Source organism: Netta rufina (assembly GCF_964035555.1).
Source record: "Netta rufina genome assembly, chromosome: 1".
Classification (NCBI taxonomy): Eukaryota; Metazoa; Chordata; class Aves; order Anseriformes; family Anatidae; genus Netta; species Netta rufina.
In genome coordinates, this window is record NC_140123.1 from 152,918,494 (window position 1) to 152,984,636 (window position 66,143).

The 66,143-nt window shown below is 52.9% G+C and overlaps 7 protein-coding genes across 12 annotated transcripts; 3 read left to right on the top strand and 4 right to left on the bottom strand.

The window, feature by feature from the left end:
- Window positions 1-16,380: 16,380 nt before the first annotated feature.
- Window positions 16,381-18,269, top strand: CBY1 (chibby 1, beta catenin antagonist; the record flags this gene model as incomplete). Its single annotated transcript, XM_084282021.1, has 4 exons — window positions 16,381-16,458; window positions 16,901-17,006; window positions 17,090-17,205; window positions 17,987-18,269. 4 exons carry the CDS (start codon window positions 16,381-16,383, stop codon window positions 18,065-18,067), a joined length of 381 nt encoding a protein of 126 aa, XP_084138147.1. The 3' UTR covers window positions 18,068-18,269.
- Window positions 18,270-18,510: 241 nt separating this feature from the next.
- Window positions 18,511-20,075, top strand: TOMM22 (translocase of outer mitochondrial membrane 22). The gene is made up of 4 exons (XM_084283230.1): window positions 18,511-18,658; window positions 18,749-18,867; window positions 18,962-19,079; window positions 19,317-20,075. Exons 1-4 carry the CDS (start codon window positions 18,551-18,553, stop codon window positions 19,389-19,391), a joined length of 420 nt encoding a protein of 139 aa, XP_084139356.1. The 5' UTR covers window positions 18,511-18,550; the 3' UTR covers window positions 19,392-20,075.
- Window positions 20,076-20,309: 234 nt separating this feature from the next.
- On the bottom strand, window positions 20,310-28,438 carry JOSD1 (Josephin domain containing 1). The gene is made up of 4 exons (XM_084291513.1): window positions 28,135-28,438; window positions 23,769-23,897; window positions 23,439-23,633; window positions 20,310-22,673 (listed from the first exon to the last, which is right to left on the bottom strand). Exons 1-4 carry the CDS (start codon window positions 28,320-28,322, stop codon window positions 22,574-22,576), a joined length of 612 nt encoding a protein of 203 aa, XP_084147639.1. The 5' UTR covers window positions 28,323-28,438; the 3' UTR covers window positions 20,310-22,573.
- Window positions 28,439-29,308: 870 nt separating this feature from the next.
- GTPBP1 (GTP binding protein 1) lies at window positions 29,309-44,128 on the top strand. Of its 3 annotated transcripts, XR_014618592.1 has the most exons (14): window positions 29,309-29,524; window positions 32,414-32,525; window positions 34,306-34,486; window positions 35,497-35,845; window positions 36,286-36,409; window positions 38,314-38,428; window positions 38,884-39,028; window positions 39,170-39,352; window positions 39,802-39,937; window positions 40,512-40,690; window positions 41,125-41,322; window positions 41,908-41,949; window positions 42,132-42,398; window positions 42,520-44,128. XR_014618592.1 is itself a non-coding variant. In XM_084289792.1 (13 exons), exons 1-13 carry the CDS (start codon window positions 29,324-29,326, stop codon window positions 42,225-42,227), a joined length of 2,061 nt encoding a protein of 686 aa, XP_084145918.1. In that variant the 5' UTR covers window positions 29,309-29,323; the 3' UTR covers window positions 42,228-44,128. The 3 variants fall into 3 exon arrangements, 2 of the variants coding, with proteins under 2 accessions (XP_084145918.1, XP_084145919.1); XM_084289792.1 differs by having other exon boundaries at window positions 42,132-44,128; XM_084289793.1 differs by lacking the exon at window positions 41,908-41,949 and having other exon boundaries at window positions 42,132-44,128.
- Window positions 44,129-44,702: 574 nt separating this feature from the next.
- On the bottom strand, window positions 44,703-52,051 carry SUN2 (Sad1 and UNC84 domain containing 2). 3 transcript variants are annotated; one of them, XM_084296396.1, is made up of 18 exons: window positions 51,974-52,051; window positions 51,478-51,619; window positions 50,998-51,170; window positions 50,750-50,884; window positions 50,516-50,611; window positions 50,198-50,291; window positions 50,010-50,080; window positions 49,667-49,788; window positions 49,302-49,526; window positions 49,140-49,217; window positions 49,010-49,053; window positions 48,686-48,851; window positions 48,376-48,603; window positions 47,740-47,824; window positions 47,538-47,653; window positions 47,224-47,391; window positions 46,989-47,081; window positions 44,703-46,694 (listed from the first exon to the last, which is right to left on the bottom strand). In XM_084296396.1, the coding sequence occupies exons 2-18, from the start codon at window positions 51,594-51,596 to the stop codon at window positions 46,581-46,583; spliced, it is 2,127 nt and encodes a 708-aa protein (XP_084152522.1). In that variant the 5' UTR covers window positions 51,597-51,619; window positions 51,974-52,051; the 3' UTR covers window positions 44,703-46,580. The 3 variants fall into 3 exon arrangements, with proteins under 3 accessions (XP_084152522.1, XP_084152523.1, XP_084152521.1); XM_084296397.1 differs by having other exon boundaries at window positions 49,302-49,508; window positions 50,998-51,173; XM_084296395.1 differs by having other exon boundaries at window positions 50,998-51,173.
- A 1,147-nt stretch (window positions 52,052-53,198) lies between these two features.
- LOC311209351 (extracellular serine/threonine protein kinase FAM20C-like) lies at window positions 53,199-57,365 on the bottom strand (the record flags this gene model as incomplete). Its single annotated transcript, XM_084286641.1, has 10 exons — window positions 53,199-53,433; window positions 53,508-53,567; window positions 53,772-53,853; window positions 54,402-54,511; window positions 54,625-54,805; window positions 54,901-55,016; window positions 55,290-55,382; window positions 55,706-55,784; window positions 55,864-56,039; window positions 56,893-57,365. 10 exons carry the CDS (start codon window positions 57,363-57,365, stop codon window positions 53,199-53,201), a joined length of 1,605 nt encoding a protein of 534 aa, XP_084142767.1.
- A 3,229-nt stretch (window positions 57,366-60,594) lies between these two features.
- Window positions 60,595-64,406, bottom strand: DNAL4 (dynein axonemal light chain 4). 2 transcript variants are annotated; one of them, XM_084291814.1, is made up of 4 exons: window positions 64,367-64,406; window positions 63,386-63,591; window positions 62,902-62,985; window positions 60,595-61,687 (listed from the first exon to the last, which is right to left on the bottom strand). In XM_084291814.1, the coding sequence occupies exons 2-4, from the start codon at window positions 63,455-63,457 to the stop codon at window positions 61,523-61,525; spliced, it is 321 nt and encodes a 106-aa protein (XP_084147940.1). In that variant the 5' UTR covers window positions 63,458-63,591; window positions 64,367-64,406; the 3' UTR covers window positions 60,595-61,522. The 2 variants fall into 2 exon arrangements, with proteins under 2 accessions (XP_084147940.1, XP_084147941.1); XM_084291815.1 differs by having other exon boundaries at window positions 63,386-63,588; window positions 64,367-64,397.
- Window positions 64,407-66,143: the final 1,737 nt, after the last annotated feature.

Below are 66,143 nucleotides of genomic sequence, written 5' to 3' on the forward strand. Positions count from 1 at the left end.
GACAAGCTCTTGGCCTGAGCACATAAAATTGGGTTTAATAAACGTGTTTTTTTGGACAGGAACATTGCAGCTGATCTGACAGGAGCTGAGTTCAGGCCTCCATGTTACAGGCAGCAGGATGACCTGTTCCCTCCTCCCCCTGACCTCCTGAGGAGCGCCGTGCCGCAATTCCATATTTACAAACAAACGATTAATCACATATCCACACACACATTTATTTGGCTTCTCCTCGACGTCTGCCCTTTTCGAGGGATGCAAATTCACCTTCCCAGAAAGGGGCGAGGCTCCACAGAAATCCGCTGGGAAAGCCGACCCCCCCCCCCCCCCCCCCCTCAAAATGATGACCACGGTCACTGAACCGCTGCTCAGAGCCGGGCAGCTCCCTGAGGGGCTGCGACACCCTTGGGTGCTGAGGGGACCCAGCCCCAGCCGCTGAGGGAGAGCCGCGGGCCCGCCGCTAATGGCGGGACCGCCCTGAGGGAGGCGCGCGGGCTCCTGACAGGAATGGGGCTGCTCCCCCCCTCCCCTCCCTAAAATACAGTTCATTTTTGGCCTCAAGCGTGTTATCTTCTAAAATTTACCGACTGTTGCGTTTGTCAACGAGGGGAAATGTTGTTTTACCCTTATTTTATGGCTGGCTTCGCGACACACAGCGGTGGTGGGTCTGAGGGCGGGCAGTCCGATGCAGCGCAGTGGGTGCCCTACACGTGTCCCACTACACCAGGCGCTTTTGGGGTGGGTGGCCAAAGCCCGTCAGAGGGCATCCACTTCTGAAAGCTGGAAGAGAAGTGACTTGCCTGAAGCCACAAGATAGGAAAACGAGATTGAGTCATGCACATGGCGATCTGTCATTTTAAAAGGATGGGAAAAGTGCATTTTAGGATATAAACACTTCCAGCAGCTTGCAGTCCCATCTCCTTGGAGATCCTTTTTGAAAAGCGAATGGCCTGTTTCAGTTCAGCTATGTGGAAATGAGCTGGCAGTGCAGCACCATGCTGAGGAGGAGCTGGTGGCATCCCAGGGTTGGTGCCCTTAGTTTTGGTGGACTTTCAAGTGTTATGAGGGGTGAGAACGCTGCCTCTTCACACGTGTTTCAAAGCACTTTGAAAATTTCCATGCCTTCTGTCTGTGAGAGGTGAGGAATACATCCAGTGTCTCCAGTATTAGCCAAAGCAGGACACTGACCAAGCAAACAAAAACATCACAACCCCTTATCAGCAGCACACTGCAGAAGTGCCTGCATGGCCAGCGCTTGAAAAATCAAGCTATTTATGTAAGTACTTAGATTCTAATTCTGAGTGCCTAAGGCTCTGTCTGTAGAGAGGAACTGGCTGGCACAGCTTTTGAAAACTGCATTATTCTGCAAGAGCTATTCCAGAAGAGCACTTAGGGAGGCAGTCCTTTGGCCTAAAGATGAATTCCTTCACAAAGTATGCTTTTACTCCAGGACAGAGTGCACACGCAGAGGGTAATCTTTCTGGCACTGCTGAACAGCTCTGCAACAGCTAATGCACAAGTAAACAACCTGCCCTCCATTATTCCTCTTCTTAGAAAAGCCGATGAATGCACAGAATGTGAAGATCATTTTCTATCCCAAAGTACAACTTTGGATAACCAGTTACACCCTACATCTTCAAAGCACTGTGTGATCACTAGCTGCTTGCTTGGCTCCCAGCAGATGCTGTGCAATGACTCTGCGCATTCCGTCACCTTACACAGCAGGCAAGTGACAAGGTGTCCTCGTCCCTACCCCTGCCTTCGCTGTGCAACTCCAGCTGCAGCTCGGGCTGTGGCGAGGAAACAAACCACTGCTGTCTGCATTTCCTCTCAAGTGAGATAGTCCCAGCTCAGACAAGGCATGACCCAAGTCAAACCACTGCCGCAAAATATGCAAAGTATTCAGCTGACTTCGCCATCCACACAAAACATTTTAATCCATGGTAACAGGAGGGAAATCATGTGGTCCTTCTGTTGTTTGCTTCTGGTTTTTATTTAGGTTTATATAGATCAAATGGACTAGAGTCAAATATATAAACTCACGCCTCCTCTGAACTTTCAAGCTGGCAGTATGCCTGTTTCTAATCAGGACAGAATTATCTGATATCTGGCCTTCCAGAATGTAACACATCAAGATTCAGCCTTCAAGAGCGCACATTTATGTCTGAATTGTTTTGGAAAAACTGTGCCTTGTGGTTTCCATAGGAATATGTTTCACATACAGTTTGTTTGAGATTAAAACATTCCTGTGGCACACCTGGAGCTTCAGAATGGCAGAATGCTCCTGGGCAAAGACACAGCAATTTCTTCATATTCTTCAGCTCTCCTATCTCTAGCAGCATTTGTGGTTTTCTGTTTGTTTGTTTTCTGTAAAGTTGAAAATAAATGGGAGATTTATGTACAGGAAACAATTCTGTCTATGTTTTCTTTCTCTGTGGTCAAGACCAAGAGGAACTGCTAAAGCTGGATGTACAACAGTTCTTGGGATAGGATTGGCAAGATATCAGATCAGCCAAGCTTCATAGACCAGACTGGAGATCCAAGACGGTTAAACTATTAAATGGAGACACCTGGAAGGAACAGGGTTGGTGTTGTGGAACTGGGTGATGTTTAAGTCTTTAGAAGTTTAGACAAGGCCTTGACAAAATACTGAATACCATGTTGTTGGGACTGATCTGGAATTAAAAAGTCATAAATTTTGCTATCATTAATTTACCTTGAGTTAATCATTAAGGATATGGTATAAAATTAAAGATCTCTTCTGCATATCGGGATGTCCAGACTTGGTTCAGCATCAAAGCTCTAGAGGAAATGATGAATTAGGTGGTTGTGTCCACTGATATTAAAGAGATGCCAGCTGAAGTCAAGACCACAACAGGCCGACTATGACTGGAAAAGAAAAGATGCCAAAGAGAACTTATTAATATCAAAAAAACAGATGAGATTATTCAAGCACAGTTATTTTTCTGAGTGAGAAAGAAATAATCCATAAGTACGTAAACTATACAAATACAGTAAGCGACAGCAGTCCAAGCACCATAAGCTTCATTTTCTTTGTGCTAATTTTAATAGATGATTGCGAAATAAGTATTTTTTTTAATGTATAATAAAGGATGTTATGAAAAGAATACAAAATGCAGACTGGAATAAACAAGGCCACTTCTAAGCTTTGCAAAATCTAAACCCAGTTAACAGCCTTTCTGGAGCCATGCATCAATATATCATTGGCAGAGTCCATCAAAAAGTCAAAGGATGTAAGAAAGCCTTTCATTTTTGAGAATGCACATTCTCAAGATTAAAAAAAGGAAATCAATAATAGACAACACCAGGGCTGAAAGGGACATCAGGAGATAATCTAGTTCAAAGCAGAATCAACTAAGTTTGGCAGATGTTTGCTTGCCTGGAGAGGCTGTGGATTTTCTTTGACCAGAGGTTTTTTGTTTTGTTTTGTTTTGTTTTTTGTTTGGTTTTGTGTTTTTTTGCTTGTTTATTTGATAAAGAACCAGACAATTTCAGTGCTTGACTATCCTTGCCATTACCCTTGAACTCCATTATTCACTTAATAATGCAATTTTGTTTGTAAAAACGTGCAATATTCTTTGAGCTACCTTCTAGTTTTAAAAGGTCAAATAACTGTGACTAACTCTTGCATTCTCGTGTCTTCTACCACAAAAGAGACCAAATCCCAGCACAGTCAATTCTAAAATAATTGCCCAAAGCTGATGCATCACCTGGGCTTGTTCGTACCTGCTCACCCCTTTTGGGGCTAGAGCATTGTAACCACATAGTTCTGTAATACAGTACTGCCATTCCCAGTTTTAGGGCGAATTTGCAAGGCCTCAGGAGTGAGGCTTGCAAGGCTTGCTTTCTGTGAACTTCTGCTGACCTTTTTCTAACTTTGTTTTACTTGGTTAGCTGGGACAGCAGTTTCCATAATTGACCAGGTGTCTGTGGCTAATTTGTTTTGCTTCTGCTTATCTGTGTTGTACAGCCATCAATTTATAAAAATAGCAGTAACAAGCAGTTATTATGTAGAATGAGAGATTTACAGCTAGCACAATGATGTAGCGTGGAGAAATACAGGCCTGATGTGATAGCAGAGGCCTTGAAAATTGCAGACAAGATGGGATGCAAAGGAGTACAGGCAAGTGATGATAAGAGGCAGGGCACAGGCTTGGCATTGGAGAATTGGTGGCTATAAACAGCTCACTGGTGATCAGTCAAAGAAATGCAGGCCTGGAGCTGGACAAAACTGGATTTGGTAGAAACAAAGAAATAGTATCTAACATACATAATATGCACTGTGCATAGCAAAATGAGATGTAATGTAAAACCACTGCCATGAACATCATATTTCTCCCAGCGAAGGACTCCGGGTGGGACAACTCTCTGCGACATTCCCCACACGCACCAGAATGTAGCCACCAACCTTGCAACCCACAGGAGCAGTGGAAGAGGGAGTGAAATACAAGGAAAAGGGATAGAAACCAAAAAGTGAGTTACGATTTTATAGAAGGACTGTAACTGCATTATTGCTCTTTCTGTAAGTTACAGCTGGATCAATAAACATTAGACTCTTAAGATTTCACTTACACCAACAATAAATTCTTGGCTTTGCATTATATGTACTTCCTCTTTGTCCATAAACAAGATTCTGAGCATAGCAGTGTGTGTCCCTAATTAGTGCCTGACATACCCACTGCTAAATTTCACTGGTGGCTGATAAACTAGAAGAAGCTCAAGGACTGCCTCAGCTAACAAGCAGACCAGTACCAAAACAGACATGGATTAAGCAGTCATCCTGGCTGTAGCTTAAAATTCAGTCTTTTAAAATCTATCACTCAACACGTATCTAATTATGCTAACATATTAAAAATAAATAAATAAATGAAATGAAATGAAATTGTAGCATTGAAAAAAAAAGCAGCCTTTTTCATTTTTAACAAAATAATTTGTCCTATGAGGAGGGCTGCTGCTGCTGCGACCTTCTGCAATTTATCAATTTCAGAGTGAAATTCTGCACAAAATCTTTGTTACAAGGAACAAAATGCAGTTGCGGAAATATGCTCCTCTGAATCATGAAATGACTACTTTGGGAGATACAGGCCTTTTTTTACATTGGGAGAGCTTTCTAAATAGCTTTTGCAAATTCCAAAATAACTGCTCTTGACTAACTCCACACATGGAGATTTTTGCTCTGGAGTAAGTGCACGTTGTTCTACTTTAGCTTAATCAACTTTATGATAAACAGGAAGAACAGGCTAATTATGGAATAAGACTGCCTACATATGTAGCTAAGTGGGAAGGGTAATTGCACGCACTTACATACATCTTTGGTCATTTGCGTTAACCTCTAAGGTCAGATGAATTTTACCACTGCTTTCTTCATCCTACTTTTATTTCCTATGAAATCGTTACCAGTCTTCAAAGTCACTGACAATGCTACTGACAAGCCTGCATTTGAATTACTGCTCACTCACAGAGCTGGTTCAAGTCTGTGGGTGAATCATCTTCATCTCACTCAAGTAAAATGGCAGAATTGACTCAATCTTCATCAAAAGTCACCTGAAAGAGTTACAACAGAAAAATTACTCACGGATGGGCCTACCATGCGGCAGGACACAGGACTGCATGTATATTCCTCGCACCAAAGAAATTCTGACTCCTAAGACAAACAAGCTGGAAGTACTGCAAATATTGTCTTAACTGTTATGGCCAAAAAAGTCGATGCTTATCCAACTTACTCACATATCAGCATTGAAAATTAATCTACATTAGACACGAAATAAAGCAGCTTAATCCACCAAACACAGAAGAGCGGAGTTTTTCAGTGCTACAGCTAAAAAAAGTATAATTTATGGAATGTTTTTTCCTTTAATATATCCCAGCTCGCAGCTCGCAGAAGCCGAGCGCTTCTGTTGTCAAGCAAGTTGAATAATGACTCTGAGTACACTGCTCTGTTTTGTACTGAGGGCAGCATTTTCATTGGCATGGTTCAGAAACAAGAATGTATTTAATGTACAGCTAATAATAATAATAATAATAAAAAAAGTTTGATTTCCAGGTTACACAAGAATTTACTGGTCACATCAAGAAATGACATTTTACAAGAAAGATATTTTTAAAATCACACTTGGAAGAGGTTCAGCACTGGTATTAGAGACATTTCTTCTTAAAAAAGAAATACAAAAACCAGAACACCCCACAAGCTTTGAGGAACTTCTACTTTTGAAAAACAAATGATTTTCGCAGTGTTTCTAGTGTTTCTTCATACTTGATGAGTCTGGAAAAGTTAAGGCTTTCAAGCTCAGCTTCTCAGCTGGCGGCAGCTTTTCTTCTAAACCAGCCATACTGCAGAACTAGATGTGCTCTTCTTTTGGCCAGTTTTCTACTCTTGGCTTTGCTGCTCCTTCTGCAAGTGAGTTTGTATGTAAACCACAGAAAAAAACAATCTTGCTCCATTTGTATTCCATATGTTTGCCAGGCTAGTGGCCAGAAGAGATCATGAGCAGTTTCTTTTCAAATCCTAAAACGTGGATAGGCATTGACTGCCTCATCACAGTTATTTTCAGCTTAGAATAACATTTAGAACTCTCAGAAGAATTGTAGCCGGCTTAACATACCGTGCTTCCTTGATTTTGCTATACATAAAGCCTTCATTTGCAGTGATGGCCCAGCTAATAATTATCTCCAGTCTTGCACCTTTAAACTTCAGTGATTGATTAACCTGATTATTCTTGTTTTATCCCTTGCTCGAGTTTTCTTGGATTATCATGGTTTCTTTACCAGCCTTAATGGAAGTGTGTCTGCTTCTTAAACATTTCCCCTGTCTATACCTCAAAGTAAGTTTTTATGCCCTCCTCCTCTGAATTTGATGGTTATAAGTGGCATGTAATAGTCTCTGAAACTCAGTACAGGTGCACAAGTCCCACTAAGTTCAACAGCAAACTGGCGATAAGAAGCTGATGAGAATAACAACCATCTTCTACCCCAGGCATTTGTGAGGACAATGACTGAGTGACCTTGAAGGAACTCTATCGAAAGTAAAAGCATCTGCAAATCGACTCAGGAGGCCGAACTACCCAGGCAGAGGACTTTTCTGGGTGTTCCTTCAGGAGGAAGTTATGTATATTTGATAGAAAAAAAGAACAGGGAAGGAAATTCCAGACACTGTTGGAATAAATACGCAGCATATCGTTCATCACCAAACACAGTATTAAAATTCCTAAAGAGCAAATGCTGGAGGAAGCCTATTGAGAAGGACAAAAATGCTACAGAATCCAGAATCCTGAACTATCATAACTGCAAGACTAAAAACACAAAACATTGTTTAAAATCTCTTAGAGGACCTGCTTCCAGACAAAGGAAGGAAGTCCCCTCACCCATTCTTAGGATAATGGACAGTTCTAACAGGGAACAGGGAAAGGACCTTACTGGCTTAGGGACAGAATCTGTGGAGATAAACTGACAAAAAAGCAACACTAAAAATTGCAAAGCAATCCCACTTCCATACTCCCTGTATGCGAGCAACTGCCCTTGAGGATCTTTCTGTATTTGCACGGCATATGTGGATGCCAACAAAGAAGACGAGCTATGGCAGCAGGAGAAAGAAAAAATTCACTCAACCAACCACAACATCTTCCATCCTTCTCCAAACACTTTATCACCTCTCTAGGATGACGTGCTATTTTTAGTCTTCTAGTTTTCAGCATATGTTGAGACTGCTTCCAAACGCTTTCTTTCTGATCCTTTTCCAGCTCTGCGTCTTGGGTCTGGAGGTCTGAAATAAATACCGAGTCTGGATTGCCCTCATTTAGCATGTGCCAGTGGACCCAGTACCCAAGGAAGTATTTGCACTAATTAGACACACACACAAGAGGATATCCATGCAAGCAGCTCCGATGGGTTCCAGCTATCTAGGACTGACAAACACATACATATGTATATGTACACGCACCCTCCTGCTCCTCATATGGGGAGGACACGTTACAGCAGAGCAAAGACATTCAGAGCAGCAAGCCTGCAAAGTCTTAGTGAAATAAGATATGTTTTAGCTTTTCATCCCAGTTCTATGCCTGGAAAAGTCACTGTTTAATACTTTCCTTGTTTGGACTTAGACGACTTTGCTTCCAAGGCATGGTGAGGTTGGTATTTGCTAGAAGCTTGTCCACGTCATAGTTCCTTCAAGAAAAAAAAAAAAAAAAAGAAAGGCAGAAGAAAAGTTTGAGTCATTTACCACATTGGTGGGAATAATCCCTTAATTTTCATGTATTCTCTTTAAAGAGCCTAGCTCATCCACAAGTGAGACATAACTGTTTCTAGGGTAAAATACAGCATCCACTAGTGCTGGCAACACCACGCTGCAGTCATGTGAAGAGGAATCAAAACATCCTCTCCTGCTGAAGCTGCTGGAGAAATTTCAGGGTGGTAGAAGGCAATTACAGGCTTGGAAAATAGCTGTGACACCAGGATAATGCCTCCATCTCGTAAAAAATAACTGATTAAATTATACCATAAATGCCTAACATTGCTGAAGTCAGCTGTCTCCAACAGAAGCAAATTTGGAGATAGCCTCCCTCGAGATTTATTGAGTCCATAAATTCCTTTAACAAAATTAATAAAGCACAACACGCTCATCTTCTCAGTTTCAATTTGCAGGTCTCAGAAGAAAAGTGGCACTAGCATCACATCGTTACTGTATTTCTTTGAGTCAGTTTAATAAGCAAATTAATCCACTCCAAATACCCATTCCCTGCGCAGTTACTCAGTGAAATCTGTTTCCCCCTTGCTGCTCCACGATGACAAAGCGGTGTGGGTGAGAAGTCTTCTCCTAACACTCTGTAATGGCAGGACCCTGGCTGTGGCGAGACAAATTGACACGTTGGCAGCGTGCAGTTCACTTGGATGATTTTTAAACATACACAAAGGGTTTCCAAAGGATAAAAGTGACCTAGAGCCTGGCATAATTGCTGTAAAAGTGCATGTTACAAGAACAGAAAAAAACACACTAAACTATGTGCTTGGTCAAGAGAAACAGAAGTTGTTGCTTCCACTTGCTGGCAGGCAGGACAACACAAACATTCATTACAAAAATATGCAGAAATCAGCAAGATGCAAGCTGATCTTGAGCACAGCACAGCTCTGTGTGCTGTGCTCAGAGTAAGCGTCCTCTGCAATAGCACTGAATATAAGAGAAAATGCCTGGCATACTTTATTTTGGACTTTAAGGAGAATGATTTGATCCCTTGCCGGCTTTTTTTCTAGGGGGTTGGATTTAACAGAATGAGCAGACCTTAAGACTGATCACCCATTTCTTTTCCACTTTTTCAGCGTACAATACAAGAAAAATATACACATTATTAAATGCAATTTAAGAACAATTTGGTTCAACGTATTTCCAAAGCATCTCTAGAGAAATAAATGGCTGTCAGCACCGACTTCGAATGCTCTCACTGGCTTCTGTATCAGGTTCAGCATTCCTAGCCTCCTATTCAATGCAGCCTCTGTCTACATTTACCACTGCCATTCCTTCCACTGCTCACACTTTTTTCCATCCTACTTTGCCCAAATAGCCTTCTCTCACTTTTCTCCTTCTGCCTTACTTTATTTGCTCTCTATGCTGAGAACTTTTCCCTTCCTTATGCGACAAATAGCCATCTTTCATTTCTTCTAAAACACTAACAAAACCATGACTCATAATAACAGTGAATTTCTGTTAGACATTTTAAAGAAATTTGTGTCCAAGCACAGTGGAAATGTCCTTACATTATTCCATCATACAAGTAATTCAGGTCCCAAGATTTCAAAACAACTAAATCAGAAGCTCCTAATTAAACAGCCAAAACTTAATTGCCAGGCACCTGCATTAGCTGCAAAATAAATGGTTATTATGGAGTATTTTTGAAAACATAACTACCTCTATAGGTGACTAAATACCGAACTAGGATATTTGTTTCAGAAACCACAATCTTTTTGTTGTTGTTGTTGTTTTTTACTGACTTGTTCATCCTTATTTGCAACCTGTTGAACGCTGGCTCACCTGTCTCAACTTCAATTACAAGCTTTCCCATGTCCTGCACAAGGCTTGGCATACTGACATGACTCCCAACAACAAGTTATCGCCACCAGTTGTTTGATCTTGGAACCGAAGTAGCACATTACTTCACCAGTGGATGAATGACTGTATTGTGGAAACAGCCTGCCTGCTCACCTGTGACAATTTCGCTTTCTCTTGGACTGACAAGATCTAAACCTTCAGGGACTCATTTTCACCTGCTTTTATTTCCAAAATGAATCAAATTACATAGACACGTGAGCTAGGAACAAGTACCTAAGTACAACACCTCCTCCCTCACAATATTGAATATGAGATTCTTCAAAATATTGAAGCACTTGGAGCATAAGTCAAAACTGAGAATTGTTTTTCCCATGTCACATTCTTCATTTACTTCTTTTCAGAAGGAAATATCTACTGTAATTTGGCTGCAGACCACAACAGAGACAATGAGCACTGCCTGTGGAAGGCTGACCTATGATGAGAATCCCTAGATAACCAGCGAAGAAAAGCTGCTGTAGGACATGTGATGGAATTTAGTAAGACCAAACTTAGAAAAGAAGAAAACTCCTGAGGACTTTAGGGGATACTTTCTTAGTGGTTAAGAAAAAATTCATTTTTTACATCATCTGACAGACAAACTGATCAAAACCAAAAAGAAACAAACCTGTCAGTAATAGGAACAAGACGAAGAAGTCAGCAATGGATTCTTCCAAAGAAAGCCTTAGTTTCTGTGACACATCCACTTGGTGGCTGCACATCTTTGCAAGCATTACATTACATTCTTGCAGGGAGTGCTTATTAGTCTTCTTTGGACTGCTCGTCATCTTGAAGGAATGTGGGGAAAGGAAGGAGAATGAAAAACAGTTCATCAGTTTTGAATCCAAGACTCAGAAACAAGTTTATGCAGAGAGCACCCTCCACAATGTCTATTTTTCTTGGACATGCAACACAACCGTCATTTTCATTTTGGATGCTACATTCACAGTTTGTATTTTCAGGGTTCTTCCCCCTGTGAATCAACAAAGATCCTGCTTTACCACTAGAAAACACAGCAGCACCATCCAGCTATTTATGACAGCTGTTGAGCTGTCAGGAATACCTCATGTGGCCCTAGTAGGTCTCACATTTGCATCCCTTGCTACCCCAGAGAATGATGCAAAAATAATAATAATAATAAATTAGTGCTGAACGTACTGTAGTACCTGGCCTTCACAGGTCTCTTAGACATGGATTCTAAATCTTGGATGTTTCTAAATAGTTTTACTCCAGGCTACTTCAGGTTTTCTGTGAGCAGTCATATGCATTCCCCTAAAACCTGAAAAGCTCCTTCAACTACATACAACCTTACAGCAGACACCAGGTATGGAAAGGACTTTTGGGGCCACACAGTCCATTCCCATGGTACTGTAGACACCAGATAATGTAAACCCTTCGTTATTTCTAAGTTTGCTTTAGATAAAAGCCAGTCCACAGACATGCCTTTTTAACAAAAAGAACTGGAGTAAGACCTGTAGGCCAAGGGATCCTGGGGAGAAAAATGACCACCTCGTTTGAACATTAAACTCGTAGAGAGACTAGGGAGAGCTGGTTACCTCAGTGTTCTTACTACTTACTACTTTACTCTCTTTGGTGATAGCAGGTTGTTTGTCTTGATTTTCCCTGTTTCCAAATGGGAGCAGTCCCAGTCAGTGTAGCTCTTGGCATTGCCAGTGTGCCAAAGTGGAGAGAAAGAAGGAATAGTGAATGACCAGATACTTGGTACTTTTCTATAAAGTGTGCTAAACATACTAAGCTTCCCATTATCCCATGATGCAGTAGCACTTAGACAAAGCCCAGCTGATGTCCATCTAAGACATGAGATAAAAATAAGCTTAGAAGGGGATTTAGAATGCAGGCCATGCTCGCTCTCCTTTGTAAATAAGAGTAGATCAACCCAAAGGCCTAACATCTTGTCTCTGGCCACTGCCACTTGTGGAGGGTTACCACAGAGCATAAAAACCAGACCAAATCCTTTCCTGGTATGGCTGCTTCCCTGAATCCAGTATCAGGATGCCATAGACTGGAGGCTTAATGTCTCGTGATTTCCTGGAGAGGAAATCTAAAGAGATTCACAGAAACGGATGACTGTGAAAGCAAGAGACAATGAGAATGAGACGAAAGACAGGGAAGCAAGCAAGGAGTAGCCAGGTAGAACAGTTTGGTTGAGCAATCACTTGAAAGCCTCTTCAGAGGCCTGGGAAATTTCTGTACAACATCATGACCTTATATCCACTTTTCGTGTTTCTAGAGCCGAGGATACATGTTGTACACGTTAGTACATATAAGAAAGGCCTACATAAATAAATATGAAGGTATATGTGCAAATTCAAGGAAGGAGGGAAAAGATGGAGACTGAAAGACAAGGGATAACTCAATTTCCAGCTCACAGCTTGCTTAAGCTGCCTTTCCTGACAGGAACAAAGCCACTCTCATCTATCATCCATTCTGAAATTACACTGAAAAGCTGTGTCTTGAATTCATCAATACTGAAACATGATCTTGGGAAACCAGAACTGAAGTAGATGTACAAGGCTCAACTCAGCAATGAAGGGAAAACCTAGGGTTTAAGGAAAGAAAGATGACAAATCCATGTAGTTTTTATTTAAAAGATCACTGTCAGACTGTTCTTTTGGATGACAAACTCCATATTTCTGCCAGAGGCATAACTGAAGCCTTGAATAGCCAGCTCAAGTATCGATACTCTGTTATCAGTTCACTAGTTCAGACAAACCTCCGATTGTACTATCTGCCTGACCTGAAAGCATACACACTCTTTATTTTGGATTAAGTAACAACCAAAGTTTCAATTGATTCAGAGCCTATAATTAAATAGAACTGTCATATTTAGCAAAAGAAGAATTAAAACATTTCTCCCTCTCCTTTTTTTTATTTTAAGGAAGATGATGTCAGCAAGAGAGAACAATCAGACAGTTTGCTAATATAGCTATTTAGAACCTTCAGGAGACAGTAAAAGCCCTCTGTGAGAAGAAGAAAATGAAGAACCCAAGAATAAGTAATAAGCTCAGAGCGAAGGCATATGTGTTAGGTGAAGGTATATTATTTCAGTAAGACATAGAGGGCAAAAATGAGTGACTAGAAATTAGAACAGTGCTTTTCCCTCATTTGAATATTTTCTTTATAAAATTTTATTATCCAGAAGACAAAGGCATGAACTTTCCTGGTTATCACTTGGTGATTTAATTTAAGGGTAACACCCATTACACCTCCGTGTCTTCAAAAGTCACAGTACAACGGATGATTGCGTATTAGGATCCCTGTAAGAGTCAATTAATAGATGCCTACACATCACTGTGAAAGTCTCTATAGGATAAGTATTAGTTCCAGACTGCTCCTGTGATGATGGATTTCTGCATCTTATTTGACTGACTGTTTCCTCTGCCTAGCTATACACATTTTAGTGAGGGCCTCCTGGTGGTGAAAACTGTGACAGTCAAAGAGGAGGAGAGAAGTTTGCAGTGAGGTGAGACAGCTGGCCTCTTATTTCTTGAGCTGACTATAATGAAAAGAGAAACAGAAAAAGAGTTATCTGCTTCATAAATAAAATATAGGTGAGATACATATTCTGGTATCTATAATGCTAGAAGAAAGGGCTTAATTAACTGCAGAACACTGAGGTAACAAATTACCTCACTGCTGAAGAAATTAATTGGGCATGAAATTAATTTAATTATATATATTAAAAAAAAGTATATGTTTTACACTCAGTCAACTCAGTCTTATTTAGCCCACCAGTGAACACAGCATGCTTCAAGCAGCAATAATTAAAATGAATGTTCTCTTTGACATCAGAATAAGCCTGGATTGTCTAAGTTCACTAGTCGGTGGAGTTTCTCTCTAATTGTTGATATAACAGAACAATATTACCTCAGTGTATATGAAAAAAGGCAAGAGAAACACTGTGGAGTTAAAAGAGTCTCTCAGATCATCTAAGCTGTATTGATTGCATCAATTCTGTATTGATTGCAACCTGAAAAACCTGAAGATGCTCCAAATTAGGCCACCAAGAATAGCTTGAACCTATTCCACAACTTCTACACTGTCATGTGCTCCACCTTTCATCCTGTCACTCTCTCAGCCTTCCACCAGATTTCCCAACAACATCTTCATAAAAAGATACGCGGTTTCCTTACATGATGACTGCAGCATGCAGGTTCCTCAGTGTTCAATAAGCTTTTGCAAATCCTAAGCGATCTCCATACTCATTGTGCTGGGAGGTAAGACTGCACTAGGTGTTCCCTTCCCCACAAAGTGACAGGCACAGAACACGGCGCTGCACCATAATGCTTTTAACACGTCTAAAGTCACATGTCCAGCTATCCCTTGGCAGGAGAACAATACAATATATTGAGAGGCAACGCTATAAATAGCAACGGTCAGTTCATCCCAATAACTACCTGATACAAGTGGAGATAAAAACACCAAAAGCTGTTGCCAGGATAGCCTGAGAGGTTGGTGCAGCGAGGAAATTCCACGGCATTTTTCGAGGAAATTAAGTCTGGCAAGAAATGAAATTTAGTAAAAACAGGCAAAGGAAGAAAGATTCCTGAAGTAAATCATTCTGAAAGTCAGACACTGAACCTCTTTCTCTTGCTCTCAAACTTCTGGAGCTTTCTAAACTCTCATTCACGAGCCCTACGGACTGTAAAAGGCTCGCCGTACAAACTAGCATCTGTGTGCACGGCCGTGAGGTGTACAGAAATACGCATTCATGTCACACGCCAAGGTGGTGGGGACAGGCTGCCTGCCTTTCTCTGAGCCTGCCTTTGTCAGAGGATCTCTGCGAGGCCCTGGATAAATGAGACTGCTTGATTTTGTACTAGTCATGATGCGTTACTACAACGCTCATCCTGCCCAGTGCAAGAACTCACACGCACAACTGTATAATACAGTTTTTGTTATTATACAGAATATATTTATTTACGATTATAATACAATTATAACTTATTATACAGAATACGGCATTCCTCTAGGAAGGGGAACGCGACTACCCCTATGGAGCTGGCAGGGCACGTTTAAAGCCTGCTCGCCCCTTCCAGTAACAAACTCCTTGAGCGTTTATAATGGAAATATTGGTGCCTTTGTCTCTGAGCCTCTCGTGGCATTTCTTCTCCCCTCTGGAGCTCTTCTGAGCATTTATTTGGAAATTCAACATTTTCAATGCCTTTAAGAACAGTTGGGGGGGGTAAGAAAGCAAAGGTTAGGAACCGAGTTCTTCATTCCTGCGCGGTCTCTGACCCACAAGCACACATTTAGGGGCAGGTTTCCCGTCCCATAACTAACTTTATGTCCTCCCCATTTTTATTCCCAATTTCTCGCCTCACTTCCCACCCTCCTCACAGACACGTATGGCTGTTAAGCGCTGAGCGGCCCCGCAACCCCACAAAATCCCCACCTAGCCTCCACAAACCCCTCTAACCGCCTGCCTACGTTCTCGTTTTCTCCTTTTTTTACTGCTTTCCCGTTCCTCCCGCTCCCATTTGCCCTTATAAGGAGGGCTCCCCCCCCCCCCCTCAGGCCCCAGGGCCGTCGCCATGGCGACGCGCCGGCCGCAAACCGCTGCCGGGCCACGCGGCGGAGCAGCCCACTGCGCGGAGCGGCCGGGGGTCGCTGCCCCACTGAGGTGATTTTCCCCCCCCCCCCCTTATCCCCATGGAACAGCCCGCTCCTGCCGCCCCCGCACGGCGGGGCAGACCCAACCACCGCGAGGGCGGGGGGGTAGGGGGGAGGAGGGTAGAGGGGGTGGTGTTTCGCTGAGCCCGCTTGTTGCGCTGCTAAGGTGCCGGGAGGGGAAAGCGGAGCCAGAAGGGAGTTGGCTTTAAGGGGTTTTCTGCCCCGCCGGCTTCTCCTCAGCGCGGACCGGGCGGGTGGCTCCCCCCGTCCCTTCGAGTGGTACGGCCCGCGCCCCCCCAGCTCCCGGCCGTATTGGGGGGGGGGGAGGTGGCGAGTGCGCATGTGCCGGCCGCTGTGGGGCAGGGGGCGAGGGCGGGAAGGGCCTGGCGGCGGTTCGCAGCCGTTGGGGGGCTGACGTCACGGGCGGGCGCGCGCCGCTCCCCCCCAGCCAACCGCCGCGCTCGGCTCGGTCACGTGGCCGCGGAGGCGCGAAGGCGGCCGCGTGCTGAGGGGGGTGCGGGTGGGGTGGGGGAGGGGCGCGGTCCCGTCACGGAGCCGCCTCAGGCGGGGGGCGGCCATCGGCGGGACCCGGCCCCTCAGCCCTCACCCATCTTATTATTATTCTCCTTCTTCTTCTCCGGGGAGGGCAGAGCGCCATGCCTCTCTTCGGGAACACCTTCAGCCCCAAGAAGACGCCGCCCCGCAAAGCCGCCTCGCTCTCCAATTTGCACCTGGTAAGCCGCCGGTTGGGGTCACGGGGTGCCAGGGTACGAGTGGGGTGGCTCGGGTCTGCATCGCCACAGACACCACCCCGAACAGCTTCCCCTCATGGTTTAAACCCCAGGGAGATGAGCGTGGTCGCTGCCAACGCCACTCTGAATGCAACAGACCGTAAAGAGCAAACACATCTCCCTCTTAATCCTCAGATGGTGTCTTCATTCTGGGGATAAAGTTTGTTTGCTCAACCTGGATTATATGTTTGGGTGGGAGGAAGTTCAGGCATGGTAATGAGAGGACACGGTCCTCTGCTGCGGCAGCGCGTGAGGATGAGTAGGATTCCTGGCTCCAGGGCCAGCCTGACAACTCAGATTGGGACCCTGGTCACTAAGAAATGGGAGAACGTGGTGGTGGTGGCGTTGTGTTCCTGTAAAACTCAGCGTGCTCTTCTCCCTGCAGATGGATAGATCCACCCGTGAGATCGAGCTGGGCCTGGAGTATGGCAGCCCCGCCATGAACCTTGCTGGCCAGAGCCTGAAGTTTGAAAACGGCCAGTGGGTGGCAGGTAGAGCGCAGCTCGGTGTGTGCGGGTCTGCGATGGTCACGGGTGGCTGACGGTCCTTATCGCGGTCTCTTTGTTTCCTCCAGAGTCAGGGAGCTTCACGGGAGATCGCAGGGAAATGCAGCGCTTGCGCAAACGGAACCAGCAGCTGGAGGAGGAGAACAACCTGCTCCGCTTGAAAGTGGATATTCTGCTGGACATGGTGAGTCCTTACTGAACCTCCGCCTGTCTGCAGCCATGGAAGTGCCCACGTGAAGGGTTCTGGGAGCACCGAAGGAAGCGGCTCCTACTGCAGTGGGTATGCCCTTACCTGCTCATCCTGCAAGAGGAGAGGTTCCTCTAGCAGCAGGGCTTGGCTTTAGCGTGACTGGGTTGGTCAGGAGCCCCTGCAAGTGCCGTGTTTCCTCTTAGCAGGGAGTACGACATCACTTTTGCCACTCCAGGCTCTGCCCTAAATGTGAAGTCACGTTACAGTCACACTTTCTGGTCACAGATTAAAGCTCCAGGATCTTCCCTGTGGTCTCCCATCTCCTCCGTATGCAGGCCTCTGGGTGAAGGAATTCCCAAGCCGTAAATTCACTGAAACTCAGCCTTACACAACACTCACAGCTTTCACACTCAAAATCTGGAGACCTTTTTCTTGCAATGGGTTTGTGTATACATTCTCAGCACATTAAATGACTTCGCCTCTATGTCAGTCTGAAAAAAATGCGTTCCTTCATCATTTCCTTTCCGTATGCTCTTCCCATGTTCTAAAACTGGAAAGCTGCTTCTGCGGCTGGAGCCCTGCGCTCAGCAGCAACTTGAGCTGTTTGCCCCTTGTGCTGGGCTGTCTGAGCGGGGCGTCTCCGCTCCCCTCTCGCTGAAGTGGGAACACACACACACACACACACACACACTCTCTCACACGGGTGCTGGCTCGCGGCTGTAAATTTTTGTGATGTTTTCGGAAAGCGCCTCATTGTTCGCCGTTTGCCTCGCAGCTCTCCGAGACCACCGCCGAGTCCCACCTGATGGAGAAGGAGCTGGAGGAACTGAAGAGCCACAGCCGGAGGAGGAAGTGAAGAAGAAGAAGAAGAGGAGCTGGCTGGAGGAGGAGGGAGCCAGGAGGCTGGCTTACAAGTCCTCCTTGCCCCTGCAGGCAGCATGCCTGGGACTTGTGTCGGTACTAACACAGGGACTCTGTTCCACGCACAAGATGCCTGTGGTGCTGTGGGTCCTATAAGAGATGCTGCAGCGCCTGATCAGGCGCAGCACAGCGCTGTTAATCACCACTTGTCTTTTTTTATCGGAGCACTTTACAGCCTCCCTTCGCGGCCGTGTAACTGCAGGTACCTAACGCCCTGAGACAGCGCAGCCTCGCCCCTTTTTCCCATTAAACGTTGCCTGGATCCCAAACCCCCGACTGTCCGCCGCCTGTTTGCCACCTCCGCGCTGCCGGGTGGCGCTGTCCCCGCGCCGTGCCCCGCTCCTCCTCCGGCGCCGCCGCGGCCGCGGTTCCGCTTCCTGCGCCTCGCTGCCCCGCTCCGTCCCCGGCGCTGCTGGCCATGGCCGCCCCCGCGCCCCTGCCCGCCGAGGAGCTGCTGCCTAAGGGCGGCGCGGGCAAGGCGGAGGAGCTGGAGGACGAGCTGGAGGAGGACGACGACGACGAGGAGGTAGCGGGGAGCGCAGGGGGGGGAAAAACCACCCGAGCGGGGTGACCCTGGCGGCCGGCAGGGCCCTGACCCCGCGTTTGTCTCCCGCAGCTGGACGAGACCCTGGCGGAGCGGCTGTGGGGGCTGACCGAGATGTTCCCCGAGAGCGTCCGCTCGGCGGCCGGCGCCACCTTCGAGCTGTCGCTGACGGTGGCGCAGAAGGTGTACAGGTGAGGGCAGCCGCCGGGGGCGGGCTTTGGGGACGCCGAGCGGCTGCAAGCGGCCGAGAGGAACCTTCCCGACGGCGCCTTCCCCTCCTTATAGGTTCTCCAGGGCGGCTCTGTGGATCGGGACCACCTCCTTCATGATCCTCGTGCTTCCTGTCGTCTTCGAAACCGAAAAGCTGCAGATGGAGCAGCAGCAGCAGCTGCAGCAGCGACAGGTGAGGCTGAAACGCCGCAGCCCTCTCCTTGCCGTTGGGTCCGGCTCCCGCACGGCCTCGCAGCCATCAGGTGTTGGCAGAGCTCTGGAAATCGGAGCGTGATTTGTGCCGTGCTGTGGTTTCGGCTCCCGCCTGGCCCCAGGGGTGTTCACTGGCCCCGCTGCAGCTGGGGGAGGGCAGCGAGGTGCAGCCCCTTTACGGATTCTCTTTGTTTTTTTAATCGATTCTTTCTTACAGATCCTCCTCGGACCCAACACGGGGCTGTCTGGGGGCATGCCAGGGGCCCTCCCTCCACTGTCTGGAAAAATCTAACTCGTAGGAGCTGCGTTGGATTCGTATCATGTGGGAAGACCTTGAGATTATGCTGTATTGAACTGTTGATTTGTTGGGTCAGGGCATTTTTTTTTGTTTGTTTGTTTTTATTTTTGGTTATAACTTTGGGACATTGACCTGTTCATAACGTGTGTGTGGGGGGGAATTCCCCCCGTCTGGACCTGATGATGGCTCCTGCCTGCATTTTTCCCCCCTGTACAAGTCGTGAGTCTTTTCTTTCAGTCAGTCATCGCGCCGCTACCAGGTACAAAGAGCTGAAAGCGGGGAGCTCCTAAACCATCCCGGGGCTCGAGTCGGGCTTCAGCTGGCAGCGGCCAAACCCTCACCTTTCGGGGCTACCTGGAAGCCTCAGGACACCGGCGATAGAACAAGCAGCGACTGTCCCAGCAGGTGAAGCGAAGGAGGAGGAAGAGGAGGTGCAGGTAGCTGTACCCCTGGAGAAAAAAAGAAAAATAATCCTCTGGGCAGCCACGTGTGCGAATATTTTCACTGCGACTTCGTGTGTGTGCGTGTGGAGTACCGAGGGAGCAGCCGCCCAGGTTAACAAAGATCACGTCCGTGCTGATCCTCCGCGTCGTAGAGTAGGCCTTCAGATATCAGCTGCATATTTTTTTGTATCGAATATTAAATAAATCCAACCTGAGCAGTGTGGTTTTAATAGACGGCCCTGCGAGAGCCTCAGTTCTTTCCTCGAGGGGAGAGGGGCTGTGCAGGGAGGGACCCTTCTTGTTCAGGCCCGGTGTTGCTGAGGGGGAGGGGGGCTGGGAAAATTTGGGGTAATTTGAGGGAGTTTTTAGGGAGATTTTACAAACCTAGAATTCTGATTCTAGAGGCTTTGCCTCAGCACCACCAACCAAGTCCCGGGGTTCTTAACTCTCCCCAAGGCCTCCATTTTATAACCAAAGAAAAAAAATTTATTTTTCCTTTACATAATTTGTTACAGAACAACTCAGTTGAACATACAGAAGTGATAGGACATTTATATGGAAATTGTTTTTTTTTTTTCCCCATTTTTTTTTTTCATATTTGGTTAAACAAAATACATCTCTGTAAACAAACCCAAGACAAGGCTCTAACAAAACCAAACAAGCAAGAAAACAAACACGGGCTCCCCCTCCTCCCTGCGGGACGGGGCCGGTGTGCCCACCCCGTCGCAGCAGCCTCGCTGCCCCCAGGGCCGTGACCGGTCAGTTCCCGTTACCTGAGCAGCTGGATCACGCTATTTTGCCCCACGGGAGAGCTGCTGACAGGCGAGGAGAGGCAAAGCAGCCCCAAAGTCCTTTAAAACATCTTTGCATATTGTGCACTGATCCGTTGGCTTGCAGTTTCCATGCAAACAGGGTTTCTCCAAAGTGCGATTTTCAATCAGCATAGAAAACGTTGCTGTTGAGATTTATTTATTTTTTTTCCCCCTCTTCCTCTCTTGAAGAAATGGCTTCAAGTCAGGAGCAGAATGGCTGCAGGCTTCGCATTCTGCTTGTGAAGTGTTTAAAAACTCTGCCGGCTGGTATCGGTCACTGGAATGTGTTACGAAACGGGACTTTTTATAGAAACCTTGGGTTCTTAGAACACAGGAGCTGGCTGTGCTCAGCACGCTGCAGGACAGCGAACGCCACCGGGGTCCTGTCACGTCGCACAGCCTCTGCCCTTGGGGATGGCGAGGCGCGGTGCAGCGCTCCCGTCCGGCTCCAAACAGCTGCTCGCGCTTCGCAGAGCTCTCAGGGACAAAGAACTGAGAGGGGGTGAAAAGCCCGCAGCCCTCCGAGGCTTCGCTACCCCCCGAGCAGAGCCGCTGGAGCCCCTTCCCTTCCCTTCGGTTACTGTTTAACCCCCAGCTCAGGTGGAAAGGAGGGAAGCAAACAGCAGCCCGGCCAGGAGCTGCTAAACGCAGCGAGCTCTGCTCCGAATTCAGCCCCGTGGAAGGAACGACAGCGTGCCCAGCGGACAAACCAACCCACCCAGACCCCTCCCGGAGGCTCCGTGGCCGGTCACGTTTTCCCCCGCGGAAGGGAGGGGAGGAAGAAGCCGCCTGCCCTTAGTGGAATGTTTGGCAGCCAGCGCTCAAAGAGAAGTTGGTTCAACCACCAGGCCCCGGGCTGAAGGTTCTGGTGGAGCCTCTGCACCTCCCACATCAGCTGCAAGCGACTACAGAAAGGCAAAACCTAACTATTACCAAACCTTCCCTCCCTAGGATGATTTTTTGCCTTCATAACTTTAAACTCCCTGGTAGAAAAGCTCCTTCTGGGACATCCTGCGTGACATTTGTGACCGCGGGCTAGACTTGTGGAAAGAGGGAAGTAAAGAGGGGATGAATTCCTCTAAAAACCCCCTCAGGGTTATTCCCCTCACCGAGCAGCCCCTAAACCACCGGGTGACCACGCAGAAAACCAAAGCAGCCTCAGATGTTGAAGAAAACAAACCCCAGGACAGTACCAAAGCCCATGCAGACTGCCGCCTCCACCACGTTCAGAAACCTGACACTCCTCCACGAGCCTGCGCTTGCTGTTGCCACATCGCCAAACGACCGCTCAGGCACAGACAGAAATCCTCGGAGATCCTGGCGAGGAACCCTCTAGCTACCCAAAGAAATTCTTGGAAGATGACACTTCGTTTTTTTTCCCTCTCTAATTCTTGGCACAAGCCACCCCTACAAAGCGCAGGGTCGTGCTGAGCCCCGTACCAGTCCTAGTGTTCTTTGGAATTGCAGACGCCTTCACGACTACTTGTTTTGGAGACGTGCAGAGGAGCGGCAGCGTGCTCGGCCCCTGCTCCTCCCCAGTAAGCTCTGCGGGGAGTTACTGACCACGCGCAGCCTTGGATGATTTGGGGAAAGGGAGGCCAGAGGCTTCCATGCACCCTGGTCCCAAAGCCCAGTTTTTAAAGAGCGCGACGCCTTCTGGTCAGCTGAAGGGCACACAGCTCGCTCACCTTTGTAATTAAAGTGATTAGCTTCCAGTTTCCTCCACTCTGCCCTCGATTCTTCCCCACCCACCGCCCCCAGTGTCCTAAGCCACTGCCCTATTGCACCAAGGAAGAAAGGAAAGAGCCTAGGAAAGGAAGGTCCAGAAGAGAAGAGTCGGGGCACCCATTATCCAGGTTTCAGGACGTCAGGAGTTCCGAAAAGGGGCAGAGCTGTAGTGGAAGGACAGAGTGGGTCCGGGTCACACGTCAGCTCGCCAGCTCTGATGTGCTTCCACCTCCTCTGGCACCACCAGCAGGAGTTCACAGTTCTTTCCTCTCAGCTGGTGTTTCAAAAATTTCCTGCAGCAAGGTAAAACAGAAACCTGGAATATTTGTGGTGATGTTTTTCTCCCCAACACCACCTTTCGGATGTCTTCACCCCAGCTCACAGCAGCAGAGCGCCACCCAGCCGCTCGACGTGGTTCTGCAGCCCCTTCCTGCCCATGAGCTTTTTGCTAACAACAAACCTGGATTAATCGCAGTAACTGTGAAAGTCAAATCAATGTTTTCTCTGCTATCTTCCAGCCCACGTTTCCAAAATTCACTCCGTAGCAAGCCCAGATTTATTGAAGAAGAGCACACACACACACACCATTAAATCTACCAGAAGCCCTGCGCGGCAGATTTGCATCGCTTTAAGCTGGAAAGATCTTTGTGGGGAAATGCAGAGATTGGTATCTGATCACACTGGAGCCCCCGTGGAGAGGAGGCTGCGGCCCATGGAGAGCCCCCACAGGAGCAGGGCCCGGGCCAGAGTTGCAGCCTGTGGAGAGGAGCCCACGCAGGAGCAGGGGTCTGGGGGGAGCTGCCACCCACCCGTGGGAGACCTGTGCTGGAGCAGTTTGCTCCTGGGGGATGGATGGACCCTGTGGTGTGGAGCCGTGTGGGAGCAGTGCTTGAAGAGCTGCTGCCTGTGGGCAGCCCCCACAGGCTCAGTTCGGGGCATCCCATGGAATTAAAAACTTGGGGTGGAAACATTTGTGGTTTAAGGACAAATTCCCAGCAGGGAAGGGAGAACAGGAGAGAAACCCACAAATACACACGAAAACAACTGAACAAACTCACCTGAGCTCGCTTTCACCTCCAATCCACTCCGGCACCTTGAGTTTGGAGTCGAGGTTGTAGTAGGTGCCTCCCACCTCCCGGACACAGATCCAGTGCTGTCGCTTGAGGGGGAGCTTCAAGGGACCCCAGCAAAGGCTGGAGGGCAGGTTCATGATGAAGCCCATCACGTTGGACAGGGCAATGACATTAACATCCCTAGGAGAGTGCAGAGAACAAACGGCAAGAAGATTACGTTCTGGTACTCTAACATCACCTGTTTTGTGGGTTTTTTTTGTGTGTTTTTTCGTTACAGACAGCAGCCATCTCTGGAATCACACAATTTCTCAATACCTGCGCTTGTCCCACCAAACTGCCTCATAGCCTTTGGTCTGAAGCGCTGCCATGATTACGTTCACATCATAGTTCCCATTCCCCAGCATGCTCTTCTTGTGGGGCGTCACCATGGTGTTGGGAGACAGCCTGCAAACAGAACAAGAGGCTGCTCTAGCAGGTGCTTGTCGAACCCGTATTCCAAAATTGCCATAAATCTCTACGGCTGTTTTTACGGGGTTTGTTTGTTGTTTAACCATGAACTAGTCCATTTTCCCCTCATCCCTCAAGCCAAGGGACCGAGGGGGCTAAATAACACATTAGCAACAACTTTGTTACACAAAACCACCAAGGATCCTAGCTTTGACATGACAGACTGCAAAGTGTGAAGCTTTTTCCTCTCCTTGAGCTCATTGATACTTCTGAACAGTGCTTTAATTATCATTCCCTCAGCTGAGGGCTGGAACAAACACCAGTTTGCCGTTTAGAACAACGGTTATCACGACTTCAAGAGTTCAACAGTCACCATCAGTCTTGATGACTGGATGAGATGGCAAGAGCTAGGGTAGGCTGGCTGCAGGAAAAGTCGTTCTCCTGTCCCCTGCTGGTGAATGAAGGGTATTTGCACACAAAGGCATGAAGACGTTTGGGTTTGGGGGGTTTCTGAAGCACTGCCTCTGCTAAAAAATTACAATACACATCTATCTGTTGCTGTAGGGAACTGAACAGCTCATTTTGCTGCTAACAAATCTTTTAAGCTTTAATAAGCTTGCCAAGACACCACTTGTATTAGTGCAATATGTAAAGATCCGGAATCACAGTCCATCATGTTATTATGGAAAAAAACAGGAATATTTGCTGTCTACAAACACAGATGATGGATGCAAGTCATAAAAGATGGAGACTCGTACCAATAATAATAATAAAATGCCACAGTCACTTTCACAGTTTTATAAGTATTTTTTTCCCCCAAGAGACATTGTAAGGAGGGAAAAGGATGAGGCAGTGAGTTACTATGAGGACAAATGGGTTTCAGCTGCTGGAGGAACAAGCACGGTGGGGAAACTGGGAGCCCCTCAGGGCAAGGTCATGCAATGCCAAAGAAGAAAGTGAAGCCTGAGCCCAGTTCCGTTGTGATGGGCTGCTCTTTTGAGTGCTGAGAACAAGGCTCAGATGTTTCACATCACCCAGCTACCTACGTTTCCCCTGCTTCTCCTTCACGTTGGCTCCATCCCCCCGTGCTCCTGATGCTCCTGCACACCCTTTGCTCGGCCTTCAGCACGGTGCAAGTCCTGCAGGCACCGCTCCTCCCACAAGAACACCTCAGCACCTCTGCGTTCAGCTACAGGGCAGGGCGTTTCAGACCAGCCAAGGCTAGGAAAGGCACGGACAGATAATTTTCTGTATCAGCTGTCTTCTTGTGGCGCAGCCAACTACTGAAGAACAACCTGGGAAGGCTGCTGTGTTACCTACAGCAGGGAGAAGAGCCTGGAACAACGTGGGAACCCCAAAATCTCTCAGTACCTGCCGCTGGGCATTTCTGAGCAAGGCTGTGGCATTTGCAGAAAGTCAGAGTTCCCAGCCTCCAACTCTCTGCTGTTCTTTATAATCTTATAATCGCAGAGATGCTGCTGCAGCTCGTCACAGCCCCGCCAGCATGGCCATAAAGCAAGATCACTCAGCTACAACTAATTCCTCAGGAACACTGCTTCAACCTATTAGCTCTCATGAGCGCTGGCAAGCCAGGAAAGCCTCCCAATGAACAGGGCTTGGCTCGCACAAGCACCCCCTTGTGGCGCAGTTTTCCAGAGACAAGCACACTCGAGGGCTGAAAGTATCTTTGTCCTTTCCTGCAACTTTCAGAGCTCCAGAAGTGAGATGGAAAAAAAAAAAAAAAAAAAACAATAAGAGGCAACACACTAAGAAGTGTTACCCACGAACAAACTTTCATCAAGAATTACCCCAACACACTCCTACTCACATGCACCTAAATGATGTCCGGTCATCAGCTGAAGGATTCTGATTAGACAAGGAACAAAATTGCCTTCCCCCGCTTTAATAATAATAAAAGTATTTATCTAGAGACTGAAGACCGACAAAGTTGGACAGAATCCCTGGTAGTAACCCTTCCAAGCTTCCTAAGTCACAAACCTTCGTCACCATGTTGTCCTAACGGAACGGGCTCAAACTCCAACACAAAGTTGTCTTTCCTAACCAGATCTCAACAAACAGGCTCAAGGGAAGCGAAGCAATTTTGTTTGCATCTCCATGCAACATTTGGAACGAACAATCTCCCTTCCTGGAACAAAAGCCAGAGAAACACCAAAAAGACAGTTCTTGGACTAGGGAAGAGAAGAGAGGGAGGGCTACAGAACCAGAGGGGAGCTCGTAGCAAGCTCTGACATACACTTGAGATAATGATAATAATCAGAGGACACTGGCCTCCAGCAGTGAAGTGCAACAAAAGGGAAATTAATGATTAAGCAACGCAGTTCAATTATTCTTCAAGGGATGTGGTCAGCGCTACAGAAAGCTTAAGCTTATTTGCGATTTCACTACCTTGTCAACACCAGGCTTAAAAAAGAAAATAAGAATTGTACCCAGCACCATTCCTGCAGCGTATTAAATACACTCATTGGTCCTTTGTCACATTCATTAACGCACAGACTATGACGAGACACAGGAAAGAGAAATGGAGAAGCACTGTATAAAGGCAGCTAAGACCATGCTACTGAAAGGCAAGTCGAAGAGCCAGACAAGTAAGAACCCAACGCAGATGCAAGGGTGGTGGCGATTCTTGTGCCTATTTTATAGCTCATCTGTTTCTGACAGATTTCCACGGCTATTCCATACTTCTGTGGGGTTGAATCAACTGCGTATCTTGACCTGAATGCTAAAATGGATCAAAACCAGGCTGGAAGGAGAGAGAAATTCTTCCTTCTAGGGCAAGCAGTCTCACCAGAGGAGCAGCACCTCCATCTGAGAAGTTCCAGGCAATGCACTAATTCTCTCTCACCAAGCCCAATGAAAACCAACTAATTAGATCACCGCACTACCTCTATCACATGGACTGCCTTGGTGTGCTTCACGCCAACAGGAATCCATCTGCGATTGAGATTCTGACAATCGCTGCTCTGGAACAAAACCACAGAGTCCTTCCGCTGGACAAAGAGCGCCTTCACACCGCTGCGGATCAGCTCCTCTTGGTGAATAGGAATATTATCTACAACACCGTCATAAACAGCATGGCCATCTGATAGCTGCGGCTACCCATCACCACGATTCTTTCACCAAAGAAAGGCAGGCGTGTACTCGATGAGTCAAGCCCCTGTTCCACAAATGCGCTCGTTTTTGGGACGGCAGCACCAGGCGAGCAGCTCCCTGAGACCGCTTTGTCCACCAGGACCCGCACAACTGCTGCCACGGCGCGTGATTTGCTCCATGGAGCTAGCGCAACGTGCTGTTGGTTGCTGGTAACGGGTATCCAAGCATAACCTACGTTGTTCTAACAATTCCAAGAGCTGCAGATTGAGCATCAGGGGGAGACTCCATTTCCTCTTTGATTCCTTAGTTTTTCAGCAGTGAAAAGCCATCAGGGTTTTCAAAGGCATGCTCAGGACAATTTCCATAAACAACATAAATAAAACAGTGAGTAAAACATGTGCTGTTGTACAGGGCACGTTCATCATTTACAGTTATTCCAGTAAAACTCAAAAATGCTTTTATTAGTTATCTGAAACTGCCAGGAAATGCTTAACAATGCTGCAGAAAACATGGATCTAGCTTCTGAAGTCAAATCCGGTTTGACAGAGTACCCAGGATCTCACAGCACGGAAAAAAGCCGACAGCACCTGAAGAACTTCACGTAACTGCTTGAGTAAGTCCCTCAATGGGCAAAGCTTCTGATTTCTAACAGCTCAGAAGTTTTGCAGTATGAAATGGGGAAGTTTTGGGGGTGACCCCTTTGTCATTCCTGCTGCTTTCGCTCTCTCAAGTCCATCCCCACCTCCGTTACTAATGCAAAGGCAACACACTGACACCAGGCAGGGACAAGAGTATGGAAGGTGGGTAGAAGATGCATTAGGGTGGGTGTGGGGGAAGAGACGGTGCAGTAAAGCACATGACAGCACCTGCAACAAAGCTTTCGGACCCAAATCCGGCAGCCAGAGTCGTTTGAGAAACAAGGAAAAAAAAAGGGGGGGTTTCTAGATGGAGAGGAGGGAGGAAAGAGGCAGGAGAGGTGTTTAAAAAGAAGCTATTATTCAGTTCAAAGCAGTGGCATACTCTGAACACCTCTGTTCTGTTTCTCACCCAAAATAAGACCTGAGGACCCCTCCAAGCAACTGAGGAGAAGGGGAAGCCAACGCCAGCGCAGGGAGCGTCCTACCTCTGAAAAATCTCCTGCAGGGTTTCCCTAGTGAAGGCGTTGCTGTCCTGGAAGACATTGTTGAGGGCATGGAGGGCACACAGCTCCCTGCGCTGCTTCTCGTGGTAAATATGCGGCGGTGGCGGCGGCTGGGGCGGCTCCGCTGATTCCGACTTGGCCTTGTCACCTTTCCATGGCACGCAACTCATCTTCTCGCGGGGCGGGCGGCGAGCAACGAAGGCGCCTCGAGTCTCTCCACCAAGAGCGAGGCCAGCAGCCCGCTGCCCCTTTACCCCCGCGGCCGGCCCCTTCAGCTCCGCGTTACCCCGCCTTCACACCCCACAGCACCCCCCCACCCACCTCCCATACCCCGCTGAGACCCGGCGCGTCCCCTCCCGCCCCCCCCCGAGGCCCAGCAGCGCCGTTCGCGTGCGACCCTTCACGGGCGGAGCCCTCAGCCCCGGGCGGGCGGCAGCTGGGTGCTCCGCTCCTTCTCTTCCATCGCCCGCCGCGCCCGCAGCAGGCCCCGGGGGGGGAGCACGGCGGCAGGGCGGGCCGAGGCTCCTCAGGGCGACGAGAGGGGACCAGGGGGGCGGCGGGGGTCGCCAGGGAAGGCTCAGCCGCCGCCCTGCATCGCCCCTCAGGGAGGAGCCGTTAGGGCCGTTAAAGACCGTTAGGGCCGGCAGCGGGACGGGGGGGACGAAGCCGCCGCTCGGCCCCGACCTCCCCTCCCCACTGGGCATGCGCGCCGCGCCTCAGGAGCTTGTACAGCCCCCACAGACCCCCGGCGCGCGCCTTCGCTATGCCATTGGTCGGTGTGTCTGCCTGTTAAAGAGCTCCTCTTTCTTATTGGTTCCTCCGAGAGAGTGCCCGCCCACCAAGGTGGGCGCTGCCCATCTGTGGTAGTGGCTTAGCCCCGCCCCTCCACCCGAGCCTTACCCCTGCGATTGGCTCCGCGCGCTGCTCGTCAGCACGCCCGGCCCTCCCATTGGGCGCACAGCCCCCGACACGTCGCGCGCGCCGCGCCGCCGGGGCCACCCCCCCCAGCCACCCACCCGAACCTACACCGCCTCTCCCATTGGGCCCCTCCGCCCCGCCCTCACAGCCCCGCCCCCGTTGCCATGGCAACGCGCTAATCGCGACCTCCCATTGGCTGCCTCCCTCCGGGGTGGGCGGAGCCAGCGGCGGGCGGAGGGCCGGGGCAGGCAAGATGGCGGCGGCGGAGCGGAGCCGCTCCCCGCTGGGGGGCTCCCCGGTGCCGGCCTGCATCTTCGCCCCGGAGCCCGGCTCCCCGGCAGGGGGGCCCCGGCTGTCGGCCGCCGCCGCCGCTCTGCCCCTCCGCGCCTCCTCCTTCGACGCTGAGGACGGCGAGGGGCTCAACGGCGAGCCCGACGTCGACCTGACCAGTAAGGTAGGCCCCGGCGGGGGGCGGCCGCCTCGCCTCAGCGCCCCTCAGGGCCGGGCTGAGGGGGGAGGAGGGGGAGGAGGGCTCGGCTCGGCCCCCCGGGGGTCCCAGTGGCTTCTCCCGCTCTGTCGGTCCCCCCCGTGCTTCCACCACCCAAATCCAGCCGCAGCTCGCTTGTGTTATCCCCCCATCCCTCCTCTGTCCGCTTCCATTCCAAAGCTTTGTGTTTCCTCACCCTCAGAACCGAATAAATCGTGGTGTGTGAGGCTTTGTACCTTTCTCTCCAAGGGCATGACCCAGCGCGGTGCCGTGTTGTCTTACTTTTGCGCTTTACTTCCTCGTCACAACCTGTTGGGCCGCCTGCTCGTGTCTTAATGAGCTGGACGAGGTTTTGATGCAGGACGCCGGTACCCACCTGTGCTTTGTCTTCGGTGCGGGTGATGCAGAAGAGGGCACAGAAGGACGCTGAGGGCTGTCACTGAGCCTGGACAGGCAGGAACCCGAGCACAGCTCTGACAAAGAGAGAAGAAAGCCTGTCTCCCCCTGCCTCCATTTGTATTGACAGCCAGTCTTCCGTTCCTAAAAATCTGCAGGCATCGTGGAAGCAATAGGTAAGTATATAAATATTTATTTATTTATTTATTTATTTTGCCTTTATTACCATTTATTTTTCTGTACAGCAGTGTATATGCGCTGTCTTTTCCCTAAAACTTTGATTCATCCCCATCTTGGATGAGCGCTAAGACCAAGCTCTGCCCCATCTCCCCAGATGAGCCCCCTGCTGTGTGCTCAAAACAGCAGCCCCACGGGCAGCAGCTAACTTGGTCTCTCCCCTTCCACCCCCCCATTTTCTCCGTCTTCCCAGTTAATTGCTGCTTGCCACTTCCTGCTTAAAACAGTGACTCTCCCTGCCATCAGTTCATATGCTAGCTTTCCGTCCAGGTCTGAGCCACCTTGCCACTGTGTTGCAGGCTTTTCCCCCAGTCCTCCCGCTGAGCCCAACGCGCTCATTATAAGGCGTGCTCTTAGAGGAGAACATTTGGGGTTCTGTTGCCAAACACCTAACACCTTGTCGGTTGATCAAGCGAGCAGTTCCATTCGTCAGCACAAAAACATACTCTCAAACTAGAAAAAAGTTTTTTTATTTTTCTGTTGTTGCGAAAATAAAACAATAACCGGTTGGTCCTTTTTTTGCCCTATAGGAATTCTGAAGTCCTGGACCCGCAGGACTCCTACCGTTAACTGCTCGATGCCTGGCAAAGTTGAAAGAAGGGAAGTGAAAAATTTTGACGCGGTGAAAACCTCTGAAAAATGAGAATACGTAGTCCAAGGAAAAGAAAAAAGCGCAGAAGCCAAGATGGAGGGCTTCTCTCTCACAAGGAGTTTGCAAAGAACAGGCTCCAGCTATCCGGGAAGCTAGCTAAAGAGATCTTCAACACAGCAAATAAAGTCTTGCAGTGACCGTGGAGAAAGGCTGCAGTGAACCGATCGACTGAAACGTCCCCTGATGCTTGGGTCAACGCGTGGCTGAAGCATCCGAAATAGCTGAAAAATGAAGCTAGTGCTGAAATTTGAAGAAACGGAAGCTAGTGGCCTCTCCGCTGATGGCCCCTCTGTTATTTTATTGATTCTTATTAATGTAACAGCCTGATTGATAGATGTTCCTGGGACCCCGACCGCTGAGCAGTGAGCCTGCCTGCTGTGCTTCCAGGAGTTCCTGAAAGAGCTCATGAGGCAAAACGAGCCCTGCGTGTAAACGCACAGCCCTCCGTTCTGCCCTGATCCAGCCTCTGATTCTCCTCTCAGTACACGTGCATCCCGTGGTCTCCTCTAAGAGAAGAAAAAAACAAGCAAACACCAGAACAAACGACTGATAAAAGCAAAACTCAATTCATCGCCGCACAAAAGAGGAGGACTACGTGGATTTGCAGATCAGAGCGCTTTGCAAACCGTGCCAGGTAGTTCAAAGCCGTAGGTAGGGCATGCACCCGAGCAGGCACAGGAGGGCGGTTGCCTCTCAGCTCCCTGCCCCTCGCAGACACATTCTGAGTGACCATTAATGTTTCAGGGACGCGTTGCTTTGGCTGCCTTAAGCCATCTGATCAGCACTTGCTATCCGTGCTCCGTTTTCCCAGGTGCATGCACTGCTACGGTTTTGAAAGCTGCTTTGGTTAGGGGATTTGGGGTTCTCCTACACTCTAACTAATAAAAAAACCCTTCAGCACCTACGTAGCAGTAGGTGGCAGAGGTAGTTCCTGCGTGAGTGCACGTTTAGGTTGAGCACAGGTGGGTTTAGGAGAGAATGTTGGACAGGCTTCACATGGAACCATCGTGAACTGCCATAAGCCACGTGCTTTGGGAACATTTAGCACCGATTTCAGACTGGCCTGGAGGGAAATGCGTCTTCCTGGGGTGATTTTGGAACGTGTCTGCCACCCCACCGATGTGGCCGCTCCGTGGAGGCCTCCACACGAGTTCTTCTTTGCCAGAAGCGGTGCTACGCGCAAAGATGTTCTGGGAAAAACCCTTCCCAAAGCACTTCCTTATCTTCATTTTCCTTTCTTTCAGTCCGCTTTTTCCTTCTCTTTGTGCGCGGTAGGGAAGGGTGAAGGAAGTTGTGGCTGTTGCAGTAACTGCAGTCAAAGCTTGTTGGGAACGCAGCTGCTGGCTTGCAAAACATAAATTTTCCAGTGTAAACGAAGTCCGAGCTTGGACAAATAACCTTGTGCAGCGTCACGAGGAAATAGTTGTCGGTGAAGCTGGTCTTGAAAAACGCAATACCAGAAAGGGGTCCTTGGGAAAGACCCCTCCTCTTTCAGCAAAGCACGCCGGTTGGTTGGCCCTACAACTGGAGCTGGCTTTGACATCACGTTGGGTGTTTCATCTCTTTTCCAGCTGGTGATGGTGAGCCCGACTTCAGAGCAGTACGACAGTTTGCTCCGGCAGATGTCAGAGAGGATCGACGAGGGCTGCGGGGAGACCATCTATGTCATTGGGCAGGGATCAGGTGAGTGCAGCCAACTCAGGAAAACAACAAAAAAAAAAAAAACAGGAAAATTATATAAGGACAGCCTGGTTCATCTAATGATTACTGCTGAAAGTAGTGCTGACTTCTCCAGAATAACTTGGAAACCTCTGTAAAGAACATGTGGGACTTTTTTTCATTTTTAACCCCACCAGCAACTGTCTTAGGAACGTTTTGTATAAAATCATCCCGGTCTTTTTTTTTGGAAACGAGGCATAAATCATCTGGGAACAACAGCAGAAGATGAAGGGTATAAATAACGTAATGCCAATTTTAAGAATGACTTCCTCGATGTCTGATGAAGGCCGTGTTGTGTCTCGTTCTGGTCACTTCTCCATTGTAAATAATATTTTCACCCCACGGGGCTATGTTGGGGATGCTTCAGATGGCCAAAATACGTGCTGCTGACTTGCCTTGTAAGCACGTGCCGCGGAGAGGAAGGTTTTCCTTCTCTCAGCGTGAAGCTTTTTGATGTCACCTTTACCAGGGTGTGACCGCAGTCGTTTATTTGCCTTTGCAGATTTTAGCAGTTTAGCACAGCTTGCCTTTTTGCTCCTGTTCACAAGTGGCATATTTGCATCCCGTGCTGATAACAGGCCACTGAGCACGGCCCGGCTTTGAAATTGAGATTTCCTCTCCGACTTCTCGTTTCATTTCAGGCCACCATATAGTTGAGGGAGGTGGGGATCTTTGCTGGGGATTGAGGCTATTGGAAACAGCATCTAATAGAAAAAAAATATATATATATATATCTTCCACTTTCTCATTCATTTTGAATGTTTATGATTCTGATCATAGTTAAAATGCTGATCAGTTCGTGCAGGCTGCAGTCACTGCTCACCGACTGGTGAGTCAGCTGTGAATATAAATGATTACACAGCAGTGGTGTTGGTCATCCAGGTGCTACGTGTCTCTCCACCTCTCTGTCTTTGTTTGGTTTTGGTTTTTCTCTCTTTTTATCCACAGAGGAGACTCGGGCCTGAGATCTCTGCACCTTCTGAGCACCTGGCGCGCAGGGAAACAGCCACGAGCTCTGGTGGCCTTTCACGTGGCTAGGAAAAAAAAAAAAAAAAAAAAGCCCCCTGGCTTTCACTGGCTCTCCCCTCTTTGCTTGGGTGGGCTGCTCAGAGGCAAGAGTGCCTCCTTGTTTTTCCTGGCCTCGTGCTCGTGTCAGCATTTCTTTGGAGTGCCAGGCTGCAGGCAGCGAGGCAGGCCAAGGCCATTGTTTTAACTGGAGCGTGTGGGGGCTAAAGGAATTGCTGCACGGGCCAGATTTGCAGAAAAAGTGGACTTGGGATGTGGCTTTCATGAAGTAAGCCGATAGTTTAAATTGCTTCCACATTTTGCTGGTTAACCGTGGGGATATTTCAGTCGCAGCTTTCCTTTTGTTTATGGTTTTTCCTCTATTGTAACGTGAGAAGAGATTTTCTGTCAGGCTGAGGGAAATGCACGCAAATTACCTTCAGCTCGTGAAGTGAGGGAATTAGAAATACATTTTTCTGGCCAATCTCTTCAGTTTTTGTTTATAATGAGAGTAAATAAGGTGAAAGAGGGTGTTTTTGTAACATTTTTTAAGGCTTAACGTGAAGACCATCCCTTTTTCTCCCCGACAAAGGACGTTTGTTCTGTTTACGTGGCTGATGTCTCCGGTCCGCATGTGGATCCTGATGGGTGTGAAAGTCCTGGGCGGAATGGAATTGCTGCTGCCTCTTGCGGGGCGGTTCTCACTGACTGTCCTTTGTCTCCTCAACCCCACAACTAGATGGGACCGAGTACGGCCTGAGCGAGGCAGACATGGAAGCGTCCTACGCCACGTTGAAGAGCATGGCGGAGCAGATCGAGGCGGACGTCATCCTCCTGCGGGAGCACCAGGAGGCGGGGGGCAAGGTGCGGGACTACCTCGTTCGGAAACGCGTTGGTGACAACGACTTCCTGGAGGTCAGGTGAGGAGCCGGGCGGGTACAGGGTTAGGCAGCAGCCCAGCCACATTTTTACCCCGTGAGCAGGCTGCGGTGCTGAGCCAGCAACGCTGACTCCAGCCTGGGCGTTGCAGCTGCCCAACAAAGGGAGCTGAGCTTGACCCCTCCTTGCTAACGAAATCTTTTTGGTGCTGTTGCTCTCTGTTTTGTGCACGAGCTATGAAGGTTCGCCTCTGGTTAGCTGAGGGCTGTTGTTTGGGTGACAGCTCCGTGGTTTAGGGGTCTTTTGTGTGCTTGAATCCCAGCAGGGAGCCACGTGTGCACGTGTCTGCGTGTGTGCGTATGCGCGCGCTGCTAGAATACAGAACTTTTGATTAATGTTTCCATTCTGCTCCAAGACTGTGATGATTCAAGTCACCTTCTAATGGACATCTAATAGCTTGTGTAATTTGGCTCGAGAGCCTGCCCAGACTTGGATGGGGACGGATTTCCAACATCTGCCAACAGCCATGCTTGTCACCTTTATCAGAGGCAGGAGATTGTTGTTCCCAGAAACGGCGAAGCTCAAACAACACAAACCTTTTAGGGGAAAACCCTTTCCTACAGCAATCTCAATTTCCGTGCTCTCCCTGGCACCTGGTGCAGCGTGAAAAGTACAAAAAAGGCAGAGGGATTCTAGCCCAAACCGGGATTTAGACTTTTCTTTTTGAATTGGGCCAGCGTGCCTATTTGATTGCAGAGAATGGGAGTTGGAAGAGAGGCTCTGTCTAGCACCAAGCAAATCTGGATTCAGCTCTCTGTGTTGCGAGCACCAGTAACATTTCTCTGCAGTCTTCCACATCCCGGTTATCCCATTAACTAACTAATCTCCGCTCTGTTTGTGAGGCTCTCACATTTTCAAATTTCTATTTGCAGCTTAGGGAGAAAAATCTAATTATTTACAGCAGCAGTGGCGTTTGTTTTTTTTTTGTTTCTCTGTCTCTTTTTCTTCAGCTCTCAGGTTTTACCAGGCTCCTTTTTCCTCTCCCTTCCAGGGTAGCAGTGGTTGGCAACGTGGATGCGGGGAAGAGCACGTTGCTGGGTGTCCTGACCCACGGTGAACTCGACAATGGCCGAGGCTTCGCTCGGCAAAAGCTCTTCCGCCACAAGCACGAGATCGAGTCGGGCCGCACCAGCAGCGTGGGCAACGACATCCTGGGCTTCGACAGCGAGGGCAACGTGGTGAACAAGCCCGACAGCCACGGCGGCAGCTTGGAGTGGACAAAAATCTGCGAGAAATCCACCAAGGTCATTACTTTCATTGACCTGGCTGGCCATGAAAAGTACCTGAAGACCACCGTCTTCGGCATGACCGGACATTTACCCGACTTCTGCATGCTGATGGTAGGTAGCAAGAAAAATACACGGTAGCAGCACGAAGGGCGCTGTTCACAGCTGTGCAGCCTCAACTTTTTTCCTACTGCGAGGCCCTTGTGGGTTGTGGAGGGAGGCGGCGTCTGCCAGGGGTGGAGAGCAGCAGCCAGTGGGGGTTTTAGCCAGGATTCTGAGGCAAAGTGACCCAGGACAGGCAGTCACAGAGGTCCAAGATGCACAATTCTTGAAAATTGAAAGGTTTTGAGACTCCAGAACACCTGGTTAGAACTGGAGGAATGAGTTCTCAGTGTCTGTGAGCATTTGAAGTGAGCTGGGGCTGCTCGTACAGTCCCAGTGACACATCGGCAACCTAATCACAGCCTGCTGCCTGTCTGATGCAAGACCTTCTCTGTAGCCCAGCTCCCTGCAGGAGGAACGCTGACATCAGGGTGTTTGTCTCCCCGCTGTAGGTTGGCAGCAATGCTGGCATTGTAGGGATGACCAAGGAGCACTTGGGCCTGGCCCTTGCACTCAACGTTCCCGTCTTTGTTGTGGTGACCAAGATCGACATGTGCCCTGCCAACATCCTACAAGGTGAATCTTCCCAGCTCTCTCCAGGCGTGTTCCCTACCTCTGTGTGTGCTCTTGTCCTCCGTTTGGGTTGAGGAGTCGTTGCTGGAGGAAAGCTGCCTTGTCTGGGTTTGACTGCATCTTAAACACCTTCCAGAAATCTATCCCTACTTCCCCTGGCCTGTTCTGCAAGGCAGGTCGCTTGTAGTCAGCATTTCAAAGTTACCCAGGCTGGGGGGGCTCACCTGGGCAACAACAACAAAAAAAAGTATTTGCTGTATGATTTTCTTTAACCCTAGGGGGAGAAGTGGTTTTGCTTTCTCTGTAGGAATTTAAACCTGGAGGGAAAGGCTGGGAATCTGCCTTCCTTCCGGCCCGCAGTTTGATCGTGATCTCTAGCTGCGGTCAGACTCATTCTCTGGCAGCAGCTAGTCGAAAGGGCAGCTCCCGGGTACATCCTGCTCACCTGAGCACTCCTCTGCTCTGCTGCCATAACTGCAGCAGCTCCTTCCTGTGTCCTCACAACCAACCAGCACGTAACCAGATCATGGTTCAAAGCAGCTGCATGAGTTGTGGTAGCAGGACTGGAGCAGACACAGGGGAGGGATGGCAATGAGCAGCAGAGGCTAGCAACTTCCATGCTCAGCAGCTGTTAAAACAGCACGTCTGACCCCAGCAATGGCCCTTTAACCTGTGCTTCACGTTTTTTCAGGTTGTGACCAGCTCTCACCTTTAACATTCTCTCCATGTGTTTCTCACGCCTTCGGGAACATGCTGTGGTTAATTGGAGTGATGCTTTTTTTTGATAAGCAGTCTTGAGGATTGGGAAATTGGGTGTTCCCAGTACCGTCCGTAGTTAGTTCATTTCTGTAAAAATGCTGAATGTTTTACAGGTAAACAGAAGCATGCGATCAAAAGGTAACCCGAATATCTCTGTAACAGAGATTCGGCAAATAAACGAAAGGCCTGACCATAACACAGTAACTGGGGAGGAAGGAGAATGCTTGGCTCGGTGAGAAGAGCTTCTCTTGGGAGAAGCCGCTCCTGTGTCATGTTCTGTTTAAATTAAATAGTCACAAGATTTGGCTCCGACGTATCTGTGAAGAGCAGATGGCATGATTAAGTGTTTGTGTTTGTACCCAAAACATTACTCTCCCATAGGCAATCATTTGTGCACAAAACCCATCTAATTGGATGACAATTGCAGAATGCAAATGATTTGCTCTTTTAAACCATTGTTAGCTTTTTTTTTTCTTCACCTCGTGTTGTAAGGCGCTTTGCAAAAGACTGATGCTGGTGCACCCCTGCTGGGTGTCAGATACGAGGCTTAAAAAAATAAATTAAAAACAGGCAGGAGATCAAAGTTGGGAGCCGGGAGATTTATCCCAAAACAGTTACTTCTGGATCTGGTCCCCCTGCACCCCCCTAGCCTATGATGATGATCTTTACCCTCCTCATTCTTCTCTAACCTACAGCAGGTTGATTGCCAGCCAAAGTGTTTTGAGGTTTGTTGGGTCAAAATTGATTTCTAATCCACGTATTCTCAAATATTCCAGTTCCCGAGTGCTGACGACTTTCATTGATTGAATTCAATGTGAGGAATCCTTTGTAGGAAGGGGAAATATTTTGTAACTCCTTAAAGCTATTTAACAGGCAGCTGTAAAACTTCATAGCATCGCACTTGTCGCTGCAAACGTGTGTGTCTGTTCCTGTACTGTGTCGCTTGGCAGCCGGCATGAAATGGAAGCTGGAATGGCTCCTAAGTCCCACCTTGGCTGCAGCAAACTCGTAGTGGCACTCACACACCTTCAGCCATCTCCTCCTGTCTGTTTGTGGCAAGAGTACCAGTCTCCCTTCGGGAAACCGAACAAAAGCGATTTGTAAAGGCGGGAGCTGCTGCCCTAACAATATTCGTTTCACCCTTTAAGAAACCCTGAAGCTGTTACAGCGACTGCTGAAGTCCCCAGGGTGCAGGAAGATCCCCGTGCTGGTTCAGAGCAAGGATGATGTCATTGTAACAGCCTCCAACTTCAGCTCAGAGAGGTAACGGGAGCAGAGGAGAGCCGTTTCTCTTTCGGTCCTATTTGGAGACTGGGTGAGAAGATTCAGAGAGAGAGCCCCATTGTCTAGCTGTGTTCAGGTTGTATTTGCCATGTGGTGTGTCGATTCCCCGAGAGTGTGTTCTGAGCTGGACCTGCTTGTGTTCCCCTCTGAGGCAGAAAGGAGAGGCTGCTGCTGGGCAGCCTGCAGAAGATGGCAGGGCATGCTCAGTTTCCTTCAGTCCCGGAACCTTACACCTTTTCCCGACTGTCATTAGAAGACAGAGACAATGCTGCAGGGTTTCAGACGTGGGGTGTTGTGCATCCGACTGCTTGCCAGGCTCTCCCTTCCTAGCACTGTCCATTGAATGCAGCCCAAGATTTTTGGATGTCTTCCTACACGTGGAATCCCAGGCAGGGAAGCGAACTGACTCCGTTTTCATCCATTTTCCTTTACAGGATGTGCCCGATTTTCCAGATTTCAAACGTCACTGGGGAGAACCTAGATTTGCTGAAGATGTTTCTCAATCTCTTGTCTCCACGGACCAGTTACAGGGAAGAAGAACCAGCAGAATTCCAGATAGACGATACTTACTCTGTCCCGGTAAGGGCCCTGGCATTTTAGGAATTTTCCCCTGTGTTTTAGGTTGAAGAGGGCATCTTCCTTAGAGAGGGGGATGTTCCAGAGCTCACCTGCTAGTGTAGTTGAGTAAACCTGCCTGCTGTTTCTTCCTTTTGGGTACAGGGTGTAGGAACGGTTGTGTCTGGGACGACCCTGAGAGGCCTAATCAAGCTGAATGACACCCTGCTGCTGGGGCCCGATCCTCTTGGCAACTTCCTCCCTATCGCTGTCAAGTCCATCCACCGCAAGAGAATGCCGGTCAAAGAAGTGCGGGGAGGCCAGACTGCCTCCTTCGCCTTGAAAAAGGTGAGAAGAGCTGCCCTGCACCCCCAGAGCAGGAGCTGCCCTTCTGCTGCTATCGGTCTGCTTCTGCAAACCTCAGCTACCTCATTTCACAGCACGGTAAAATCCCATAGAACCCCTGTGGGTCCCGTGTCCTGGTTGTTCCGCCGAACAGGTGCCAGGTAAGAGCAGCGAGACCCAGGCTAAGGAGGAATAGCACTGGAGATGTGTAACAAAGCCAGGAAAGTCTGTGCTGCAGCAGCAGGAGTGTCCAAATTCCAGCTGAACTAGATTTTTGCAGCCTTTGCGTATCGTTGTTGCTTCCTGCTAAACAGCTATGGCTTTGCCTTTTGGTGGCCATGAGTTAGGATCTGCGAAATCCCTCAGGATCCTGCTGGATGCAGTCAGCCAGAGAAGCAGATTTTCTTCCCTGGAGGATCACGCTAAAGCTTTTCTGTGTCACTGCTTTTCAGATCAAGCGTTCTTCCATCCGGAAAGGGATGGTAATGGTGTCACCCCGCCTGAATCCACAAGCGTCCTGGGAGTTTGAAGCAGAGATTCTGGTGCTCCATCACCCCACCACCATCAGCCCGCGGTACCAGGCCATGGGTATGTGTCACGGCGGTGTCTCCTCTTTGTTTCCCAGCAGTAATACTTTACGTCCGCTCTAGGCAAAGGTCTTTTCGCTCCCGATGGCTCTGTCAAGCTGAATGTAAGCCATGGTGCTTGTTTTAATGGTCCCAGCAGTCCGTGAGAGAGAGGGGAGGAATTCTACAGAGAAAAGGAGTGAGGAGAAATAGGTAAAAAGGAGATTTGGGGCTCTGAGTGTACTTATAGCCCGCCCGAGCCACATTTCCACAGTGGAAAGATTCTTAAGCTTCCAGTGCAGAGAGACTCGTTTCGGGTCCTGCCGTCTAGCTCAGCCTCTTGGTGTGTAGGATTCTGGTAAGGGGGCTCCAGAAAAGTCTCCGTTTGCAGGTAACTGTTGTAGCTTGTGTGTATTTCCTTTTGGAGGACCGAACAAAGCCTGACCCGTGTAGTCTGTGGTTCAGGCAGTCGATTTTTACACTTCAAACACTGCACCGTTAGCTGTAAAGTCGCAAGAGCCGCCTTAGATGTCTGCCTGAAGCTCATTCCGCTAACGGCACCGGCTGCTGACAGCCTTTGTGCATTCCACCCGCAGTGCATTGCGGCAGCATCCGTCAGACGGCCACGATCCTCAGCATGGACAAGGACTGCCTGCGGACGGGGGACAAAGCCACGGTGCACTTTCGCTTCATCAAAACCCCGGAGTACTTGCATATAGACCAGCGGCTGGTCTTCCGGGAAGGCCGCACCAAAGCTGTGGGTACCATCACTAAGGTAAAGGCTGAAGAGTCCAGCTTTTTTTTTTTTTTTTTAATTTTTGCCCATTAGCTGCTTTTAGCACTGAGAAGCCAGCGGGAGAATGGAGGGAGCAGCCCGTCCTTCAGCCCTGCCACGGGTTGCAGCTGACCGGCGTGCTTTGCTCTCTGGTGGGTCTTGGCTGGTGCAAATGAGGGAAGGAGAAGGTAGGGGGTGACCCAGATGCCTCTGACTTTTAAGACCTGGTCTTTGATAGCTCAGAGCCACTTTAAATCCCGTAGGGGTTCTTGAGGGCAACTCAGGGTTGCTTTGAACAGCTGCTGCCTGCGTTCTTCTGCCGATGGACGTCGGTGTCGGCTGTCCAGAGGCTGTTAAAAAGCACCACCGAGCCCTGCCAGGTGGGCCTGGCTGTTTTACCGTTGCTTTTGCCCTCTCCCTTTGTAACCGCGCAGTTACTCCAGACCACCAATAACTCGCCGATGAACTCCAAGCCCCAGCAGATCAAGATGCAGTCGACAAAGAAGGGAGCTGTGACGAAACGAGAGGAGGGTGTTCCCCCGCTTGGGATGGCAGCTGGGGGCCCACCGGCAGGGGACGAAGCCCCCTCGACAGCCGCGGCACCGCCGACACCCACTGCCCTGCAGCCATCGGTGAGTGAGGGAAAGAGCATCTCTGGTAGCTGTCTGCAGTTCAGGTTGGACCTCAGGAGAAGGAAAGTTGGCCAAGGAGAAGGAAAGGCCTTTCATTTCTAGACAGATGAGGCCAAGTTTTGTCGGTTAAGACTTCCCATCTCAGCTTGTCTGAGGACACCCCCCTGTTCTCGTGTGAAAGGAACGGAAATTCCATTAACTGCGAGCTTTGGGCAGCTATTTATCAGCTTCATCGCGTGGATTTCCTTTTACTGTACTTATCTAGAAAACAAAAGCTCCCGAAACTGAAAGTGTCAAGACAGTGGGTCAGCATTCTTCCTTTTAACTGTTGTAGTTGCCATTGGTCAGGTCTCAGCCTCTTGAGCCGTGCTGGCTGCTGAAAGAGGGCTGCTGGCAGAGGTTCTTCCCTGCACAGACACTTGTTGTTCCTTCCTGAGCCCTCATCTCCTCCTTGTCTTTGCCGTGGAGTCATCGTGGTTATAAGAAAGGCTCCTCCTAGCTTCATTTTTGTCCCTTCCCCTGAGAGTCCGCGTTGCTTTTGCTCTTGCTTATCTTTCTCTCTCTCTCCTTGCTGCTTCCCCTCAGCCTGCTCTGGATGAAGAGCCCCACGTCCGTGAGGGCAATAAGGTATCTGGCTGCTTGAAAAGAGAACCCTGGGTTTGCCGGCTGGATTTGGGGTCACGGTAGCAAGAGAAGGCTGGGAGGGGGGTTCAGATCAGTCACAGCTTCCACCCCAGGGTCTGGCTGTGTGTTGAACTCTGGCTGTGCTGATATTTCTGCACACTGAGGCGCCTCTTCTTGTTTTGCAGTCCAAAGCTGGAGGAGGAGGAGGACGGCGCCGTGGAGGTCAGCGCCATAAAGTGAAGTCTCAGGGAGCCTGCGTGACTCCTGCCAGTGGCTGCTGAATTTCCTGCTCCTCCTGCTGCTGAGGAATTCCTCCCCTTCCCTTCAGTTCTTATCCAAAAGATCCAGAGCAGCTTCAACCAAAATCCATCCCAGCTGATCGGCTGCAGAAGAATCTTCCCTCCTCCCCAGAGGAAAGGACGGCGAGGAGCATAACTTATAAGCTAATGAAGGTGATGAGACACAGAACTGAGTAACTGACACCTTCCTCCTCCCCCCTGTCGACACATTTTTGTACATCATGGGCTTAGTTTTTATTCTTATTAGTTTTTATTATATTTTGTGTGCATGAAGATGAGAGGAGACTCTGGATAGAAGCAAGAAGAGCCAGTTAGCTGCCTCCCTCCTCCCTCACCCCCTTCTGTCTCCAGGACCTGCTGCTCTCTCCCACACGCTGTCTCAGGCCCAGGGGCTGTCAAACACCTGAAATTTCGGACTTGCAGAGGTTAAAACAACATTGTTTAGGGTGGCTCCCTATGGTGTTGGTTCCTCCCCGCTGCGGCCACGTGCCAGATAGGTTTCTGGGTTCTCCCCCCTCTAAAGCTATTTGTCAGCGGGTTTAATTTCACGTTGTAGTGACTTTTTGAAGGAGATGAGGGTAAGAAAATGCGTTAGTTGGAGGTCTAAGGGGGGAGCAATTTGAAAATCAGTTCTTGATCTTAGGTTGAGGAATCCCATACAAAAAAATCTCCTCCTCAAATACGTTAGTAGCAGTGAAGATTTTAATTAGGGCCAGAATTAAACGGGCGGTGTGGTTTGCCCGTCCTGTTCCCCTTCCCATCTGCTCGGTGCGTTTTGGAGCACTTCTCAACTTGCCTCTCCAGGCTGTGGCAGCTCAGTCAGCAGTATTAAGAACATCGTGCAGGAACGCTCGGTCCGTCCCCTGAGCCAGAGAAAGAACCTTCTCACCTCGACGGGCAGAGAGCACGGGTGGGAACGTACCTCGGGAACAGAGACACCAGGCAAACCTCACCTCCCCTTGATTTTCTTTACTCCGGGATTTCCCAAACGTTTTTTTTTTTTTAGAAGTCACTGGCCCAAAACTTTGCCACAACGGAGGTGATTGGGATTGTCTTCTGCCCTCTTTGGCCGAGAGGGCCGCGATGAATTCGCAGCAAACGTACAGAAGTGCTTTCAGGTTCGGAAGCACGTGGTAATTTTTCTGACTTTCTTTTTGACGTGGTGAATCCTGGCTTCAGGAAGGCCCTGGGAGGACGCAATGAATTAGCAGCATCATGATTTTTAACCCCGGGCTGTGTGATTTGAACGACTCCCCGTTTGTTCCGATTTCTTTTCCTCCGACCCTGCCTCTCCGCTCGGCTCCCCGGAGGACAGGAGTTACGCGGTGGGAGCGCGTGAGCTTCTCCAGGGCGGATTTGGTCTTACCAGCGCTCCAAAAGCCTCGGAGGTGAGGGATTGGGAGCGGAGCCGAGCGTACTTTGCCTTAGAGACTGGCAGCCTGAGCAGGGGTGGCAGCGGGGAGGTCAGACAGACAGTCCCTTCCAAGCTACGTGCCTAAACACCAGCGCTCTCCCGGAGAGGGGGGAACCATAGGCGGCTACGACACCAATAGCACCCGCATTGTGAGGGGGTGTGAAGTGTGGCTAAGCAAGGGCACGCGAGGGCCCCTTGCCTTTCTGTCCCGGCCCTGTGGCGGCATCAAACTGCATCTGATTTCACCGCCCTCCGCTCCCCAGGGGAGCTGGGGGGGGGGTTCCCCGGCGGTTTTCTCTTCCTCCATTCCTTGTGCTCCACACGAAGGAGACTGCCGAGACTGGAAGAGGGTTGGCTTCAGTTCAGGCGAAGGAGGCGGTGCGATCTCTCTTTTTTTTGTGACCAGCATTCAAAGATCACTCGGGCTGGCGTGATCTATAAAATAAATTTTAAAGAAGGTTTGTTCCGAGTTCGTTTCGGTCTTGTCGCTTTTTGTCCCTCCGGAAAAGAGCCGCTCGCGGAGCCACGCTCCCTGTGGCTCTGTGCTGTAGGACCCGCCAGGGCTTGGTGTTGGCCTTTTCCTGCTTTCTTTGCTTGATCTCAGGTTCACCAAGGCTTCTGCTCTACACGGCCCTTTTGGCACACAGGTGAGTGTGGCTTGGAGACAGCCCTGGCTCCTGGAGGTGCTGCTGGAGCTGTGCTCTGCCCTCTGCCTGTCTTCATCCCCAGCCCTTCAACCCCGTCCCGTTCCCCATTTATCCCCCGGGGCAGTTTGAGGCCCTGAGGTGGCCTTGGTGTGCGCCTGCCTCTGCTCCCTGCTGCTCGGGCAGCTGCAGGGAAGCACAACAAGCGCCCAGCTCAGCAATTCCAGCTGGGCAGACTCTGCCCTCGTGCCAAAGCCTCCCCTCACCCCAGCTCAGCTCTGCTTCGTGGCACGGAGAGCCAAGGCAGGCACGGTGCCAGCTGTGGCACAGCCCGGGTCTGCGAAATAACCCAACAACTCTCGGTAGTTTTGATATAATTTATTTGTCTTGGTCTTTTTTTCTTCTTCTTTCTTTGCATAGGCATAAATTACAATCTCGATTAAAAAAGAACATGGACAAAAACAGTGCAGCATTTGCAGCAGGCTACAGCATCAAGTACAGATTCGTCAGCATCTGCCTGCACCCAGCCGGCTACGCAGGGCTGATTCGTAACACTGGTGGAGGGCAAACCCGGAACAAGGGAGGGTGAAGGAGGAAAACGGAGTGAAAAGGGAGTAAATTGGGCAAGTCTGCTCTGCCAGCTGCCTCTTCTTCCTCCTGCCTCACCTGCTGCATCAGCAGGAGGGATAAATGTGCCCAGGTGCCCTCGTGGGCTGAGGGAAGAAGCTGCAGGCGAGGCAGCCAGAAGGGAGGTAAGAAAAGGCTCTCCAGCCCCGTGTCTCCTCCAATAGATGGATAACCATAAGCGAAGGGCAGAGCTTTCCCCTTCCCCTCTCTGTTTCTCGTCAGAATAAACATGGGAACCGCTCTGCCAGGCCTGGCTGCGTGTGCAGGGCGCTCACAGGAGCCGTGACTCCGAGGCGAGCAGGCAGCTGCAGACGAGCTTAAAATAAACTCAGGCCACGGATGCCAAAAGCCGAGGCTCTGTGCTCGATATAGGAGAGGATTTCTCTCCAGGGGATTTGGCAGTGGGGCCTCCCAGCTCTCCGGGGGGTGAGTTTAACTGGGCGGAGACGGGGCCAGCATTGCCCTCATCCCCTGGGGCCAACAAAGCCCCCTGCCCTCCCCTACACCCTGTGCCCTGCAGGTCTCCAAGCAGAAAAGACCAGAGCTGCCTCTCAGTGCCCCTCCCAGAGCCTGGGAGGATGATGCCAGCATCCGACAGGGCTGAAACACTACACGAGCCCTTCAGCTTTTATTACATTATTATTTAAAAAAAAAAAAAAAAAAAAACTAAACGCAAGACAAACACTGAGGTTAGAAACACTACCCAGGAACGTCAGCTGAGTTAGAAACCAGGCGTGCTGCGGGTTGGTTGGGGTTGCCTTGCGGCCCTGGCTCCCAAAAAGCAGCCAGGGACAGGGAAAAATGCAGGGCAGCAGGTCCCAGCAATAGCTGCCTGTACACACGTGCGCCGGAGGGCGTCCTCCGGAGCCAGGAGTGCTGCTGGCAGCCCGGGGAGGGCCCTGGCCCAGCGGTCCAGCCTTGCTCAGCTTCTTTTTAGCTTCTCCCACGTGTCCTCGCGCTAAGCAAAGCCCTCGCCCCGCTGTGAGGGGAAGCCGCTCGCCCGAGCGGTCCCGCAGAAATTGTGCGGAAAAAGTTTTTTCCTTTGTTATTACAAAAAAAAAAAAAAAAAAATCCCTGACACCCTAACCAGAAAATAGCCCCCCAACCCCCTTAAAAAAAAACAACAAACCCATTGGGGAAGCAGTTTTCAAAGAGCATCCTCGAGGTTAACAAGCGGGAGCTTTGCAACCCACACCTGCTGCGTTTCTCCCCTCCATCCTCTACTTTTCTATTAATACTTCGTTAATACTGTTAATGACTCCCCTCCGCCAGCCCGCTATCCAAGGTTTGGAGGTCCTTCAGAGCCTGAGAAGCACAGAGGGGAGGCGCTGCATCGCTCCCCAGCCCACGCGAAGCCCGCTGCAGAATTGCCCCCAGCCGCGGGAAGGGTGCGTGTGCCACCACAAAGTTGTGGGGTTGGGGGGGGCCGCCCGGCCCCGGCAGAAAAACGAGCTTCAAAAAAAAACACCAAAAGTGTCCGAAATGCACCGAAAGCGACCCCGCGCGGGGGTGCTCTCGCCTCACCCCCTTTGCAGGCAGAAAGTCCTCTCCTCCGCAAGCAGCAGCGCAGGCAAAGGCGAAGTGGGGGGAAAAAAAAAGGAGGGGGCGACTCCTCCGGCACCCCGACACGTCTCCGTCCGAGGGGGGGGGTCAGTGCGCCGGCTCCCCGTGCACGCGGAAGCGGTAGATGCAGGTGTACTCGGGGTGGCCCCAGTTGCTCAGCACCTGCAGCTCCACCAGCTGGAAGGCGCCCACGGCGTCACCCTTTGGGGACAGGGGAGAGGGGTCACAGCAGCGCTCTGGCGGAGGTGGGGGACACCGAGGCCGCCCAGGGGGGTTTTGGAGGTCCCCCCAAGCAGGGAGAGGCCCCAGCGTCCCCCTGAGCCTCCTCTCCTCACGGCTCCCAGTGAAAGAAAGGCTGGAGGTGGCCACCCCAAAGTGCCCCACACCACAATCTGAGGGCTCTGAGGATCACACAACCCACCCCAAATCCTCACCACCACCCCCCCCCAGTTCCCTCCTGCGGTTCTTTGCTCGGACAGCAGCGCCGCGCCTCACCTCCAGGAGGAACGTTTGGATGGGGTTGCCGTCCTGGTCGTAGGTGAAGCGCCCCAGGAGGAGGCCCTCCTCATCGCGCTCCTCCTTCAAGCCCTACGGGGAGCGGGGAGGCAGAAAGGGAGAGCTGGGGGTGGGCAGTGGGGCCAGGGTGGGAGAAGGAGACGGAGCCATGAGGCTCGCCAGCATCCTCCACCGCGACGCCCTCCCCAACCTGCCCCCCCCGGGCTCTACTCACGTAGACGCTGAAGTCCTTGGGGGCGCTGGGGATGATCCCCTGGGGCGAGAGGGCTCTGGGGATGTGCTCCAGCGTGACGGCCGTGGGGCGGATGGGGCTGGAGAGCCGGATGACGGCGAAGCCCTGGGAGCCGCGGAAGGCCCAGCAGTTCCCGGGGTTGACGTCTGGCTACGCGGGTGGGAAGGGGAACGGCAGCCCTTTAGGTATCAGCAGCAAGCAGCCTTACCCCATGCTCGCCGTGGGTTTTCTTCCCACCAACACCCCGCTAAAACCCCTCAGGGCCACCCATCTCGCCCCGCTCCCCGGGTGCTCACCTGCAGGATGACCCGCGGGGACTGCGACTGGTACCACAGGGGGATCCCGAACAAGCTGAGCAGCGCCGTCTTCGTCTCGTAGGTTTCGGAGCAGCGGGTGTTGATCACGCTGGCCCCTAGCAGGGCGAGGGGAGGGCAGGGGTAAGCTGAGCGCCGGCACCCCACAAAACAGCCCCCCCACAGCCTGTCCCCCGCCACCTACCCGCCGACTCCAGGGCGTAGTCGACCATCCCCACGCGGTCCTCGCTGTAGCGCTTCAGCGCCTGGTCCACGATGAGGTGCACTTGCTGCAGGGGGCAAGGAGCAGAGGGGTGAAATCAGGGCGAGGGGGGGTCCTGCCCCCTCCCCGGGGCCCAGAGCCCTTCCCACGGAGCAGGCGGGCGATGAATCAGCGCGGCAAAAACGGGAGGACACGCACTCAGCTGCAAAGCCTCGTTAGAGGTTGCTAAAAATATCCCCCGCTGAAAAGCATGGGGCGAGGGAACAGGCAGCGCCCAGGCTTGGCCTTCCTGATGCCCATGGAGGGGGACGGGGAGCAGGCCCAAGGGTGGCCCCACCGAATCCGAGGTCCCAGCAGGGCACCGGGTGTCCTTTAGGAGCCAAACCCGCGTACACGAAGCCCGTGCCAGTCCCGCTCGATCCCACCCTCGGCAGGGAGCTGCCAACGAATCTTTCCAAAGCAAACAGCCTCATTTTTTTCCTCTGGTGTCATTCCGCCAAAATACTTTGCCCCAAGTGACTCAGCAGGGCCGCGGGGCACGGGGAAAAATGAGGCAGCCCTTTGTGAGCCCTTTGTGGGGTCCCCAACCCGTGACTGTCGCCGTGTCCCGGGGCTCACCTCCTCCGTCACCCCCCCGGCACCCCCTGGCCGCAGGGCCACGCCGATGCCGGCCGAGGCCTCCCGCGCCGACAGCCTGCGCTCCTCCTGCATTTTGGCCAGGATCTTGTGCTCCAGGGCCTGCAGCTCCGCGTGCAAGTCCTCCCGCTGGAGGACGAGGGCGGCCGCGCCGTCCCGCCGGGGCTGCGACAGGACCCGGCCGATCCATGCCGGCATCTGCGCCTCCACCTGAAACCGCGGCGGCAGAGCTCAGCCCCTCGCAGGGGCTGAAACGAAAAAAGTGCTTGGGGGAGTGGGGTTCGGGACTCACGTCAGCCCGCAGCGCCTTGAGCTGCTCCAGCAGCCCCTCCACGTGCTTGCCCATCGCCTCCTGGTCCGACTTGAGCCCCGCCAGCTCCCTGCGCAGCCCCGCCACCTCCTGCTCCAGCTCGCCCAGGGCCTGCTGGAAGCCTCCTCGCAGGTCCTCGCGCACCGAGCTGCGCCACGAGGAGGAGAAACACCACAAAATGGCTGCGTGAGGCGCCTCCCCCACCTTCACCCTCCTTCTTCCCCAACCCCGAGCAAAATGGGTCCGGATCCCTCCCCCAGAGCACCTCAGCAGGGGTTTTGTCCCTGCGCTGTGACGTGCCATTACCTCTGCCACCCCGAATTCAGCTCAAGCAAGCGGGCCTCCATCTCCTGCCAGCACAAGGAGGAACAAAACGCCGGGTGAGATCTGTGGCAGCGAGCTCACCGCAGGCAGCAGCGGGTGTCCATCCCCTCACCTGCGAGGCGCGCGCCATCCTCTCCAGCCGCCCGTCCACGTCCCTCTGCACCTGTGCTCGCAGGGCGTCCAGCTCCCCCTGCGGGGCGAGGACAAGGAGGGGACATCGGAGCCCGTCCACGTGCACCCCCACACCCCCCTCACACCCCTCAACACCCCTCACCTGGAGCTGCCCGGCCACGTCCCCGCGGAGCTGCTCCTTCATCCCCGCCTCGCGGCGGCTCAGCAGCCCCTCCAGCAGCCCCAGGATGTCCCCCGGGGGCGGCTCGCTCCCCGCCGCCGCCGCTCCTCGTCGCAGCTCCCACCGCGACACCTCGGCCTCCAGCGCCTCGAAACGCTTCTCCAGGGTCTGGAAGCGAGCCAGGAGCCGCTGCTCCCCCCGCAGCCCCTGAGCGGGGAAGGCAAGGCGCCATGCAGCCCCCCCGTGCAGCGTCCCGGCCCCTTGCTGCTTGCCGGGACAGCGGGGAAGCTCCCTTGGGAGTTTTGGGGGCTGTTCCCACCAACTACCTCCTCCTTTGGGTGGTTTACCTGGTCCAGAGCGGTGACGTCCCGTTCCCCAAAGGAGGGGGAGGAAAGCCGTCCAGCCCCCCACCAGGGGAAGGCGGGGAGGCTGTGTGTCGACAGGCCGTAGGGGTAGAAGTACCAAGCTCCTGGGGATGTGGGGTTATAAGATGGTTCAACAAGGGGGTGGCAACGGGGACAGAGCGGGCACACCACACTGAGCCGGCTACCGTCCCATCCCCGTCACCCCCAAACCAAGGCCCAGGAGGAACACGATGTCTCTCCAGCCCCGTATCTCCACCCCACACCACCACGGCACTGCCCCAGACCTCGAGGCAAGGGGATAAAGGGCACCGTGGGGCCTCCTCACCGTAGGCAGCCGCAGCGAGGAGCAGGAGGAGCAGCAGCAGCAGCAGGGACTTCTTCAGCCGCGGGTAGCGCCTGAAGGAAGAGGGCCGGGGATGGATCCCATAGCACCGGGATGGGGCCCCGTGGGGCACCCGCTCGCAGGGGAATGGGGTCTCCCCACGTTTCCCCCACCCCCGGGGTCCTGCTCACCTTGATAAGGGGACGCGTGCCAGCTGGGGAGCCCGGCCGGTCAGGCGGTGCCAGGCGGCGCCCACGCAGGAGAAGAGCCACCCTACAAAGCGGACTGGGGAGGGAGGAACGGGGTTCAGAGAGGATCCTTCACCTCCACCACCGCCCCTCCTGGGCCTCCCCAAACCCCACCGCTGACTTTGTCCCTTCTGCGACTTGGGTTTATTTTTACGAGCGGCACCTAAAGGGGAGAACAAGGTTCCCTGCGGGGAGGGGAGATGCCAGCAGGGAAGAAAACTGCCTCCAGAAACACCTCCCCTATACCCAGACCCCACTCACCCGGCGAGGTCAGCACCTGCCAGAGGAAGGAGCCGACCCTGGAGGCTGCGGACCTCAGCCCTGAGCCGGAGCCGCTCTGGCCGGAGTAAAAGTGACCTGGAGGGACGGGAGAGGCAGCGAGACATCAGGTGGCACCCACACACCTGCCTTGCACCACGGGTGAAGGCTTTGAGTGGGGATCGGGGTGCAGGAGGGGGCTGGCCACATCCTGGGGACCCGCCACCACGTCCCTACCAGCGTAGTCGTCCTCCGAGGAGTACCCGGACGAGGAGGCGTAGGTGTCGTAGGTCTTGCTCTCCAGCAGCCCGTTGACCTTACTGGACTCCGTGTCCCCCGTGCCTCTTCTCCTCCTGGTGGAGAACTCCCCACCTGCGTCCCCCCACATAAAAATCAACCCCAAGGAGCCCCCCAAGCATCCAGCCACCCCAAAAAACAGCTTGGGGCACCCCAACACCATGGTTGGTGACTGAGGACGGGCTCACCCCAGTAAATGCTCCTGTCCAGGGGATCGTCCAGCCCGGAGGTGCCCAGGGCGGCCAGCCCCCGGCTGCCCCCCAGGTAGGACTCGCTCATCATGGACTCGCTGTAGTAGGAGGTCTGGGTGCTCGGGGCGGGGGACAGCCGCTTGGTGCTGCTCGATTTCCTCCGCACCGTCCTGCTGGGAGGGGGCGAGAACGGGCCCATGGGCACCATACAGCAGCGGATACACGGCCGGGGGGTGGCGTGAGGCCATCCTCGGCTTTGGGACAGCGCAACCGCTGCTTGCAAAACCCGCTGCCACCAGCCCCTAGGTGGGGAGCCCCCGGCCCCGTTTCCGCTCGCACCGCTGCGGTTTTCCGGCGCTCGCAGCGCGCTTCCCCTCCCGCCACCCAGCCCGAGGCTGCTGGGAGCGGGCGTGCGGGGTGTAGGAGAGCCCCAGCACCCCCCCTGTCCATCCGTCTGTCTGTCTGTCTGCCCCATACCTGCTGGTGGTCTCCTTGAAGGGCGTCTGGTGGCCCCCCAGCAGGGAGCTGCTGCTGGCGGCATCCTCGTCCCCCGGGTAGTAGCGCGAGGTGACGAGGCGCTGGCTGCGGCGCGACATGGCGTGGGGGGGACACGGCTCACCTGGGGGGACGGGGGCACGCAGAGGGGCTGGGGTCAGCCTGGCCGTGCGGGGGGGGACACCCACATTTAGGGGACGGACACATTTAGGGGACACGGACACATTTAGAGCACACCCCAGGTCGCGCGGTGCCCAAAGCACAGCAGGGATGGGACCAAACCCTTTATGGGGGGCCTCCTCGCCCCCTCCCCACCCACCTCCCCCCCCAAAATTGCACCACCTCACGCCACCCCCATTACCACAACACCCCCTAAACCCCCCCCCCATCCACCCAACCCCCCCTCTCCACCCCAACCCCACCCCACCGGGCACCCCCCCCCTCCCCAAAACGCCCCCCTCCCCGGCCCCAAACCCACCGGGTGCCAGGGGCTGAGCCCAGAAGCAGCAGCGCAGCGGCCCCCCCCGGCCCTGCCGCCGCCTCCTCGCCGCTCCCTTTTGTTTTGCAGCCGCTCCCCCCCCCCCTCCCGCCCCCCCCAGCTCCTCCTCCCCCGCCCCGCCCCGTGCACGGCGCGCGCGCGCCCGCGGCCCCCCCAAAAAAAATAAAACAAGGAGGGGGGGGAGCCAAAAGTCCCACGGGCCCGTTGTGTAACGAGCACAGCAACCCTTTGTCCCTTTTTTTTAAATATTTTTCCCTTTTTTCTTTTTTTTTTTTTCCTTTTTTTATTTTATTTTTTATTTTTTATTTATTTATTTTTTCTTTTCCTCTTTCCATCCCATTTCTCCCTCCAGCCCAAATCCCGCACCATTTCCCAGCCTCCCCTCATTTTTCCCCCTTCCCATGGCTCCCCCACCTTGGCCATATATCCCCACCCCATACCCCATATGCCCCTTGCCACCCCCAGCCCGCTGCCCCCAGGGACGTCTCCCCGCCACCACCAGCGCCCCCATCCCATAGCACCTGCCCCCGACTGACGCAAATACACCCAGATTAACCCCCCGGCGAGGCTTAGGGGATAAGCCGGACGCTAAATAGGGTGCCAGGCCCCGGGGTGAAGCTGTCCCCTGCCGGAGCCACCTCTGCGGGCGACGTTAGGGCCGCCACGGGGATTTTCGGGTGGGTGTGGGAAATCCGGGGGCAGAGCGGCGCGAGTTGGGTAAGTCGAGGCGAGTGGGAAGAGGCGGGCGGCTCCGGGAAGAGGCAGGGACGTGGGGAGCTCGTGCCTCGGTTTCCCCACGCCAGCACGCAGGGACCCCGCTGGGGGAGGCCGGCGCCGTGCCACGGGGCTCGCAGACCGCCCCATTGAAACGGGGAGCTCTGGAGGAGCTTGCCGCAGGCTGGGGAAAGGCTGGAAAAATCCCCGCTCTTCCTAAAAGGGTTTGCAGGGCCCGTACGACGCGTCCCGGCACGCAGAGGTAGTCCAGGACTGGAAAAACAGCCCCGGTGGCCAGGATCCCGAATGTTTTCTCCACTAGGCCAACCTTTTTATTTAAATAAGCCACCCGTCCCAGTGATCCTCCCAGTCTGCCCCACCGCATCACCCCAAACACCCCCATCCACACCACAGCGTACGGGGCCGCCAAACCCCAACGCCACACAACCTCCACCTGCAGGGTGCCGAACCCCGTCCGTCCGACCCCATATCACACCCACGGCCCCACATCATCCACCAGCACCTCCCCGGGCCGGGCTGCCCGGGCCAGGCAGCGTCCCACAGCCGCCAGCACCTTGCCCAGGCGCCGGTCCAGCGCCCGCAGGTGGGGTTCGCTCAGGATGGGTGCCAGGGGGTCGGCGGCCAGCGCCTCCCGCAGCAGCTCGCTCAGGAGGTAGGGCCGGGTGGCCAGCAGCTGCAGCCGCAGGTAGGTCGACTTCTTGATGCTGAGGAAAGAGGGCTCGGTGTCAGGAAGGGTTTTTTTTTTTCCCAAAAAGGAAAGGCGGTGGGGGCGGCTCACCTGCAGCACTGCTGGAGCGGGGCCAGAATGGACATCTCGTCGTGTGAGTGCTTGCCGAAGCTGGGAGAGAAACCCATTGGGATGGCATCGGGGCACGCAGTGTGCCCCAACGCAGCCCAGTGTGCCCCAAAACATCCCAGTGTGCCCTAAAACACCCCAACAGTGGCTGATGTTCTGGGCCGCAATCATCTAAAACCCTCGCCATCCCTCTGCCCCAGCTGTGTCCCCTCCTTTGGGGTGGCCGGGCCCCCTCTCCGCCTTTACCCGCGGCCGTTGTCCAGGTGAAGCAGGAAGGTGTCGTTCCCGAATTTCTCGAAGGTCTCGTAGTGGTGCCGGTCCATGTTGCCTGCAGCAGGGAGGGGAAGGGGTGAGGAGAGGGTGAGAGCAGCAGGGATTCACGCGAGGTCCTCGGGGATGGGAGCAGGGAAAGGCTGGGTGCTGGGATGGGCCGAGCGGCCTCACCCACGTACACAGCGGTTCTCTGGTCCCAAATTTGGGATATGGGAACAGGGAGAGAGAGCACCCTCATTGTGCTAAGCCCACTCCCCAGTCTGACCATGACCATGACCATGGGAACATCAGCTGCTGGAAAATTGAGGGGGAAAGTGGGAGGAAGCAGCTTGCACGGGGCAATGCCCACCCAGCTGGCGATAAGCAGGCCGTGACGGTGGGATTTCCCCTCGTGCCCCCGCGGGGAGCTTTGTGACCTGCCTCTCCACTCGTCTGACTGACACGGTCCAGCAACCACCACCCACCACGGAGAGGAGAAACGAGGCCACCACGCACGTCCACTGTTTCCCTGAAGTAGCAGCGACCACCCTACAGCTCGCAGCTCAGCTGCTTCAAGGAGGGGAGAAAGGGTGCGGGGAGAAATCCCCGTGGCGCGCGGCTCACCCATGAGGAAGTCGAGCACCGTCATGTCGATGAGGTCCAGCAGGCGATGGCCCCTGTCGTAGGGCGGCGTCTGGCGCACCTGGGCGCAGTAGTTGGGGTTCAGCTCCCACCTGCGGGCAGCGCACGGGTGACGGGGCTGTGACAACCACCACGGGGCAACCCAGGCAGCCCCTTTCCCATCCCACAGCCCCCCACACCCCACAGATGCCCCGTCCCGGCTCACTCGGCCTTCTTGCTCTTGTGGTAGGAGCGGCGCCAGGGGCTGCGCCAGGAGCGGCGCTTGGCCAGGGCTTTGTCGGGCAGCAGGGCGGCCACGGAGCCCTCCAGCTGGTCGGGTTTGCCACACAGCGCGTGCTCGGTGGAGCAGTAGTAGGAGCACTCCCCGTAGAAGCAGACGTTGCCCGCTGGCGTGGGGGACAAAGCAAAGGGTGACGGAGAGCGGGCCAGACGCGGACCAGACGTGCACACAGCGGCCCTGCTCCCCGAGGACGGGGCTCACCTGGGGAGATGAAGAAAGTCTTGGCCAGTTTCTTGTCGGTTGTGATGTCCCGGATCTCCTTCGTTATGTTCACCAGGCGGCCAGAAACCGGAGGGATTCGCCGGAAATCCAGGATCCTAAAAATGCAGGACTCGGCGCAATTTCTTGTCGACTGAGCCTGGTTTCTCACAACGAGTTACTCCAAGCACCGTGAGGTGCAGGTGTCCCTCACCACATATGACACAGGGGTGAAGAGGTGGCTCAAGGAGCCATTCCTCAGCTGCACCCACAGTTGGATGCCAAGTGTGCTTGGAGGTTGCAGACCCCCAAAGGAACCTCTAGGCCAGGTTTCTCACCCCCAAACCCATGCAGACACCATTTTTTTGGCACAGAGCAGCACGAAGGCCCACCTGTCCAGGTGAAAGGCTGCGATCTCTGCGTTGTGCCGCTCAAAGTCCGAGAAGTAGAAGAAGTCCATGGGGGTCTCCTGGTCCCGGCTCTGCCTGCGAGGAGCAGGTAGGATTGGGGATGATGGCCAAGGATGGGGTCACCTCCTGCTTGGCCCCGTTAGAGTGTCCCCGGTGCCACCGCAGATGTGGCCAGGAAGAACTTCTTCTTCCAGATGTGTCCTGCTGGGTGCTGAGGCCCCAAATCCCACTGGGACACGGGCTGGAAAATGGTCCTCATGGACCATCTTCTTCTCCTTCCCACCACTGGAGGTCACTACCCCATCACGAGCTGCGCCCAGCCCGCCGCCGGCCGCGCTGGGGAAGGCGAGGAGAAGGGGGCCACCGGGTATTGGGGCCCGGAGCATGGCTCTACTCACTTCATGGGCTTGAAGAGGGCCTGCCCGTAATTCGGGAAGGTCATGATGAGCTTCAGCTGGGTGCCACCGGACTTCTGCACTGGAAGGGGGCAGATGAGGGTGAGGGGGGACAGCAGGCATGGGGTGGAGGGACAGGGGTGCGTGTAGGGGTAGGGTACCCGAGCTGACGATCCTCATGGTGGCCAGGTCGTGGAGGAGGGTGGGCATCAGGGGGTCCCGGCGGGGGTACAGCTCGTAGCGGTTGATGCCGACGTGGAATTTGAGCCAGGCGGGGTAGGTGTCGTAGGCCGTCTTCCCTGTCGGGAGGATCGCCTCGGCTTTACTGCTGCTGACCCTGCAGCCCGACAGCCACCACCACCCCAACAACAACGACAGCGTTTAGTCGGGACGTTAGCACCTTCCCTGGGGACCCAAATCCACGTCTCTCTGGGAAAATGCAGGCCGGAGGCAAAACAAGCCAGGCCCACCTCCCACCAGGAGCGGTGGACGAGGTGGTGGGTCCTCAGAGATGGAGCAAACGTCTGTTTGTGGACAGCAGCTCCCAGACCAGCCCCTGTTCTCTCTCATTTTCAGCAGCCACCGCCTTTGGAAGGTGTGCTACGTCCTGCTGACGGTAACTCTTTTAATATCTTCCCACCTAATGAGGGGGTTAGTGGCGCGGGGCCAAAAACAGGCGCCCGGCAGCAGTGAGATCACCGCACGGCGGAGCCGAAGGAGGTCAGCGAGCGCCCTGTGAAACGCAGGGCGGCCGCGGTCTCGTGACGACAGCTAACCTACATTTGGGGCTTTGCGCTTCCAGCATCGGGCAGGTGAGAGAGGGGGGATAAAACCAGTTGGAAATCTGGAGCGAGGAGGTCCTCGGGTACAGGGACAGGCCAAAGTCTGTGCGCTGGGGAAGGCAAGGAGGTGAGGAGATGACCCAGAAGATATTATACATAATACTATGAATAATTGAAGCCTCTCCTTTGACTTCGCCGTGTGCTACACGGGCAGGCAGGCTCCCTGCAGCTCCCCGGGGTAGCAGCCTGGAAACTCGGGGCTGAGACAGGAGCTGAGGCACAGGAGCAGCTCGCTCGGCGCTGGGGCTGTGCCGGGTGGGATGCTGCTTCACCAGGGAAACGACCTGTTTGGTTCCCACCTCAAACACTGCCAGGTATCCCCCCAAAAAAACCCATCCCGCTCCTCACCATTCGTCGCTCCCGCTGCTTTGCAGGCTGAACTTCTCCATGGGGTTGACGACGAACAGCTTGTCCTTGTCCGTCACCTCCGGCATCGGGATGTTGTAGAGGGGATGCTCAAACAGCGCAGCCAGCTTGGACCCCTTGGTCCGTGCCTGATTCACGTCCCCACGCTGCTGCTGGGCCCCTGGGTCCTTTATTTTTGGCCCTGCTCCCCGCGGGTGGGAGCTTCTCTCCACGGAGCCGTTGCTGCCGCTGAAGTCCTGGAGGATCCGCAGGCTCAGCTTTTTGGGGCCGGCCAGCAAGGGGCTGCCCGCCATGGCACCCGAGGCTTTCGGTGCTTTCCCACCAGAGCTCCAGAGCCTGCGAGCTGTGGGGAGAGCTAAATCCATCGCCAGGTGCAGCAGGAGGGCCGAGAGCAGGAGGAGGAGGAGGATGATTTTAAATTTCCTTTGGACGAGCGTCTGCAGCCGGCGCCGCATCCTGCCGGGCCTGGGCACCCACGCGGGGTGAGCAGGGACTCAGAGCATCCACAGCCCCGTCTCGACCCCAAGCAGAAATTAGAGATTTGGGGTTCTGGGTCTAGAGCATCGCAGCAAAAAGCAGGTGGTGCAGAGTCATGGGAAGAGCCCAGTGGGGTGACGCGGCCAGGGGGACAGGCTGGGGGCTAGGAGGCTGCAGCGGGGTTTATCGGCACTGATAAGGGACGAGCTGCCAGTGCCAAGGTTAGCGTGAACGGGGCAAGTTCCAAATCGATAGCTGCAGGTGGCTCGGGGACAGAGATGGCCACAGATAAATTGCACATGGGGAAAAACAAAAAAAAACAGGTCGCCTGCACCATCCCACCCCTCTGGGCTCCCACCTGCCCAGCTAACCTTGCTTCTGCCCCATCTCCATCCCATCTGTGAGGTTCCTACTATTTACGTCCACGCTCATAAAAATCAGTTTTGCTCCTGCTGCTCAGGCTGGGCAACTTTCCCCCCTCCCCATCCATCCAAGGATGTTTGCGTGCAACCGCCTCTCAAAAAAAAACCAGCAGCTGGGTAAAATAACTAGGATTTGAGGAGCAGCATCGCTGAAAATTCGGGCTGGCGGTGTAAGGACGGGCTCGGCAGGAGGGGTGCAGCACCGGGGCTGCGCTGAGCACCTCTGGAGCAGGCAGGGAGCCGGGCTGGAGCCCCCCTCCTGCACCACGGCCCTGCGCTACCCTCTCGCTCGCGCTGCCCGGCCCCGTCGGGCCCACGCGGGCACCAGGAACGCAGTGTCCCCGGCTCGCTGCGTCCCGCGGTGTGCCAGTTGCTTGGAAACCGCCTCCGGCTGACACCGCCAGCTGCCCCAGATAAACCAGCCCCGCGTTTCCTTCCCCTCGCCGCCGCCGTGTGAGAAAACAGCATGGCCGAGGGCAGCCGGGGCACGCCGGGGAGGAGAGCTGCTCCCCGCCGGGCTGGCGAGCTCCGAGGCGCGCAGAAGGAGCCGGGCGGAGGGGAGCAGATGGCTCGCTCGGGGAAGGGAACGCGGCGTCTTGCACCAGGAAGCTTTCTGGATCCGCTCTGGGTGCGCGTTTTTTTGGAAAGAAGGCGCCGAGGAGGGGCTGTGGCTGGAACACAGGATCGTTAGGTCATTGCTTACCACAAAAAAAAAGAGAAAAAACAGAAAGCAAAACCATGTGCGAACCGCTCGCCTCAAAGAAGCTGGGCTCGGCTCTGGGAGCAGGGCCATGGGTTCTTTTATCCAGCTCTGGGAGAGCAAGGGGAGAGGGAGAGCCCTCCCAGTCCTCCCAGTGCCCCAGCAGCAGCTCCAAACTGGGCTCGTAGCATGGCAGGGGGACAGAAATTTCCCTCTGATGCCCTAAAGCCAGCCCGGAGAGCCCCCGGCCTTCTCTCCCCACTATGGGTTGAAGGTGTCCTTCTGACCATGCTAGGGGAGCCCACAAATCCCCTCCCCAGCCCTAATTCAGCCCCAAATGGGAAAGCAGAGGAATAGGGGCATAGGTGGGGCGCTCACCACCCTTAGCACTTCAATGCCAGCATTAAATATTAACCAAAAGATTTTTCAGCGAGTCAAACGCGAGCCTGCAGCAGCGGGGAAGAGCTGGGGAGCTTCAAAGCCTGCCCGGCAGCCCAGTGCTGTGCCGTGTTGCCATGACATCCTCATGGAGAAGCGATCGAATTTGCACCTCTTCCCCTCCATATTTTTTTTCCCAGCTCCTTTACCCCTTCGCAGCGGGCTCGAGTCACCTGCGGGACGGAGGAGGAGCCGCACACGAGGTTGCCCGTCTCCCCTCGGCAGGGAGGGATGAAGTCACGACGCGCAGCCACGCTCCGGCTTCCTGGGACGGCCGGATAGAAAGGGGCGCCGTGGCTGGCACCGATGCCTCACCCCGAGTTTTTCATCTCTTTTCCCTCTGACTCAGCCTCGAGGCTTTTGAATGGCGGGCAAGAAATGGCAGGGAGAGGAGAACACAATAGCGAGATGCCTGATCCCAAGCTCCCCAGCTTTCTGTTTGAATTTTTTTTAAGGTAAAAACCTCCGGCGAGAGATTCCGGTTTTATAACGGAAAGCAAACAGGCCCAGCAGGCTCCCAAGCATCAGTGGCGGAGGGAAAACATGGGACAACAAGGGGCTGCCCCCGACCCATGAACTTTACTCCCCCGTGAATATCAGGCGTGCCCAAAAGCGTCAGTTCTGCAGCAAAAGGAGGCTGAAAGCCTCTTTTTTTCTCTCTAAGGCAGAGGAGCCAGCACAGCATGATTCGACTTGTGACGGGCAGGAAAGCTGATCCTGCGGAATATTTGCTCGGGGCCTCGACACACACACAGCTGAATTTTGTTTTCACATTACAACGGGCATTCAGACCAGCTAAAGGAGGGGTTGGCTTCTTCCTGGTCGCTTTTCGTGGGCCAGCTCTTACCCTCGTGCTTCGAGGAGGCTGGGGACTGGCCAATGTTCACTCGTGGTGGGTGCAGGTCACAGAGACACGAGCTGCAGGCCACGCAGATAACGGGAGGCCAAAAATTACACGCTGAGGTAAGCGGCTGCCTCTCCCCGCAGGTCAGCGCGACCCTGCAGAGATGCCCATGACCACGCACCCGCACACAGCAGTTAATTATTCATTAGCGGGAAAGAAGCGCAATGAAAGGGGCTACGGTGTAGCTGAGGGTATCATCGTGCTCCAGCGCGTTCCAAAGACCCGGCTTTACCTTTCCCTCTGGATCTAGAGACGGAAAAGGCAGGGGAGGTGGAAAGCCTTGGAACAGAAGACCAGCTCTTCCACCTGCCAGCTGCAGGAAGCGCCAGACAACAGCGCTGCTTTCATTTAAACGCTGCCAGCTGGAGCCAGACACAGCGGGGCAACCACACCAAGAGGAAGCTGAAAGGATTCGGAGTCTTCCAGACCGCCTCACAACCCTGGCACCATGCCCTGCTGCGCCAAGCAGGTATCGTGGTGGACTTGGGTCAGCGCTGTGGCTTGTGCTGGGGGGAGGAATTCAAAGTGAGGGTGAAAATACTTCTCTGGTACCTAGGAGCCACCAGGGTGAGGGACCTGCCGCCGGCCTTCGCCTCAGCTACAGTGCTGCTCGCTTACCTCCACGCCTCCTGAACTATTTTTTGTCTTCCGCGTTGGAATTTTTACTTTAGAGCAAACACAGGAACACAGGAAAGGACAATTTGGTAGATTTTTTATTGTAAAAAACAAAAAACAAAAAACACAGTTCCACAGATTTATATAAATAAGCCACATACGTAACATCCCATTACGTTCGTCCTCCAACACTGACAGCTTTAAAAGATGAAACGGGCTAAAAATGCCAGTCCAAAACGCCGCTAGGGTTCTGATGACCAAGTGCTATCTCACATGGAGCCTCCTTCCCCTGCCAGCCTCCAAACAAGATGCTGCAAGTACACAGCACTCGCAACACCCCCGAGAACTGCCAGGGAGCCATTCAAGCTGTACGGAGAGTTCTCACCCACTCCCCAGGCATCGTCAGCCGCCTGTGTTTTAACGCTGTCTGAGCGCGCGGGGGGTGAGAAAGGAGGGGGCAGCTTGCAGAGCGGCCTCCTACGCCCAGGCAGCTCAGCTGTCCTCCCAAATCGAGCTGGGGAGGCTGAAACGAGCCCGCTTCCCCGCAGCCAGCACCTCCACGGGCAACCCCGAGGCACGCCCTTGACACAGCCCCTTCTGTGCGGTCATCTTGCAAGGGAGGAGGACGAAGGCGGCGTTCCCCCGGTGTCGGGGGAGAGGCAGCGGTCAGAGCCGCGCCATACGGAGTGGGGAAGGCAGGGAGGAGAGGAGACAGCGTGGAACAAGTGGGACGAGGAAATGTAGGGCTCGATAGCACCTTTTCTCTTTTGCTTCCCCCCCCTCCCGGCGCTGCTGCCTGTCGTGAGATTACCTATCCAGCACCTCCTGGGCTCAGCCGCCACGGGCAGGTGAGAAATCCCACGAGCGAGGAAGGGGAGGCAAGCTTACACAATATGCACCGACTTTACGGACCCCATGGAACTGTTACAGCGGTATGACCAAAAAATCTCGACGGTTGAACTATTAAAAATAAAGCCCCACCTCCAGCTCGCACAAAACCTGCGAAGAGGAGGAAGAAATCTCTCGTACGCAGCGGGTCTGGGAGCCGGCCAGACGTCAGGAGCACTTCCAGACGCACACCGCCAGGCTGCCGCCGAAGAACATGTAGAGCAGATTCTTCACCTCGTGCGTGATCTCGAAGCCGAAGCCTTCCCCGATCACCACGTGCCAGGAGGAGCCGAACTTCTTGTCCATCATCTCTTTGATCATCTTGGCAGCGCTCTGAGGGACATGAAGGAGGAGAGCAGGGGGTGAGGCAGAGCAAGCAGTGAGTTTCTGCGCTTCCCCTCCCTGTAAGAAAGCTCTCAAGCCACAGGGAACAGGTAGAGCAGCTGCAGGGAGGGGACTGGAAGCACCCCAGGGCTATGCCGAGGGGTAAAGCAGGTCACTGTGCTCTCAGCAGCCTGGAGAAATTAAGGACCCGCATCTAGCAGCCACTTCAGCTCCCGTTCGCACAGTCTGAAGCATTTTTAGATGGTGGCAGAGTTACGCCGGGTGCAGTGAGCGCAAGAGGAGATTCAGGTCACTAAGCTGCGGCTATTTTTACAGGAGTTCTTTTTCTTTTTCTTTTTTTTTTTTTTTTTCCCTCTTCAAGCTAATTACCAAAACACTGAAACTAGGCTGACTTTCAAAAGGCTTGCTTCTCTGAGATCACACCCTGCTTGGTCTAGAAAAGCTGAGAGGAAGATTTTGCAGCGATGTGCAGTGTCTCGGGCAGGAGGGGACGGAAGGAGGCTCCTGCTCTGTAGCTCTGCCTTGCCCCAGCACAAAATCCCTTTGGCAACAAGCAGGCTGTGCCCTGCCCAGGGAGCAAGGCGTGCTTCCCTTCATCTTCTGAAAGATGAATGCATAAGTTATGGTCTTTAGTTTAGTTTTTAGAGCATTTCCATGCTCTCAGTAATTTTATTCAAGAGGATGAAAGCTGAGAGGGAAGTCTAAGCAGACTGTACCTAAAAGTTCAAAGGCCTGCATTTGCTCACCCCCAAAATAAGTCTCCTGCCTGCTCTGGTGGGGAGTTTTGCTCAACACTGAAGAACGGACACATATTTTGGGAAGGGCCCCTCCCCACACAGCTCTGGAACAAGCCCTGAGGGCAGAGAACATCTTAGGAACCGAGTGGAAGCACGTCATAGGCAAGGCAGGATCAGGAGAAAGGTAAGGGCTGTGAGGCAACATCGCTACGTGACTCATCTCTGCTTCCTGCATGAAAGCAAAGTGCCATTACAGGTCCTGCTGACAAAGGCAGCCAAATCTGAGATCTGAGATCTCACCAAGCTGCCTCTCTGCCCTTCCTCAGAACAGGACCAGAGCAATGTTACTGTACCAACAGGCTGTCAGGGTCTGGCTCCACTCTGCCCTACAGCCCCAGCCCCAATCCCGCAGATCCCCCAAGCTGCGGGGACTGCAGGCCGTCCTGAGCGGGATTTGGCCACTACCTCGTTGTTGGTGGCGTACTTCTCACACGCCGTGACGCACAGCTCCATGGCCTCCACACGCATCTCCTCCGGCATGTCCGTGTGCTGCAACGAGCGAGCAAGCCCAAATTAAGCAGAACGATAAAAGCTAGACACCAGACAACAGCAAGCAGCCTTTACGTTGCCCATGCCATCACTGGGGCTGAGGCAGCTGCTCCTTGTGATGTTTAATCCAAGCAGGAGACCACCACCAGCAACAGAAACTTGTCATTTCCACCATTTTAGAGAATGATAGATGGCTTATTTACAACTTATCCACGCAGAATCGTTCTCTACCTGCATTAAGGCTAGCAATAAGTAAGCACAGCTTAAAGGAGCAGCTAAACCCGTTCGATAAAGTTTCCAAAGTCTGCTTTGGAAATCCTGCTCTGGAAGGTTGGTGAGAATGAAGGCAGAACTTTATACCTGCAACACCGGTGGGCACACAATCCACCCCTCTTCTTACCCTAATCAGCGGAAAGCTGTGAAGTCTCTTATAATCGGCTTCCTCCTTCTTCCCCTCCCCAGTGTCGGCCATGGTCCTTCCCCAGGGACCGCAGGAAGGGGCAGAGGGAGCTCAGCACAGTGCTGCAGTGCAGGCAACCCAGAGGAACGCAGCTCTGAGGACAAGGGTGGACCAGCGGCAGGGAAAACTGAGCCCAGAGGACACTGCTTAAAAACAAAAGACAGGAAGAGAGCTTTGAATGGCAACGGAAAGCTAATGAAACCATTACGAGAACGTAGCTCCTGCCTTCACAGTAACTTAATGTATTTCAGCACCTTTTCACACGCTGTGCACTTAGAGACTTCTCGCAGCGCATTAATACAATCGTTTAAAACGTAACACTTTCCATAAATGAGGCCTCAGCAGCAGGGCACTTCCCAGAAGCACCAACAGAGCGCGAGGGACGAGCCAAGCCGGGGCACTGCTCCCAGCAAGCAATGAGTCCATCAGCCCTTGTGGCTGTCGCTTAATGCCAAGGGGACATTATTGCCTGCAAGGGCTTTAAACTACACCACGAGCAGAGCGTAAGTGAAATTTAGGAAGGGGAGCAGCGTATATGAGCACATAGAAATACCCCGATCTGTTTTGGGGCAGTTATTCAGGTAATCCATGAGCGTTTGCCAAGCTGGGGGGTTGAATATTGGAAAACACTAGGCCGCTGCTGCATGCCCGCTCAGCAGCCGACCCCTACCTGTGCACAGCACCGCAGGGCCCCCTCAGAGCCCTTTAACCGTGCAGGATGAGAGCGAAACCCCCCCCCCACCGACCCCATGGCGGCCTGCACCGCTCCCCGCAGCGAGGCAGCGCCACGAGGCGAGCCCGGGGACACCGAAAGGCGGCAGGACGAGGCCCCGCAGCCCCGGGAGGCGGAGGCCGGGCAGGCCCCGGGGCGGGGAAGGGGCCGGGAGGGGGAGCGCGGCCCGGGCCCGGTCGCGGCCTCACCTGCGCGGCCCGCGGCGGTTGCTAAGGAAGTGCCCCGGCTGTCTTAGCAACCGGCGCCGGAAGTCCCGCCCCCGCGTCGCCCATTGGCTGAGAGCGTGGGGCCGCCTCGTCCTATTGGCTGAGGGGTGGGCGCGGGGTGCTGGGGTGGGTCGGGGGGGCCCTGCCTGGGTTAATTGGGGCAGGCTCATTAGGGCGGCCTCATTAAGGCCGCCTCGTGGGCTGCGAGGGCCGGGATCTGAGCTTGGGGGGGGGGGGGACAACGTCTTGTAGGCCTAAAGCCCCTGCAGGGAGCGGTTCTGAACTCAAAATAAAGATATTTGTGCAAATGAGCGTCTTTTGTGTTAATTAGCAAATTGCTTATATAAATAAATAAGCGCCTTGTGTTTTAATTAGCAGCAATAAACGTGTGTGTGGAGATGCAGCCTTCCGTGTCCTTGCCTTGCTGCAGCTGGGAGGGAGGGAGAAGATGGCGCTGGGGGTGAGGTGGGCTCAGGTCCTGCAAGCAGACCTTGGGGGTCTGTGGTGCTATTAGTTGGAAATTAACAGAGGCTAATTAGTCTGAAATTAACGGGTGGAGAAAAATCAAGCTCCTGGATAGCAGTGGGGGAAAGGCTGGTAGTCCTGGGTTGGTGGCTGCGATGCCTGGGTTCCCATCAGGGCGCCTTCTGCTCATGGGGGGCTGCTCACGTTCATGCAGACTCGTGGCTGGCGTGTGTTTGAAATGTCCTCGCTGCTGTCTGCCGAAAGAAGTGACTGATTTTCTCTAAGATGGAAAAAAGCAGACGAGGAAGGAGCTGGGTGCTGTCCTCTGCCCGCACCCCAAACTCCAGGCTCGCCCCTACAGCTGTAGGGTGGCTGGCTGCCCTGTTCACCCAAGTCCCCGTGAATCCGAGCAGAGCCTGGGGCTGTTTCCCTGGAAAAGCAGCAGTGGCCGGTGCTGGGAGGACAGTGCTGCAGTGGTCGTTTGTCTTCCCGTCTGCCTTCCCCGCTGCCGCTGTCAGGAAGCAAACGCTGCCTCCCGTCCCCCTCGCTTTCACCGCCGCAGTCCCGCTTGTGGGGTTGGTGCCGGTTCTGTCTCCTTCCCCTTTTCTACAGGCAGTGGCCTCTCGCAACGAGGCAGGCACAGCACTAAAATTGTCAAGAGAGAGATAAAAGCTGGGAGATCATCCTTTTTCTCTCTCTCTTTTTTTTTCTTTTTCCTTTTTTTTTTCTTTTTTTTTTTTTTTTCAGAGGAGATAATTAGGAGCAGAATCTCTGCGAGGAAGAAGATCTTTCCATCATTACTTTATCTCCAGGCAGCTACTCTAATCTCTCCAGGGATACAGTGCTTTCAAGCACCGTATTCTTTCTGTGTTTTTCTCTTTTTTTTTTAATGCTTTAATCCCTGTGTAGTTCACCCACTTTTGCTACGAAGCAGCAAGTCAGCAAGAGCCGCCGTTTGTGTGCGTGTGTGTCCGTCAGCGGCTGCGCGTGAGAGCGCCTGCGATTCTGCCTTCAATTAAACACGCTTTGGGTTTGATCCATGTGGGTCCGCGGGGAATGCTTCCTGAGGGAAATGTAGACACTGTTCGTAAGGATAATTCAGCGGCAGCTCCTAGGTTAAAGCTGACACAACCAGCCGAACCCAAGCTCCGGAGGGGCTGAGGTGAGGAGCTCCGTGCTCCTCGTGGTTGCGATGCAGGGATGGGGGGAGAGCATCAGGTGGGCCCCTTCCCATCTGTGCTGGCTTAGAAAAACGTGGGCAGCTTCGTGTCCGAGCCATGGGGAGCAGGGCTGC

Bases quoted from the DNA above. Each gene is read 5' to 3' on its own strand.
- TOMM22 (XM_084283230.1), top strand. From the start codon at position 18,551: ATGGCCGCCCCCGCGCCCCTGCCCGCCGAGGAGCTGCTGCCTAAGGGC. The intron at 18,868-18,961 runs GTGAGGGCAGCC...CCCTCCTTATAG, and splicing joins GTGGCGCAGAAGGTGTACAG to GTTCTCCAGGGCGGCTCTGT. The intron at 19,080-19,316 runs GTGAGGCTGAAA...TCTTTCTTACAG, and splicing joins AGCAGCTGCAGCAGCGACAG to ATCCTCCTCGGACCCAACAC.
- JOSD1 (XM_084291513.1), bottom strand. From the start codon at position 28,322: ATGAGTTGCGTGCCATGGAAAGGTGACAAGGCCAAGTCGGAATCAGCG. The intron at 23,634-23,768 runs GTATTGAGAAAT...GCACTCTCCTAG, and splicing joins GTTTGGTGGGACAAGCGCAG to GGATGTTAATGTCATTGCCC. The intron at 22,674-23,438 runs GTGAGTTTGTTC...ACCTTGCTGCAG, and splicing joins GGAGGTGAAAGCGAGCTCAG to GAAATTTTTGAAACACCAGC.
- GTPBP1 (XM_084289792.1), top strand. From the start codon at position 29,324: ATGGCGGCGGCGGAGCGGAGCCGCTCCCCGCTGGGGGGCTCCCCGGTG. The intron at 38,429-38,883 runs GTAACGGGAGCA...TTTCCTTTACAG, and splicing joins TCCAACTTCAGCTCAGAGAG to GATGTGCCCGATTTTCCAGA. The intron at 39,353-39,801 runs GTGAGAAGAGCT...ACTGCTTTTCAG, and splicing joins CCTCCTTCGCCTTGAAAAAG to ATCAAGCGTTCTTCCATCCG.
- SUN2 (XM_084296395.1), bottom strand. From the start codon at position 51,596: ATGTCGCGCCGCAGCCAGCGCCTCGTCACCTCGCGCTACTACCCGGGG. The intron at 50,885-50,997 runs GTGAGCCCGTCC...GGGGGGACGCAG, and splicing joins GGACAGGAGCATTTACTGGG to GTGGGGAGTTCTCCACCAGG. The intron at 50,612-50,749 runs GTAGGGACGTGG...CCGTCCCTCCAG, and splicing joins CTCGGAGGACGACTACGCTG to GTCACTTTTACTCCGGCCAG.
- DNAL4 (XM_084291814.1), bottom strand. From the start codon at position 63,457: ATGGCCGACACTGGGGAGGGGAAGAAGGAGGAAGCCGATTATAAGAGA. The intron at 62,986-63,385 runs GTAAGAAGAGGG...CGCTCGTTGCAG, and splicing joins ACAGCTTTCCGCTGATTAGG to CACACGGACATGCCGGAGGA. The intron at 61,688-62,901 runs GTAGTGGCCAAA...CATGTCCCTCAG, and splicing joins AGTACGCCACCAACAACGAG to AGCGCTGCCAAGATGATCAA.